The 71863-nt window shown below is 48.3% G+C and overlaps 1 protein-coding gene across 1 annotated transcript; it reads right to left on the bottom strand.

Annotated features, from left to right (window-relative positions):
* Window positions 1-1829: 1829 nt before the first annotated feature.
* On the bottom strand, window positions 1830-43556 carry Syt13 (synaptotagmin 13). The gene is made up of 6 exons (XM_048428341.3): window positions 43278-43556; window positions 15847-16072; window positions 13606-13740; window positions 10906-11207; window positions 6122-6251; window positions 1830-4152 (listed from the first exon to the last, which is right to left on the bottom strand). The coding sequence occupies exons 1-6, from the start codon at window positions 43458-43460 to the stop codon at window positions 3848-3850; spliced, it is 1281 nt and encodes a 426-aa protein (XP_048284298.1). The 5' UTR covers window positions 43461-43556; the 3' UTR covers window positions 1830-3847.
* Window positions 43557-71863: the final 28307 nt, after the last annotated feature.

Here is a 71863-nt window from a genome sequence, read left to right on the forward strand (position 1 = left end):
TTTCATCATGGTAATAACCCTAACTAAGACACCATCTAAACCGGAGAACTATAAAAGGTTAAAGTTGGAAGAGGTCTTGGGGTCATTTCATCCAAATTCATTTTCTAGATATGGGCCCTGAGGCCCAGAGGCAATGGTGGCCAGAGAGTGTCCTGCAGGGTGCAGGTCTCCGCTCTGACACAGAGCTCCAGGTAGAGGTGGACTGTTCCTGTCGGAGCATGTCTTCAAGGAAAACCCTCGACATGGTAACCAAGTGTCTCTGTCATTTCTCTCAGATGGAGCCATGCCAAATTCTAGTTTGGGCCTTAGCGGGCTGTCTTCACAGTTACCTGTGAATTATGGTATATAATATTTGGCTCTGTGGAATAAAGCCCACTTAGGCCATTTTATTACATAAATACAAATGCCTCCTAGTTGCCATTAGGATGTAATAGTGGGCGTAGAAAGGATACAGTAAGGAAGGAGTCACATATGAAAACATTACATGGCTGTTTAGAGGTTATTGATCCTGGTTAAGAACCTTCCATCCCAGCACGCAGGCTGCAGAGGCAGCAAATCTCTCTGCTTTCAAGGCCTGTCAAATCTACACAGTGAGTTCCAGGACAGCCAGGACGACACAGAGAAACCCTGTCTCAAAAATAAAGTAAACCCTCCAAACAATCAAATAAATAAAATTCACGATTGATCCTTTGCTTAATCTTAAGACACACACTCCAGAAACCAACACAGAGGTGGTCACCTGAAAGGCGCAGGGTGGCAGGGTTCCACGGATCCTTTGCCCTTCTGTCCTCCACTGATGGGGGTACTGGGTAAAGTCATGAAGAATCACAAAAGCTCACCTGATATTTCTTCCCAGGAATGTACTCAAAACTTCAAAATGCACAAATACACATACACGTGCGCACACACACACACTCTCACACAAGCACACACACGCACTCTCACACTTGTACACACACGCACTTGCACGCGCACACACACGAGCACATACACACACGTATTCTCTCTCATACACACACTCACTCTCACATGAGCACTCACATGCACACACGTACACACACTCACACGAGCGCACACACACTCTCGCACAAGCACACACACAATGCACTCTCACATGCACACACGCACTCATACGAGCACACACACACACACAAACACGAGCACATGCACACACACACGTTCTCTCTCTGTCTCTCTCTTTGTCTCTCTGTGTATCTGTCTCTGTCTCTCTCTCTCTCACACACACACACACGCACACACACATGCACACACACTTTGTCCTAGCAATTTCACTCACTTTTAGATAAATCTTCAAGGAACAACCCATGTACACGGAAAACACACATAGGAAGTTCACAGTGGCAGGTCCTATAAAATAACTGCAGAGAAGGAGAAAAGAGACAGGCCGACAGCGGGGGGAGAGATTTAAATGTGCATCAATAAAATGGGATGTGATAAATGCATGTAGCAGAATATGAATTATATAGCTGTGGAGGAGAAACTGGTTAGAGCCACATCTCTGCATGAAACTTCAAATTTTGATGTTGAACAAAAGTAGTATGGTGTGATTTAAGAATTTAGGTAAAGCTCAGAAACACACAGACAGACACTCTCGAGTGCCCAGGGTTCATATGATCATGCAGTGATAGAAAGGAATGCTGTGATAACAAATCAGAATGCCAGGTCCTGGTCTTCTCGGCATAGCACACTAGAGGGGAAGTCAGCTGTACTCCTCAAGGTTTATTGAAGTTGGCAGTGGTTCACGGGTACTTAATGCACATTTTTTTCTGACTCTTATTAAGGAAAAGAGACAAAGAAAGGCACTGGGCTGCCAACCCCATTGGAAATGATTTATTTACCACTGTAAGACTCTGTGTTCCAAAGTGTGACCAGACACGTGACCACGATGTCTCATGCGTCTTTTTGTGCTTTGATTTGGGACTGCATATGAACACGCAGCATGTGACAACAGGAAACACCAAAGGCAGAAACACACCACAGGACTAACGTTCTCCTCCAGAGATCCCCACCTTCCGCGGGGCCCCTTTCTATCTGAGAGCAGCTCACCCGAACTGCCCTCACGGCTGCCGTTGTCTGCTGCCTCCATTAAAGTGGTGTTCACTCCCCGCCCCAGGAGTCATCTCTGAGCAGAGTGGGCAGACACATGCAGGGTCTCAGTGGACAAACACTCAACAGACAAACAGACCTTGGGAGGAGACTCACAGAAGACTGAGGGTCACCCCTAGCTGACCATCAGCAGCCCAGCCTAAAATGGCCACCCACACTCTTTTCTCCTCAGCTTTGGTCTCTTGCTAGAAAGTGGTCCCTGGCAAAGACTTAGGTTCCTTCCCACAGATCCCAACTGTTCACGCAGATTCAGCTGGTTCAGAGGCGGCTTCCCAGGCGTGGCTAGAAACAAGTTAAGCTGATGTACATGTGACTGAAGGTTTTTGATTCACTGGTAATTTACACTGAGTAATCTACAGAGGAGGTTTTGGAGAGGAGCTACCAAGTGCCATCAGTTGAGCAGTGACAACCGACCTCTGCCTAGATGCCTAGGGGCTTGTCTTCTCAAGCTGGGCTAGAGAAGGTATCGGTGCTGTGCTACAGGTGGCCACACCGAGGCGCTGTAGAGCAAGGAAGTAACTGACAACCTGAATTCTGGCTCGCAGGTGTCTAAGCCTGCAGCCGCTTACATTTAATTCCCAATGAGGGCATGTGTTAGAAAGATCAATGAAGGAAGATATTTCCAATCCTGGCTTCTTGTTATTTCCTGGCTTCTTGTTATTTCCTAGCTAAAGGGACATGTTCCCCAAACTGGAGGGAGGTACATTTTAAGAGGCTGCATTTCCTCTTTAAATTGTTATCCGACTCCTCACTCACATAGCTGAATGAAATAGGCCAAGCTCAGGGCTGCTTCCTCCTGAAGTATGGGCATACTGAGAGGGACAGGTCTGCCCCACAGAGTCAGCTGCAGGGGGTGACCCTGGTAGACATGACAGCTAGCCCTCGGGATGAGGCAGCCCAGAAGATGCCACCAGAGCTTGCCAGGGAAAGAGTTCCCTGGGTATGATAGAAACAAACAAACAAAAGCCACCCTGCTTTCTTAAATAAAACAGTCAAAACACACACTTCAGTGCAAGAGTGGGATCCGAACAGCAAAAGTAGAAAAGGGGAGAATGAGAGTGAGCAGCCTTCTCTTCTTCATGCTGGGCTGGTAGGGAACTCCCGAAGGATAAGGCTGGGAAGGCGGTCATCAAGTAAGTCCCCCTGCTCGACTCCAGAGCCCCCGTGCTTGTTCAGGACAGATGCCCTGTGTATTCCACCCAGAGTCTCAATGCGGTGTGACCCCGGTGGCCCACGGCCCTTGGCCAGCCAGTGCGTCTCACCCTTCCAAATGCTGACACAGTCCTCACGGCATGGTGGCCTCCGACCAGAAAATCATTTTCATTGCTGCTTCATAACTACATTTGCTACTGTTGTGAATCATGATGTAAAGATTTTTGGAGAAAGAGGTTTGCCAAGGGGGTCATAAGCCACAGGTTGAGAGCTGCTGCTTTAGACTAAAGTGAGCAAGGACTGCCCACGGAGTGTACCTGACATGCACCTTTGTCCATAACACAAATGGGCAAGGCACGGTCTTCCGAGTGACCCTCACGTGCCCGTCACACGCACTGGCCTGGTGCCGCCGCTCACTTTTCAGTACTGGACATGTAGGAGAGGAATGAGGTCCTGGCTTCAGCCGACACGTCTGCATCATGTGGACGGGGGCAAGAGGGGAGGATTGACAGCTGAGCCTGGAGGATGACGGTGACCAAGAAGGACCAGGTTGGTGGCTGGCAGCCGACTACAGGTGCAGTTGGTGCCACATGGCGATCTGCCGGCGTGGGTTCTTTAACATCTCCTCCCAGTGACTGCGCTCAGAGCCCGAGGCGTGCAGGCCTAGGCTGCAGTGACCCAGCTCACAGCTCGGGCCCCCCTCTCCCTGGCCCAGCACCTCCAGCTCCACACTGGACGCCCGCAGCAGGTCATCTGGTAGCTCAAACATGATCATCTCATTCCACACAGGGTTAATCTTGTGCTTGGCCCTTTTTGTCTGTTTCTTCTTCAGCTTCTGAGCCTGGTGCTTCAAAGTCACCTTGACGGAGACATCTGGGGAAGAGGAGAGAGGACAGAAGATGGGGGGAGGTGAGCTGTGGGGTTCTGAGGGCGCCTGGAACACTGCTCTTTTCTGAGGTTCCCAACACCTCCCCTGGAGCATGTACTCACTCAGCAGGTATTAAGTATTCACTCGATGGTCTAGATTTAGGAAGAGAGACAACACTGCCACGTCTGTAATTTCCACTAGAATGTGAGAGACCTACCATACAATGTTGAGTATCTTTATTTGTCAAGCTTGGGACTATAAACCTTATTGATTTGGGGTGTTTTTCAGACTTGGGAAATACTTGAATATATGTTACACGGTATCTTGAGGATGGGACTCAAGTGTAAGCATAAAATTCATTCGATGATTCTTTTCTCCTTGATACTAAGGCCTTACACATACCTAAGGCCTTACACATACCTAAGGTCTTACACATACCTAAGGCCTTACACATACCAAGCAAGCATTCTACCTTTGAGCAAAATCCCCAGCTTGCTTTTTCTTTTTGATCTACAGAAGGGTTGCACTATGCCTCTCCAGCTGGTCTGGAACTTTCTCTGCAGCCCACAGAAGCCTGAAACTTGAGATCTTCCTGCCTTCACAGGAGCTGGAATTCCCGGCCTCCACATGCATCTTATGCACACAGCTTGAAGATTCTTTTATACAACATAAAATCAAATGATTTTTTGTTTGTTTGTTTGTTTTTTATTGGAATTCACCACTAGTGGTCAGGAGAGTTCAGATGTTGACATTTACTGGATTTTGATTTTCAGATTAGAGATCTGTAGCCTGTCACAAAACATATGAGCTCAGTGGGTGGCTCAGACCTAGGTATGTCAGAGAGACTCTGGGGAACCACTTTGGCCATAAGTCCTTTTAAAAGACTTGACAAACCAAGTCAGGGACAAAGACTTAGGTGTCCTCCAGTTTGATTTCAAATCAGACCAGAAAAATCAGGTTCTCTCCACCCTCACCTTCTTCAGTCTCCAGTCAAGCCTTTGTGTCCCTAAAATGGTGGCTGCCCGAGTTCTGGTCACTTGTCTTTTCTCCAAGTTTTACTGGAGGACCTGGATTCCCTGTGGAGAGGGTGAGGGGGTTCCCTGCCCCCAGGTCCCAGGAAATTTACACATCAGCAGGCAAGCTTCCACAGCCTAGGACAGTTTATTCTCATTAGTCAAGGTTGCCCAAGCTAATGTGAGAATAATTGTTACTTTGTATTTATTGCTATGGTTATCACCCCTGGGTGGTTGGTTTGTTATTTCTACAGAGATATTTCAGACGCAAAGTGCTCTTCTGTAATGGTCCTGATAGAAGCTATAAAAAAAAGAAAAAAGAAAAAAAAAAGCAAGCCAGAATTGACTGGAAGGGAGGCATCCACCTCTGAGCTGTGACTCAGGGCTACAACACCAACCCTCTGGATTTCATTTGCCCAGGACCTGTCAGGAATACACAAGCAAATCTGTATTGTAACTCTTTATACATAACGATGATTTGTGTGCTATTGATAGCTTGCTTTGTGTAGGTATGGCCTGGCCCATCCCTGCTGCTTTCTTGTTTGCTAGGAGAGCCTGCTCAGTCCCCATAACTAGAGACATGTGCCCAGATATCAGAAGGCAACCCCAAAACTTATGGGCTTTTATGAAGAGACTTATGTGGGCATCTGTGCTCTAAGCTTCTTAAGCCCCACACTTTACCCTCATAGCCACAAATCAATTGCTGTCACCATGCTCAGCATGGGGGTGGGATTTGGCCAAGGCTTGGAGCAGAGAGTGGGAGCATGTGGGGACTCCAGCAGATATGTGTGTACTTAAAGGCATGGGTGTGCACCCTGGGCAGCAGATGCTGAGGGTGACTCCACAGCTGGACTCTTACTAGCTCCTTCTTCACCCATCTCCATTTTATGCTGGATTCTACCTCCTTCGGCACCCATCCCAAGCTGGGACATCCCACCTGTCTCCTTGCAGCCAAACTTACCCTTGCCCAGAAGATCCTTGGATTGGTTGGAGTGGAGGTTCTTGGCTTTAATCAGCACCACCAGGAGACGATTGGCAGCTGGGAGGTAGCTGATGGACAGAAGGACCTCCCCGGCCCCTGCGGATGTCTCCTGAAAACAGGAGGGTAAGGGATTGACCCATCAACTGAAGCTGAGACTAGAGTCACACTGCCCTTGTACCCCACAGGTATTCTAGGATCCATTCACCTAAGGTTAGTTTGTCTACACAACACAAGATGGGTCCTGAAGATGGGTGCTATGTGTCACCAGGGGTCTTGTTCTACCACATGTTTTCCTTCTTTCTTTTTTCCTTTCTTTCTTTCTTTCTTTCTTTCTTTTTTTCTTTCTTTCTTTCCTTTCTTTTTCTCGTTCTTTCTTTTCTTTCTTTTTTCTCTTTCTTTCTTTCTTTCTTTCTTTCTTCCTTCCTTCCTTCCTTCCTTTCTTTCTTTCTTTTTTTTTTTGAGACAGGATTTCACTATGTAGCCCCAACTGGGCCAGAACTCACTATAAACACTAAGCTGGCCTCAGATCACAGCGATTTACCTGCGTCTCCCTCCAGAGTGCGAGATTAGGCATGAGTCACCATGCTCTGTCTTTAACTCCAACCTATAAACAGAAAACAGCCTCCCCTCAGGCCACATTGATGGCAGGAAGAAAGAGGCTCCTCTCCTTCTGCACCCTTTGACTAGACTCTGGGGTACTTTGGCAGAATGCTAGGGTCCTAGGAAACCCGAGTTCAGAGTAACAGCGTGGACCCATCAGGCTCCCGGAGGAGTAGAATTTTCCCCCGCCTTGATTTCACTCATTTTTAAGCATGTGTGTCTATGTGTGTCTCCGTGTGGGCATGTGCACATGTGAGTGCTGGTCATCAGATCCCTTGAAGCTGGGGTCACAAGCAGCTCTGAGTCACTCAACATGAGTGCTGGAACTTGGATCCTTGTTAGGCGTGGTAGGAGCTCTCAACTGCCGAGCCATTTCCCCAGTCCCAAGTTGTCCATTTCTTTGTTGGAAAAGGTAACTCTGGCTTTGCGGGCCAACATCACCAGTGAAGTAGCTGTCCTAATGATTACAGGAATGATTCACCAACATCAGCACAAGGCTGAGGGGCAGCAGGGACGGCTGGGCAGCAGTGGAGTTCGAGGAGGCACGAATCCTAGTCTCGGAAGATCCCGGGCACTCTATCTCTGTCCACTCCATATGCTGGTTTCCAGTGTCACCCATCAGCCTCCCGCAGGAGTGAGAAATGTTGTCAAGCCTTTTGAAGCAACGCTTCTTGCCCTGTGGCCCAACCTTAGTAGTCAGATTTTGTCCTTTCTTGCTTCACAGTGAGGGGATTCAGGAAGTCCCTTCCCTACCCATACACTGAGGTCACTGGGGGGTGGTCACAGGGCTCTTTACCTTCTTCAGTCACACTGGCATAAGATCCGTATGTAGTCAGAGGAAGCCTGCTGTGTGTTCTGGGCATGCCCTCTGCCTCAGAACAAGCCTGCCATCCAGGACAGGTGTCTCCACCATGACCTCAATGATTCATTCTTCTCGGGAACTCTTTTGAAATTGTCCTTCGCTCTTAAGGACAGAGCCAATTCACCATTCTAGTTGACTCTGGTTTGTTCTCTGACCCTCCCTTTTTGAGTTGTTCCTAAGTCTAAGAATTGGGGAACCTGCAGGCCATTACCTCATGTTTGGAGCCGAACCCCACAAAGCAGTAGTGATGGTCCTGCAGAGAAGCAAGAGAACGGCACCCACACCTTCGTCCCCATGACTGCTGGTCCTGTGTCACCTGGGAGCTACTGTCAGGACAGGAAGGCAGACAGCATCCTAGGAGGGTGCTAGAATTGCCACCGTCCTGATGCAGTTCAGGGAAACAAGCGTTCTGCTCTGCCCACTTCACGCTTTTGCTGATTGGACCCTTGAGGAAGCTCGGTGGTCAAGCCTGGTCTGCTGAGGTGCCCAGAGGCAGGCCGTGGGCTTGAGGTTCCAGTAGACATTTAATTAGATCCAGGGTGCTAGTCACATGACAAATGGACTGGGAGTTTGATCTGGGAGTCTGGGAAGCTCGGGCTGACACGAATGCGGGTCTATTAAACAAAGAGCACTGTGCCCATACACGCATGTGGCCTGTCCCTCTAGACTACGGGTTCATTGCACTCCCTGGCATCAGGCACACACTGGACACAAAATAAATATTTGCCAGAAAAATTTCAGACATCTCTCTTAATCTTGGCAATGACCTTGAGAAGGACACTGAAATTCTCGTTCTCGGCAGGAAAGCCAAGGGGTAACTACACTTGGTCAGCAGCTATGACACAGCAAATCTGGGACTCCTATGAAGTCTGCTCTAAGGGAGTCCAGGTCCCAGGTCACTTCCTAGGTGAACAGTCTCTCCTAGTGCTCTCATTTTTTACAGCAGAGGCACTGAGGTCTGGGGACAGGTGCCAAGCACATAGCCAGGGGCAGAGCACCACAGCTGACCTGGGCTGTGTTACAGACGACCACGCCTGGCCTTCTGCTCCTCACAGAGCCGGCCTGCATCTTTGCAGGGCCTCTCGCATGTGTATGAGTGAAAACCAGGACCAGTCATGTGGATGTCGGCATACAAGGGACCTGCAATGACACCTAGCCGGGTCCAGATGCTCCAAGCACCACAAACAAAAAGCAGCTGCTTTCTTCTCCATCTTTTTCCTCCTCTCTCCTGCCTCCTTTTTGGTCGATGCTCAGTGAATCACTCCAAGCTGCCCTCAGAGTGGGGTGCTCTGTTGTCCCTAATGACGCACATGCCTGTTTTGGCTGAATGTCTTCCGGCTGGAACTGGGGCACTGTTGCCACCTCTGTTAACCCATGCAAGCCCAGAAAAGAAAAAACATCCAAGGTGCAGTGTCTGTAGATTCCTTTGCCGGTTTCAAATCAGCCTTCATTCTATCTGGATGGGGCTTCCTGACCTGGCCTGCAGGTAGATGCCTCCCCCGACCCTGCCCAGCGGGAAGGAGATGTGCCTGGCTGTGTGGGGAGTGGTGACAGCTGCAGCAAGAGTGCTGACATTAAGATGGATGAGCCTGAGGACAGTTGTGGCATCCTGCCTGGGACACAGTAGGGGTTAAGTGAGGTGCTTTTGGAATGAGTGATTGCTGTCTTCCGGGGAATGGACAGAAGCAGGCAAGACACACAGGACTTCTGTCTTGGTGAGGTTCATTTCAGCCCTTCTGGCGTCATGCCAAAACACCCATGGCTAGTAGAGGAACCTCCTAAGCTCCAGAAAAGACAAGCTTACCAGTTTAATAGACCTACATGTCTTCTTTCCCATTAGAGGTGACCTATATGCGACCCCAATCACATATTAATTAGAAAGTAGGCTTTAAGACAACAGGTCTCAAAGGGAGGGTGTAGATTCCTATCAGTTTTCCAAGGTGAAGGAAAAAAAGTAACAGAAAAACATGGCCCAGAAGAAATGAAGACCCAAAGAGAAGCAGTAAGGCGTGGAATGCCCTCTGCTTCCTCCTCTGCTTCCTACAGTCCAGACTTACATAGGCGACCCCTGCCTGTCACCTCCTCTGGCAGGTGATGGCAGGAGAGAGAGTCAGAAGAGCATGCCGCTGAGGCTGAGCTATGTGCCCTGTCTTGTCTGCTGATGCTGTGTGGACTCCTAGCCATATCAGCCTGAGTTCCCCCTCACAGACAGGGTGGTCAATGTTGCCCTCACCTGCCCGGACTGCAAAGTGTCTGCTGGGATGATGCCAACCCCCGAGGTGAGCCACTGAGAAGGGTACACAGAACTGGTGTCTTTATGAGCAGGTTGGTTTTATCCAGAAAGGGTGATGGGCAAGACTTGCAACTTTGTGGACCTTGCAAGCTGGTCAAGGCTGGCCCAGCCTGTGTTCCACGGCTGCATGCAGACTCATGGCCCAAGGATTGTTGTGTATGCTGCCCAACACAAAACCATAAACTCACTTTAAACACTCTAAGATTATTTTGTGATTTTTTTTTATAAGACTTGATTTCATGGTTCTTGATAGAGACCGTTGTAAGTGACAACATCATGTCTCAATGTCAAAAGGTCGGGCACATCTTAGTGCTGTAGATCAGAAGTTCCCTGGAGGCTCCTCAGTGGCAGGATCTTGGATGGACCCTGAGTCCTTATACACCGTCCCTGCTGTGCCTTGACCCCATGCTGTCACAGCCTGTGGGGATCATGGCTTGTTCCCCAAGGAGCCCAGTGTTTCAGCAGCCTGCACAGCAGACACCATCCCAGAACAGTATCTGTGCAAACCACTGACTGCGCTCTGGTCTTCACAGAACCAAGGTAGCTCATTTAGCGTCAGTGCGCTTTGCAGAGCTCTCCGTCAGAGTACGCATAGGCTCGTCTTAGCCCTCTGTAACACCTGTCTCAGCGGGCTGCCAGCAGCCAACTGCTTCTGTTTATACCAGGTCTGCGTGTTGACAGCAGAGGGCTCTGGATTTCCTTCCACTGCTGCAGGGCAAAGCTTGAGAGGAGCCTAAGAACCATGACTGGGCAGCATGGTAACTGTTGCCACCCTCACCACGATGCTGCTCTTGGCGGCAGGGGTGTCTTTAGACAGTAGGAGGCACTCCTTGGAATGGATGCCAGGAACCCCAAGTTCTGGGCCACAAATCTATTCCAGCCTCTGATCAAGAACCCAAGCTGCCTTTTACCTGAGACAAGAATGTCTCTGGGCCTTGTTTCACCATCTCGGCATTCTGCTTCCACCCTCTCCCAGCCAGCTCTTACTCTCTGGTCTGAAAACCCTACCTTTGCTGTGGTCTGCAGGTCACCCCACTGCGCTGCTCCCAGGGGCACAGATGCTCCATCCAGGCCCAGGCGGAGCTCCCCAACCACACTATGGCGGGAGAAGCGGTCACAGGTCCGTAAGGTGAGCCTCAGCGTGGCTGTGGGGAGCTCGTCCTCACCCAGGGGCAGGGCTAGGCCCTCCTCCCAGGTGGTGTGCAGCTGCCGCTTCTTCAGGGCCGTCTGGGCCTCCACAGAGCCAGTCTTGACAGCCACGCTTCCTTGGATGTAACAGTCACAACCTCCTTCATGGTCACTGGTGACAGCTGCAGGCAAAGACAAAACAAGACAGACCTGGGACTTCCTGGGGGTTGGGGAGTAGATCCCCAGACAGGGCTGCAGAATGCAGATAACCTTGGGTGTCGGCAGGACCCTGGGGTGACCACTACATTCCATCTCTTTGCAAATGCCTTGTAGGGAAAGTTTTTAAAAATATGTGTGTGTGTGTGTGGGGGGGGGGGGTGAATTGTCTCCATTTCACTGGATAATGGAGACAAGAGTCACTTTCTAAATCCCCTCTGACCTCAAGATTCAGAGATGTCCCCATCGGTGCCAAGGCCCTGGAGAGCTTTTGTTAGGACAGCTACCAATGCTGTGACTCATTTGTTTCTGTGTTTGAAACATTTCCCACACAGCCACTTATGATCTGAATCACCGGCCACTGGCTCGATTCTCCACCTTGATGTTTTCAATACTTCCCACTGTGGATTGTGTCTGTCAGCTTTCTGACACCATGACAAACACCCGGGAGAATCACCTTATAAAGAATCCAATTATAAGGTGAGAAGGTTTACTTGGACTCGTGGTTTCAGAAACTCTAGCCCCTGATACCAGTGGCTACATTGCTTTGTGAGACAGCATGCCATGGAGGAATCATGTGACTGAGCAGAAGGGTTCGTGTCATGGCCAGGAAACAAATGAGGGGAGAGAAAGAGGTCAAAGGGCTGGGGAGTGAGTGTTAGCCACATGCCCCTTTGGGGACAGTTAGGAATTCAACTATAGCACTTGTGTGAATCCCTTAGCAGACATCTGGCTAGAATAATTGACTTTGGTGTTTAACCTTACCAGGAAAGGGGTCTGGGTCTCCCACATTGTGTGCCCACTCTAACACGCGGGCCCCTCATAGGAGAGACTAGAACTCAGTTTTCTAATCTGTAAAATGGTACTTTCCTGAGGCCCAAATGGACTAAAGTACATGGAAGTGTTTAAACATCTTAAACAACTATAAGGAGGGGAAATTCTCACTCAAGAAAGGAAACCAGGGGCTGAGGGAAGGCTCAGAGGTAGAACACCAATTCAGTATGTTTGAAGTCCTGATTTCTATCTCCAGGACCAAGTCCAACACAAGACTGATAGGTAATATTGATAGTTAGCTTTGTCAACTAGGTGACAAACCTCCTGGCATTTCCAGGAGGGAGCTTTTAGATCCAGAAGACCCACCCCAATTGTGGGAGGCACTCCACACTGAGGTCCTAGGATAAGGTCCTATGCTGAATAAAAAAGGGAGCTCCAGAGTTCATCTCTCTCTGCTTCATGTCTGCAGACGCGATGTGACTAGCTGCCTCAAGATCCAGCTGCCATAACATCTCCACCATGGGATGTGACAGACAGGGATCCTGGAGCTTGTGAGCCAAATGGACCCTTCAATTGCCTTTGTCAGGGTATTTCACCACAGCAAGCAGATGAGTAACTGATGCACGTTTGGATCCTAAAATGTGCTGCGGAGACCGTGACGGACGGTGCTTTGTGAAGGTGGGAACTGATGGAAGGAAATCGGCCACGGGCATGTTCTTTTTTTATTTTTTTAAATAATTATTTATTTATTACGTATACAATATTCTGTCTACATGTATGACTGCAGGCCAGCAGAGGGCACCAGACCTCATTACAGATGGTTGTGAGCCACCATGTGGTTGCTGGGAATTGAACTCAGGACCCTTGGAAGAACAGGCAATGCTCTTAGCCGCTGAGCTATCTCTCCAACCCCCATGGGCTTGTTCTTGAAGAGGATATTAGGACTCTGCCCAACCCCTGCTTCCTTGTCACTGTGAGGTGAGTGGCTTTGCTCAGTGTGCACTCTTGCCATGATGTTCTGTCTACTGTGATGTTCAGCTCACCACACACCATGGGCTGAATGTAACCTCTGGAACTGCTAGTCTAAAGAGACCTTGCCTCCTTCTAAGTGCCCGCCCCTCGGGATTTTCTCACAGTGATAGAAAGTTGGCTAATACAGAAACAAGAGAAATGAGGAACAGATCCACAGCACAGCTGACCCCCATCATGAGCCATTGTGTCTTTGCAAAGTTTTAGCTTTGTTGTATAGCGGCCCCCAGGGCAAACTACTCTATTCTTGGGAAAGTTCTCAGAAATGTTTCTGACTTTTGAAAGACTGTCTCTGCCTGGCACAAACCCCTGTTGAGTGTCAAAGGCGTCGCTGGCAGTGGCGGCTAGCTGCTCTTCAATCACCTACCTCCCCGTGCTCTTAGGCAGCCTGCCAGGCCACAGTTCCTAGGATCCCCTGCAACAAAGTGTGGCCAAGTGAGGAGCTGCAGATGCTCCCATCCCATGATGGGCACACACGAATCCCTGTTCTCTCCGGCTGCAGACCCTCCCATCCCACGGACAGGGCACACATGAATCCCAGCCAATCACACAAAGCGGCACCTTCCAGGCTAGTCACAAATAGCTCGGCCTTCTTCTGGTCATAGTCTAGGCGAAAGTGGAGTTTGGGGGCCTGGTTCCAGCTAGCAGCCTTCTCTGGGTTCCAGGTCTCCATGACACAGACATCTTCCACCACACCTGGGAAACAGACAGAGCAACCATGGCCATCATGTTGGGGTTCTGCTTTCCTGGTGGTATCATGTCATCTCTGCCATCTAAGCCATAGACCTGAGCCCAAAGCTGTCCCAAAAGAAGGCTATGAACAATGCACCCCAAGGGATTATTGGGGTCCAGGGATCAGTATGTTGGTGTCATATTCACGCTGCCACATAGTAGCTGAATGTCCTTTAGGGGTGCTCTGTGCTTGGTCCGTAGTGAGCTTTCCACAAGGAAAGCTGCCACAGCCTGTTTGGTGCTTCTGGTGGAGGATGGAATTGTGGGCAGATCTTACAGGAATGGACAGTTGGAGATAACAACAAGGAATAACGACGTCAGTGGCAAGGATGGTGGCTTTGACTTTAACTTATGTGCACTCAACATTTGTTGCATGCATGGAGGACCTTACTTTTAACCAAGAAAGTCCTAAAACCGCCAATAAAACTATCAGTATTGCTGGCTCCACCCCTTTTGTGAGCTGGAGTCTAAGGTGTGAAAGAATCTAAAAGGAGAATTAAGAAGCCACAGTGGCTGTCGCAGACAACACGGTAAGTAACCAGAACTGAACCACTGATCCTTAGAATGAATCAGAGGGCAGGACTCTAGAGGATCATTAATGTCCCCCCAAGGGCTCATTATTAGATTTATGCTGCAAACCATCCTCTAGGGACCAGACTGAACAAGACACACACATGTGCAGGATGCTCTTGGCTTCCAAAGCCATCCTGAGGCCACTGCCGCAGACTGGATGAGAAGACACTTAATGGTACCTAGAGTTCTTAGTGCTCAGGCAGCTTCAGCCTGAGAACCCAGACCCGAACCCCACTCAACTGCCATCTCTTATCCCTGAGCATCGTCTGTTCAGGGCAGCATCTGCAAGCTCTTTGCTGAGTGACCCAGGGACTGTGCTATGTGAGCGGCAAGAATGGACCCCTCTTCTAGACGTGGGATTCTGAGTACTGTGGTGAGGGGAGCAGTGGGTCTGAGGGAGTCAAGCACAGTGCATAATGGGGATTTTGGCTAAAGTGGTCAGTGCTGCTAACTGTCTGTGGATCAGGACCAGGCTGCTGCCCTATGGGATGGGAAGGAAAAGGAAGAAAGGAGTCCATGTGTGATGTGTGCTGAATTCTTTGCAGCTGGGCATGGCTTCCTTTTGGTGGAGGGTTCCATCCTGGTTTCACCCAAGCATCGAGCAATCAGGGGCTCCCGAGAGAGGCTCTGACTGTGGGAACCACCCCCAAGAATACTCATCCCCATCAGTCTTGCCTGACTTTCCACTCTCAAGTCTTCAAACTTAAATCTGTTTAAAATGTGGGCGGGAGAGCCTGGATACTGACAGCCAAGAGGATTGGCCCATTTGCAGCACAGATTGAAGTGGTTCCCGAAAAGTCAGGCTAGTGTGTACTGTTGGCCCCTGTGGTAAGCCATCTCCCACTGGCCAACAGGAACCCACCTAAACCCAGGTCACTGTCAAAGCTGCTGCTTCCTTCATTGCCACATGCAGCAAACCTGGACCACAGGGCTGGCCACCTTCTTAGTCTTCGGACTGTCTCTCTTAGAATGTTCTGTATTCCTGTGAGTTAAGGCCTGTGTCTCTCAGCTCCCCTGCTATTCCTCTGGCTGGCACCATGCTGGCCACCTATGGGTGCTGCCTTCTGAAGGCTGATGCTCATAGAAGAATAGGGGCAATAATGATAGCCATATGTTTTGATGCTTTGTACTAAGCCCTGCTTCAAGCATTTACGTTAGCCATTATTTATATACATTTGACAGTGGGATAATATGATCCCACTTTATTAATGAGGATGATATCCCAAAGAGACAGCAAGCATGTAAAACAGCAGAGGATTAAACATAACTCAGAAGCTTGTTTCTAACCTTGTTTTTTTTTATCCCTTATGTAATCACCCAGTCAGTTCTGAGGGAGACTCCTCAGTTCTCACAGGAAGCTGGATGTCAAACAGTGGGGTCCACCTGCTGCACCACACCAGGGCTTTGGACAACCGTGGCAGGTCACACACTGTATCAGAAGACACTGGCAAGCCCCTCCCTAGCCCCTGTGGTGCCTCCAGGGCCAGGCATCCCTACCATTCTGAGGAAGGATGAACAGCTCCTCTGTGACCTGCCTCTTGAGGCGACTGTCACTCTGGGCCTGGGGGCTGGCAGGTGCAGCAGACTCCTCTGTGGTCCCCAGAGTGTAGTCTGCGTAGTTGATGACCTCTGGGGCTGTCACAGCGGGCCGGGGACCATAGATATCCGGGAACTTCAGAAGCGGTCGGGGCTGGACAGGCTCTGTGGACTTTTGAACGTTGAACTGCAAAGGTGGACACAACTGATTAGTTGATGTGAGCAGAAGGGCATGGTGGGAGCCATCTCCACCCCAAGGAGAAATGGGGGCATGACTTCTTATAGGAGGCCCGGTGGGAGGTCTGTTCCCATTCTATCTCAGAGGGCACGGCCTGGGAAGGGGAAATGTCACTTCCAACCATGTTGGGAGGTGTCACACTCCGCCATCCATCCATGGGTGCCACCAAACTTCTCCATGCACCCTCCTTTGTGGTCTCCCCTCTCTCCTCCATCTCTTCATCCCCTTCCTCTGGCTGAGGTGTGCCAGTGGTTGGTTCTCGCCTACAAAATCCAGACACCCTGTGGTGACCTGCAAGAACTCGTCCCGCACTACCCACTGCACTCTCACGCTGCGCAAATCTGCCCATTCCCCTTCAAAGGCCCTAAAGGCCCCTCTGATGCACCCATCCCCCATCTAAACTCTACCCGCCTCTCCTCATCTGGACTGGCCTCTCGTGTTAGGTTTTAGCTGTTGGTGGCCCAGTGGTGGCCTCAGGGTGTCAGACCCATGAGTGCAACACTAGGTCTTGACTCGCTCCTGATTCTACCTTCAGAGCTGGGCCACTTCGGGCAGGTCACTTTGCCTCTCTGTGCTACTGCTTCAGGTTGTAAAGAGGTAGGTGACACTGTCCTTGGGACAGATAGCCCAAACAACAGAAGTAAAGCTGAGCCCGCCCTGACTGAGGAGATGTCTTGTCGTGTAGAGCCTGGAAGATTGACCCTGACCTTGACGTTGAAGGAGGGAGGTGTGTAGAAGCAGAAGAACCGAGTCCCTGACAGCCACCTCCTGTGCCTCACCTAAGTGTGGGTTCCATTTGTTTTACTATTTCACAGTGGGGAAACTGAGGCTCAGAAGTGCTCACAGCCACACAAAGCCACTAGAGCAGTGGTTCTCAACTGTCCAAGTGCTGCAACCTTTTAATACAGTTCCTCATGCTGTGGGGACCCTGACCATGATGTTATTTTTGTTTCTACTTCATAACTTTAATTTTGTTACTGTTATGAATTGTAATGTAAATATCTGTGTTTTCTGATGCCTCCTAGAGGGGCTGCGACCCACAGGTTGAGAACCATCCCAATAGAGACTTAGACCAGATTTGATACCATTTGTCTGTTGGTGTCCGTGGTCATTTGGCTGCCGCTAGTGATGAAATGGCAATTGCAGCACTCTGGTCCAGACTCAGGTGCTCTACCTGGTTCCTCAGCCCCACAGAACTCCCAGAGACTACCCTGCTGTCCTTGACATAGAGCCAGCCTGTCTGCCACATATGGACCAGAAGTGAGGCTCTTTGGGTGGCCTGGGGAGCAAGCTCCTGTTTGATTTCATTTTATTCCAGCTCAATTGTTTTATAGAAGGACTGGGGTTAGTTTCCTGGGTTTGATTCATAGCTGGCTGAGCTTGTGGTTTTGGTGTGTGTGGGGGGGTACTCATCACTGGCTCCAGGAATGAATGAGGTCCTTTGTGGGGCCCTTCTCAGAGTCAGGGTCTGCTTTCTAGCCTACCCTAGAGCAAAAAGACAAGCGTCCATCCTGACTCCCCTCCAACCATGTTTTCACACATACTGTCTGCTTGTCTAGGGCCATTCTTAGCCCTTGGGATGGGATTGTTTGCTCTGATACCCCTAGCCACTGCATTACCTTGGTGACTTTTCCTAGTCTGGCTTGGGGAGTTACCTGTCCTAGGGAAACCAGCCCAGATACTATGGAAGGCATGTTCTCCACCAGGCAGGATGCATCCCCACTAGGCAGAAAGCACATGGTCCTGTCTTGTGACTGCAAGATGAGTCAGAGTTAGGACAAAGCCAACAGCATGCACTGAGGGCAGAAGGACAAAGAGTCTCTGATGTTAATATAACTTGGTCACCAAGTCCACCCACACTCTGGCCACCTCAGCAAGCTCACAAGTGATTGGAGATGGTTTGAGTTGTAAATCTCTGCCTTGCAACCCAGAGCATGACAAACAAATGCCCCAGCACTGTAGACACGCCCCTCAGAGGTCATCAGCCCAGTGTCCACTCGACCTTGGGCAGGACTCAGTCCCTCGGGAATCTCTCTGTACCCAGTCTACAGTTCCCACACTTATCTTGAAGGCAAGATGACATCTTGCAAGAATGATTAGTGGCCCAAGCTTGGGAGAAGAGCTTCTGTCAGTAACTAAAGTTGTCAGAACATAAAGGTATCAGTCAATCACCTCACTCTGCATTTCAGGACCCTGTCTCAGGGCCATTGAGACGGCTCACTGGGTGAAGTCGTTTGCCGCCAAGCCTAAAACCTGAGTTCAATTCTCAGAACCTACATAATGGGAGGAGAGAGTTGACTCCCATGGGCTGTCCTCTGACCTCCACACATGCACTGTGGCATTTGTGCTCCCCCACCATACACAAATAAATAAATAAATGTAAAGAAAAATCATCTTCCTGTTGCTTGTCAAATAACTGAAACCTCAGTGCCCACGTTATAGAAAAACATTTGAGAGCAACTGAGGGGGCCTGGGAGAGAGGTTTGTGAAGGAAAGAAGAATGTCTGGGAGGAAGGAAATGTTGAGGAAAAGGCTCTGCAGGCACACCTGCTCCCAGGTGGAGGTGAAGAAGGCCCTGCAGGCACACCTGCTCCCAGGTGGAGGTGAAGAAGGCCCTGCAGGCACACCTGCTCCAGGTGGAGGTGAAAAAGGCCCTGCAGGCACACCTGCTCCCAGGTGGAGGTGGAAAGGTGACACTCAGAACCAGGACTTCTGGTCTCCCTGTCCCTGAAGTCAGGATAGGGACTTGAGACAGGGGGTGCCAGTAAGTCAGGAAAGGTGTTCAGAGGGGCTTCCGTTCAGCATATAGGCACGGATGTCTGTCTGTCCATGTGGAGCTAGGCAGGAGAGACACAGATTCAGGACAGATCCCACAGAGGAGCCTCTTGGAGTCGCCTCTGACTCACTGCACCATGGTCACTCTGCAGGTACCAGGTTCAGGCTGGGGGTGTGAGGCTGTACCCCCAGTACCTGGAAGCATGCCCAGTCTCATCCAGCTTGACTCCGGCCACTCCAAAGCAACCAGGGTGGGCAATGAGCTGAAACTCCATGGGGAAAATCAGTGTCAAAAGCCCAAACTACTCCATCTGAAAGCAGGGAAAGGATGTCTATGGTCATTCTCCAAAGAGGAAACACAATGACCTCCTAAACCAGGTAGTTTCTGTCAGCCTAACACAAACTGGATCATTTGGACTGAGGGAACCTCAATTGAGAAATTGCCTTCATAAGACTGGCCTGTAGGCAAGTCTGTCAGGAATTTTTCTTGATTAATGATGGATGTGGAATGGCCAAACCACTGTGGGTGGTACCATCCCGGGGCAGGTGATTCTGAGCTATATAAGAAAGCAAGTTGAGCAAGCCCTTGGGGAGCCATCCAGTAATCAGCATTCCTCCATAGCTTCTGCTTAAGTTCCTGCCTTCAGGTTCCTGCCTGAAGAACAAAGAGAAGGAAGAAAAGAGAGAGAGAGAAAGAGAGAGGGGAGGGAGAAGGAGAGAGGGAGAGGGAGGAAGGAAGGAAAGGAAAGAAAACAGCAGTATATGCATTGAAATACTACTCAGCCTTCAAAGAGAAGGAATTCTGATGTAGTACTGTCTGCCCAAGCCTAGGGAACACCACGATACCTGGAAGACACTAGCTACTAGACAAATCTGAGAGGCTTTGGGTAGTCAGAACACCATGCAGAGGATGTGGAAGGGTGGTACTGCCAAAAGGGGACAGAGGTCCAACTTTACAGAAACCAAATGGTACAGAGGTATGGGATGGTGTCCACCATCCTAAGACCATCTCACACCATAGGCTTACATATGCACACCACACATGGCAGATTTCTGTCACGTCTATTTAGCACAATCAAGCAAAGTGAGCCTGGTGTGGTAGTCGGGCACAATGGTACCCTATGCACTTGTAATCACAACAGTTAGGAGACAGAGGCAGGAAGAATGCCTTGAGTTTGAGGCCAGGTTAGTCTAAATAATGAGTTCCATGCCAGCCGGGGCTATGTAGTGAAACTCTATTTTTAAAAAATCAATACAGCCAGGCGGTGGTGGCACATGCTTTTAATCCTAGCACTTAGGAGGCAGAGGCAGGAGGATCTCTGTGAGTTTGGGGCCAGAACAGCCAAGGCCATACAAAGGAAGCCTGTCTCAAAAAACCAAGCCTACGGGCTGGAGAAATGACTCAGAGAACAAAATCACAGGCTGCTCTTCCAGAGGTCCTGAGTTCAATTCCTAGCGACTGCATGGTGGCTCATAACCATTTATAATGAGATCTGGTGTCCTCTTCTGGCCTGCAGGAATACATGCAGACAGACTACTGTGTACATAATAAATAAATAAATCTTTTTTAAAAAAAGATATTAAAAAAAACCTGAATCAAAATAAAACAAAAAACCAACCTCAAAAAACCCCCAACAACTCAATACATATACACATTCACATACATACAAACACACACACACATTCATATATACATGCACATACAAACACACACACACACACACATATATATATATACACATATTTAACATACACATACATACATTGAAGCTGGCATAGTTGGTCAAACCTGTAATTTTAGCACTCAGGAAGTGAAGGCATGAGGATTAATATATAATAAGGTTCTTCTACAAATAACATCCATAAAAAATTTTTTTTGAGAAAATTTGGAAAGCTGGTAGCTCTTGGGAGTATCCTGAGTCCTAGGCAGGAAGCCGAACATGAATTTCTGTTTCTCTTCCTCTGTTTTCCCTACAGTGTCTTTGGAGCTTTGGGGTTGAAGGTGACCCCTGCAGCCCCAGCTGTCACTCTGGATGCTGAGTGGAGGCTGCTGTGCTGTGTGCCTGCCCAGCCTCCCCCACTCTCCTCCTCAGCCCTGTCTTCCTGGCCCTGGTTTCCTAAGGAAGTGCAGTCTGGAAGCCTCAGGCTCTGTCTACATCAGCTGTTGCAGGCTGACAGATGGCTTGGGGGCAGGGCAGGAGGACCCGGACCTTCATCTAATGAGCAAATATTGATGGAGCCTCACCTCAGGCCAGGCCTCACCTCAGCCTGAGGGTTCCAGGATGGAAGAGACAGCCGCCCTCCCAGGTGAGGTTTCGTGGGGAAAGCAGAAGTTAATTAGGGAGCTAGTGGTCTGCGACAGATGAAGTTCTCAGCAGTCCTGCTGCTTATTAATTTGGGATTTTGTGCTGGGACATCTTTTTTAAAGTAACATTTCAAGGGATTTGAGAGATGGCTCAGTCAGTAAGGACTTAGTATGCAAGCATGGGAACCTGAGTTCAGATCCCCAGTGCCTACAGAAATAGCAGGGTGTCTGTGACCCTGGCATTCAGGGGTGGAGATACACAGATTCACTAGACTCACTGGCCAGACAATTTGGTCAAATCAGTGAACTCCAGATTCAGTGAGACCCTGACTCCAAAAGTATGAAGAAAGACACCCAGGGTTGACCTCTGGCCTCTACATTCACACATACACAAGTATACATATACACACATGCACACACATATGCACACCTGCACACAAGTGTACATGCACCTAATCACCATCTCCCCAGGGGAAGGCTGCCTCCCACAGACTAAGTCAACATGACCTCGCTCTTCTGGGAACCTAATATGGTCATGGAAGATGAGGGAGATGCTTTGTAACAAATAGACCCCGCTCCCCTGCCCTGCTATCCCAGTTTGGCAGCTAAGCATCCAGTTGGAGAAGGGTCTTAGTTTCTCTTCTTTAAACTCAGGCTTCCAGCCTTTTCTACCCCATGGTTATGCTTGCCTGTGCCCCGCATTGCCCCATGCAACCCCCTGAGCCCTCTAAACCTCTGCAAAGGATGTTCTGTGAGAGCAACGCCCTTCTACTTTCTTGTTCAAAATCATTGTGGAGGAGAGAGCAGTGGGGACTCCTTTCAACCCAGATCAACACTTTAGAGCGTTGCTTTGCCGCACTCAACTGCCCTCCTGCACAGCCTGTAGTCAGAGGGACAGGCATATTGGAGGAACTAACTGGCAGATATCACTCACACAGAAGGATGTGCAATTCATATCCCCAGGTTCCAGGCTCAGGTGGAGTCTGGGGAACCTGCATGTCTAAGAAGCCTTCCAGGCTGCCGCTGATGGGAATGGTACTTGCACCTTATGTGGGCCTACCGCATATTGAGGGAGACCCTAGAGGCACAGGTAGGGGTGAGTTCACAGGGTCCCAGTGAAAAGAGGTGTGTATTTCAAACTGCTGAGCAGAGCTTCACTTTGAAGAAACAGCTGGTCTTCTGGTCCTGGCGCCAAGCAGTGTTTCCATGGCGACCCTGCAGCAGGAACCACCTCCTCTTCTGTGTATTCCAAGCCTGTGTCCCAAATCCCCTTCTCTCAGTACTTACCTCTTCCTACTCTATTTTCCCTTGGAGGTTATTTTAAAACCCCAAAAGGCTAGTTTTGGGGGGCTGGGAATGTGGCTCAGTTGGTGGAGTGTTTGTCTAACATGCTTGAAGCCCTGGGTTCAGTCAACACTACACAAGCCAGTCATGACACATACCTGTGATACTAATACTTGGGAAGTGCAGGTCAGAGAATCAGGAGTTCATCTTTGCTATATAGTCTGTCTGAGGACAGGCTAGGCCAGTGTTTCTCAACCTGTGGGTCATGACCAATTTGGGACCACATATCAGATATCCTGTATATTAGATTACATTACATTATGATTCATAAGAGTAGTAAAAATTAGTTATGAAATAGCAATAAAATAATTTTATGGTTGGGGTCACATTAGGATGGTTGAGAACCACTGGTCTAGACTTCCTGAGACCTTGCCTAGATAGACAGACAGACACACAGACAGACAGGTAGTCTAGTTTGCACTGTGCCTAGGCCCCTAGCCAGTACCTAACACAACAGACGAGCAGGGTGGGGTGAGGAAGGCAGCCCTCTGTCTGTCGGTGGCAAGCGTGTGACACAGCTTGAAAGGGCAAACCCTGTCTTTGTGCTCAGCCACCCATCTGGTCACTGGCTCAGCACTGACTGCACCTCTGGGAACAAGGATCAGTAGGAACAATATCTTTCCGTCAGTGTCCTCACAGGGAGGTCACTCTCAGTAGACACCGATCTAGATATTACTAGTACCCGAAGGCAATTTTGGTTAAAAAAAGAAAAGCATTAAGATCATGGCCGGGGGTTACCCAGTGAGGACATGTCCCTTCTTAAGCTCAAGTCTGAATAGACAGACAGACAGACAGACTGCCAGAGGGATTTCTTTAAACCTCACTACCTTATAAGGAAAGTGCCACCATTCCGCCTGCTTCTCAGAAGGGGAAATTCTGAAGTTATGTGGTTGATGAGATACCAAGCTAGGCTTCTGACCCAGGTCTGTGATTGGAGAGTCTAGACTAACCTGGCCACGTGCTTCTCGGCTGGCAGTGAACTGGCATCTTCCCAGGGCCGTGGGAAGGTGAAAGAAGTCAGCTGGGGGAAGAGGGGGGATGTCCCACCTCTGTGTTCCTAGTCTGGCCATTCACTCATTCCTCTGCTCAGTCATCATTCACTATCAAGGACATTTTCTGTGCCAGCCACTGTGGCAGCCACCTGTCTCTGTCCTCACACGGGGTCTGTACCTGTGTGATGACAGGGACGGAGACGGGGGTGTATCAGGTCAAGGGGATCTCTGTCTCCCCAAGGGAAGGCTACCTCCCACAGGCTAAGTTTGTATTCAGCATGGCCTCACTCTCCTGGGAACTTATTTTGGTCAGGGAAGACTATTTGATCTGTAACACCCCTTCCTCGACCCTGAATTAAGTAGTTAAGATTGTGAAAGCAGACTATTCCAGTCAGAGAAGATCTTAGTTTCTCTTCTTTAAACTCAGGCTTCCGGTCTTTTCCACACCATGGTTCTGCCTGCCTGTGCCCTGCATTGCCCCATACAACTCCTTGAGCCCTCTAAACCTCCACAAAGGACGTCTGTAAAATCAGTGCCCTTCTATAGATATTATAAGGGAAACCACAGTGGCGGAGCCCAATATATATATATATAAAAAAAAGCCAGACCAGTGGCTGGAATCACACAGCACCCAGAGAAGAGAAGGTGTGGGATGAAGGAGCCATGCAAGAAGATGCTAAGAGAATCTGACTTTGGACTAGGCACCCCGCAGCTTGAGTGGCGGCTTGACAGACAGAACTGCTGCATTCTGGGGCAAGGCAATGGCGGAAAGTTTGCATTCAGGGAGCTGTTGTGTCTGCAGGTGAGTGGAAAGCGAGATCCAAGAGGACAAGGAGGTGGAGGAGAGCTAGACATTCTGAGAAGAGACACAAACTAAAACAGAGACAAGCAGGACCTTGAACATCAGGAATCCCAGCACCAGGGAGAGACGGAGGCTGGGCGACAAGTTCAAAACCAACCTGGTCTACATAGAAAGACCCTGTCTCAAAAACCAAACAAACGAACGGGACCAGAAGCCACAGCAGGACAAGATCCTGCCCAGAGATATTTCTCTCCAGAGGTTAGTTCCTGCATTAATTGGAACTCATGCACAGAGCAGGAAAAGGCAATATGGCTGCCCCTCCTTGACCACCCCTGTGAACGGGATACTCTGTGAAATGGAACACAAGCTTCATTACATTCAATTTCCATCTACCCCACAGTAATATTTTCCCTAGTCTCTATTTTTGACATTTTAAAGTCACATTTATGTGTTTATTTGTGTGGGGCGGAGGGAGTGCGTGGTGTGTGTGTGGAGCGGAAAGGACCACTCTGAGACCCAGTTCTCTCCTCCCACCATGTCGGTCCCTGGGCTGAAGCTCAAGTCTCACCAGCACAGCAGCAAGCGCACGTACCTGCTGAGCGTTGGTCACCAGACCAATGCTGTATTTTAGTATCAATAAGCAAAAGTGGGGGCTACAGAAATGGCTCAGCAGTTAAAAGCACTGGCTACTTTTCCAGAGGACTGGGGTCCAATTTCCAGCACCCACATGGCAGCTCACAACCATCTGTAACTTCAGTTCCAGGGGCTCCAACATCCTCTTCAGACCTCCTCAAAAGGCATGAAAGTGGTGGGCAAATATCTATGCAGGAGAAACACTCACACATAAAACAAAATAAAAAATTAAAGCTTAATTAATTAATTATAATAATAATTAATTAATATATAATAAATTAATTAATTTTACTTAAATTTAATTAAGTAAAAGTCAAAACAACGTAACTACTTTTTCTACTAAGGAGGAAAGGAGTAAAGACTGAAGCTTTCCAAAGCTGCACAGCTTATATGCAGCTTGGACAGAATTAGAATCTAAAATTCCCCCAAAGCCGTGCGGCTCAGCACTTGCGTGGCTCCTCAGTGCCATGTCTGGATACCCACGGTCACTGTTGAGAACGGAAGCACCAAGGCTGGCTCTTGACTTTCCCTTAGGTGTCGGATACTTTGGCACTGTGTCCCATGGTCCTCCTTCTCCTAATCAGTTAGTTGTCCATTGGTGTTTAATGAATTACCTGGATGTTTGTGTATCCCCTTCTTTACTATTTGGTTTCTGACTTTACTATTTGGAATCTGAGTTTGACATTCCTTGTGCGCCTTAGTGACTGTTGACTCCTGAGCCTTCTCTCCACCAGCTTTTGACCTCCGAAGTTCCCATGTGAACCCTTCTCTCAGCACTGTATTGAATCTGTAGGAACTAAAAGTCTCTCCACTAATCTGAGTCTCTTTGTGGTCCAGGAAGCAACTAGGCCTTTGAGTGGCTTCTGTAAGCCAGGAGTACACAGGCTTCATACAACCTGTGATCCACGTTAACCCTTTAGACACTTTTGCTTCTATATCTTATCTGTGGTGGTCATGTTTGGTGTGTGTGTGTGTGTGTGTGTGTGTGTGCGCGCGCGCGCATGTGCATGTGCATGTGTGTGCATGCATGTGTGTGCATGTGCACGCTCAGGCACACATATGTCTTTAGGCATGTGGAGGCTAGAGGACATGCCTTAGCTATTGTTTTTCAGGTGACACATCTAAATTTTGTTCTTTTGAGGAAGAGTCTCACTGGCCTAGAACTCACCAAGTAGCCTGGGCTGGCTTGCAAGCCTGTGTTTGGATCCTCATCACTGGGTTATAAATGTAACCATGCCTGACTTTTATTACATGGGCCTTGCTCTGCTGGCGCCCACAAGACTATACAGGGAACGCACAGTTGACAGACCAGTAGGCAGATCCACGGGAGTGTGTATGTACACATCCACTTGGAATAACCCGTTCTGCAGAGCTGCTGGAACACTTGTGTTTTGGAAAATTGCTGTCATATCTGTGGAAACCTTGTAAAGCCATGATTCTTCCCTTCAAAATGGGATTTATTCCCAAAACACCTCAGCAGTGTGACTTCTGCACGGGCAGGGGAATGACCTTGCTCCTTCCCCACACCACGATGCCTTGGAGCGGTGGCATCCACTCTTGGTTCTAGCAGTCAAATTTTCAGAGTCAATCCCATAGAATTACCTGCTAATAGACAATGTAGAAATGTCTATAGAAGACAGAAACTGAGCAGGAAGGCAGCATGCCCCACCTCTGCTAACAAACAAATCTGGGCGTCCCCAAAGCTGGTTATCACAAAAGAGATCAGATGAGGAGAATGGGTGAGTCCAGGACTCATGGACGTTGAGTAACTTTATCTAAGGGTTTGGGATGTCAGGTACTTCCCCTTGGATGCTGGCTCTTTCCTGTTCCAGAGCACTGCTTTGTCAGGTTCTACCTGTCCCTCTTTGTGATTTTGATATGCATATTATCATTGTCTTTGCCTGTGGAATTTTCCAACTGTCTGTAAAAACTAGAAACCTTGTGGAGATCAGCCCTTACTCTTCTTCTCCTTGCTACTTCTACTTCTTCCCCTTACTCTCCCCCTTTTTCTTCTCTTTTCTTCTTCTTCTTCTTCTTCTTCTTCTTCTTCTTCTTCTTCTTCTTCTTCTTCTTCTTCTTCCTCTTCCTCTTCCTCTTCTTCTTCTTCTTCACGCCCTTTTGTTTCACGTTTCCGCCTCTCACAAAAAAATAAAGAACATGCAGAGGCAACATGCTTGAGTTAATTCTTTCTACCCTCAGATCCTTGCCTGCCCTGAGTGGGTACTGAGGCTGGTACTCTAGGCCCCCATACTGCTCACTTTCCTTGACATCGGATCTTCCTCCGAAGCAGCCAGAGGAATTGCTGAGTCTATAATCCTTGCGTAATTGATGAAGCCACGAGCCAGAACAACAGTTTTCAACCCTGCTATTATGCCAATTTATTGAAAATCACATGTTACCGGAACAGGAATGTTTTTACCCATGAAATGATGAGTACATGCAAGATTATCCTTCTAACAATGCCTGCTGCTCACATTTGCATGCTCAAAGCTTTGCAACATGTTAGAGAAGGAAGTACATTTGCTGAGGCTGCCAAGCATATAAATCATCCATCAAGGGTGACGGGGGGTGGAAAAAGTGCAGAGAGTTGCAATTCTCGGGGAACAACCGTCCTCTTTGCCAGTCATGTGGAAGGCACAACAGTCTCTGCCCTGGAGGTGCGAGAACAGCCAGGTGGTAAAGGGTGGAGCAAACAGGGTCCAGTAAGTCAGCCTCACCCAGCATCTGCAGCAAGCACGAGCAAGGCCCTGCCCTCAGAGAAGGGACTGAGGGGTTGGATGGAGAGCCTCCATAATTAGGAACAAGGAAGTACTTATCCACCAGTCCCCAGCCAAAGCTCAAGGCAGACACGGCTAATCGATCAAAGGGTTCTTGCTGAGCTCCGGCATCCCTGCACTGTATTAATGGATAAGAACTGATATGCAGGACGGAAGGTATTTGCTACCCTGGATACATCTGTATGAAAAGACACTTTTGGTAGTTCTAGGGATGGGATCCATGGCCTCATGTGTGTGGGCAAGCCTGCTGAATGTGGACTTTTGTAAGGAATGGTTATTTTTATTTGTGTGTAAGTGTCTGTGTGAGTGTGTGCCATGTGCATAAGGTGCTTGAGATTGCCGGAAGAGCATGTTGGACCACCTGGAACTGAAGCCACATGGGTGCTGGGAAGTGAACTCAAGTCATCTGCAAGACCAGCAAGCACTATTAACTGCTGAGCCATCTCTCCAGTTCCCTGAAGGTGGTCTTAAAAGGTCCAGTGTCTGGACTGTGTGCTGCCGAAGGCCAAAAGGACAGTTGCACACCATCAATGTGATCAGACGGAGGAGGACTTCAGCCTAGACTCTGAGAATAATGAATGGTGGAAGAGACCATCTCAATAGTAATGGCGGTAACCTGGATCCAAAAGGGAGCAGGCTCATGACATGGTGAGGGTGCCAAGGAGGAAGGTGAAGCTGGAAAAGAGTATGGCAATCAGGCCATAAAGGGCCTGAACACTGAACAAAAGGGTCAGAATTCTGTTTTTTAAACAGTGAAACATCGGACAATCTGAGATCAAAGAACCACATGAACAAAACTGATTCCGGTAACTCACACCAGCGGGTTCATGAGAGAACGACAGAAGGAGAAGTGAGAGGTGGAAAAAGGAAATGGTGGGGTGAGATGGAAGAGGTCTAGGACGGAGGAATCTGGGACACCAAGGCCAAGATGAAGAAGACCTCCAGGATGATGGGCAGCTAACGGTGGAACCAGGTTCCAGGGGAAGGGGTGTGTGTAAGAGAGCAGCGTTCAGGAGGGGCACTTCCGTTTTTTTTTCTTTGTCAACTTTCCAGAGAAAACTTTTCAGGAAGGTGCTGCATGGTTATCCACAGTAGGGCTTGAAGGACAGACTGTTTTCTTCCTTGACCCTCCTGTCTAGTCAACAAGGGATGTCCTGTAAGGGCAGACACTGAATAAGAAAGGGGTTGGAGATGAGGAAGCGAAGGACACTGGTGTTTTGGCAGCTGTGTTTCCTCATGGTCAGAATGACTCTTTGTGGTCACAGTGCAGTTGTTGCCATGATATCAGAAATTAGAGTGTTCATCCAGCCAGTCCCCACATTTGGGCTAATGAAGGGAGTGTGTGTGTGTGTGTGTGTGTGTGTGTGTGTGTGTGTACTCTTAAAGACTCTGGCTTTATGATAAACATCATTCACATTGTGCTTTTGACTTCTTACCCTAGTGACTTTTCTAGAGGGTCATGGGAAGAAATACCCTAAAAAGGGAGATCTGGTCCACCATGATTTGGGAGTGAAATGGCTTACCTTAGCCCATGAATATGCCATCTACCTCATGAACAGTCATAGCATTTCTTTGAAACCTACAATGCAGAACCCAGTGAGATGCTTGTCCCCTTCATGGAAGCCCATTCCAATCTCTCTTTGGAGTATCTGCTTTGCTTAGCTTTGCCAAAACATCAATAACAAATGCAATGCAGAAAGTAGACAAACCCTACAGTCTTTCTCTCTTACTAAGTTCTCTCATTTGAGAAAATATGAACCAAGAGTTATCCCCACCTCCAACCCTTATCACAGAGCCATTTAGCATCTCCTGTTCAGCTGCCATTTGGATATAGTTGTCCTTCCTTTTAAACCAAATGCAAACCTACTGCATCTCACCCACCAGTGGGCCCGCAGAACATTGCAAAAGTACGACTAGATCATGGACGGTCAGAAACATCAGAACAGCTGGTTTCCGGTTACTGTGAGCTTGGGGTGTTTCTCCTCAGGTCCTTTCAAGCTTCTTATAATGAGAACCACCCTGAAATGCCTTGTTTCCAGATGTTGGTTGACAACAGGTATTAAAAAACTGTGGGGTGAACAAGGTACCAGCTGGATCAACAGGGAAAATGAAAGCATGCTAAAGGTTGGAATCTTGTGTGAATAAAAGCATCTTTACTGTTGGTCCCCACCTTGCCAGTTTCATTGGTACCTTCTCTTGACCATCTGCTCAGTCTTCATCTGGCCAATTCCCAGGATTGTGGTGATGGTTAACTCCAACTGAGCACCCATCGTTAGATTTGGGCAGAAGCACGTGGTACATTTACACTGGGCGCCAGGGTGGCAGACTCGATAGGGGACTAGTAGAGGGTCAAGGCATCAACATGAGAGATGAATTATGGTTGTCTCAGGGGCAACAGGACCAGTCATCCCTAGGTATAAAGAGGCTATGGGTAAGGGAGGTCACAAGACGCAGGGCAGATAGCTGAGTGAAGGCACTCCTCTGAAAGGACCTAAGCCCTTCTGTTATGGGTATAATAACCCATCTTCAGCAACCTGACAGAAAGAGTCAAGAGCAGATCTCCTTCAGGGTCCCCTTGGGCCAACACCACCTGTTCCACCAGTGTAGCTGACAGGAAGGAGTCACCAGGGCCAGAGCATGAAGGAACAGAAGATAGGGGTTGCTTGAGCAGGGGTAGGGATCGGGTAAGGTTGGAGCTGGGTTAGGAGGGCACAGAGAGAGGCCTCAGAGGCAACACGGTGCAGTTTCCACCCCAGCACTTACTGCGTTCTGGACACCATGTGTGCATTTGTTACATGTTGTGATAAGATGCGAGCAAAAGCAACTCAGGGAAGGGTTTGCTTTGACTCACAGCTTGAAGGGACAGTCCTCCTGCAGGGAAAGGTGTGGTGCAGGAGCTTGAGGCAGCGGGCTGTATTGTATCCCCAACCAGAAAGCAGAGAGAGAGAGAGAGAGAAAGAGAGAGAGAGAGAGAGAGAGAGAAGGAAGAAGAAGAAGAAGAGGAGGAGGGGGGGAGAGGAGGGAGAGGAGAGGAGTGAGGGAGAGGAGAGAGAGAGGAGAGAGAGAGAGAGAGAGAGAGAGAGAGAGAGAGGAGAAAGAGAGAGAGAAAGAGAGAGAGAGAGAGAGAGAGAGAGAGAGAGAGAGAGAAGAGAGGCGTGGGGAGGGGGGGGGAGAGACTGGTGCTTAGTTTTCTCCTTTTTAACCAGTCTGGGACCCATCCCTTGGAATGGTCCCACCCACAATTAAGGTAGGTCTTCTCACCTCTATTAACCTAGAATAGATAATTCTCACAGGCAGGCCCAGGAGCTAACTTCTTTTATAATCCTACACCCTGTCAAGTAGTCAATCTATACTAACCATCCTGGTATGCTATCTAATCTAATCTCCATGATGATTCACTAATGGGAATGCAGCTAACAGGTGACCAAGGCAGGCGGGCAGGGAAGGCTTAGGCCACTGGCTGGTGTCAAAGCAGAGAGAAGGATAGGTCTACTCAGATGCCTCCTCCCTTTACTCATTCAAAGACTAGAGCAAAACCACTCGGAGAAGGGCCTTTGAAGGCAGCTTAATTATTCATACTATTTATTAGCCCAATTACCATTTCGTTTACTGTTGCAATTAGCACAGCCTCCCAAGGCAGCCTGTCACAATTCCCAAGCAGAGTTTCTTCCAGCTTAGTCAGCCTCAGTTCATCACCCTTCTGTGCTCCTGAGGAGGTCATGGCCCCAAAATGCCTCCCCAGGGACAATCTGCAATGCTGCCTGGATCCCTGGAAGTAGACTCAACCCACTTTCCCAGACTTACAGGCTCAGGTATAAGCAGACACGGAGAGCCACTGTGAGTGCCCCTGTGGGACTCTCCCATGGACTTCGGTGGCTACACAGCCAAGAAGCTCCCTCATAGAGGGATTCTGGAGCTTTCCTAAAATGAAGGAAGATTCTAGAAACACCACAGTGGGAGTTTAGCAAGCATTTGCCTCCTCTGCTGCTGGCAGTTCATATTCCTTTAAATGGACTGCAAGTATTCCAGATGGCCCCTAGCACTTCCCCCACTGAGACCCCACTGGCCTCGTAGGGGTCTAAAGAATGCTTTGTGCATTTAGACTCGGGGAGCATGGTGCTCTCAGAGCACCCTGAGACTCGGTGTCCTCCATTCCAGCTACAGGCTGAACTCTCCTGTCTCTTCCAGGGAGTCTCTGACTAGCTTCACCTCCCAGCTTCACTATTTGACTCTGTGGCCAATTGTTTCAAGACTGTTGTGGAATCTAAAGACTCCCTTGTCCCTCATCCATGTCCTGATGTCATCTGGCAAGCTCTGGCCTTGAGTCAGCCACTCCTGATGCTTGCACTTCTTCCTGTGTGTTTGAGGATGCCCATCCCATGGCCGATTCAAGGATCCACTTGTGCGGAAGAAGACAAACTCCTCCCGGGACATACTTGCGCAGCTAGAGAACGGCCCCGCAGTTTGGGGTGGATTTTCTCTCTCTCTGATAGCCTTGCCCTTTCCTTCCAGGTGAAGGAAGGTGTGTTGGAGATGGAAACATGTCTGATCTGCTGCAAGACGCCTGGAAACGTGAAGATATGAAACACCAAACATCAAGGAAGACCCATGCCTGTGAGTGTCTCCATCAGTTCCTCTGCCGTTCCCTAAAGTGCTCTTCCCTACTCTGGATCTTTTACAGAATATTCTTCTTTAAACTTTTAGTCCTCGCTGTTTTGGGTTTTCTTGAGACAAGGTCTCCTGCAGCCCAGGTCAGACTGGGCTTGCTATGTCCCTTGGACTCGTGATCTCCCGCCTCTGTCTCCCCAGTGCTAAGATCACAAGCTTGCACTATGTCTTACTTTTTAAAAGTGAGTCATTTAGTTTCATTTTATTATATCATTTACAGGCATGTGCGTCACTTTGGTACCTTGCTTATTTTTGCCCTTCCTACTAGCCTCTCATCTCTCTCACCCCATCTTCTGATCCCCTCTTCCCTCCCAACACTTCCCCTCTTCCCTCACATGTAGATGGAAATCTTCTCAGCATAGGAGAGAAGACAGTTTGCCATAGTCAGCCATGTTATCTTCCAGTCATGTCTTCTTCCTCCTCCCTTTGTGACGGTGACACATGCTAGGCAAGCTTTCTACCACTGTGCTACATTCCCTGCCTGAGAGTTGGTCTTTCTTCCCATCCTCACCCCTTCTTGGGTTTTCCCTTCCCTTAGAGAGCTCTCTCCCCTGTCACACTCTTCCTTCTACTTTCCTCTCATGCAATACACGTGCACACACACACACATGAATGCACACATGCACACACATGCACACATGCACGCATGCACGCAGCACATATGCACACACGCACACATGCACACACACGCATGCACACATGCACACCACATGCGCACATGCACATACGCACATATGCACACACACGCATGCACACATGCACACCACACACACATGCACACGTGTGCACACAGATACTCATGCACAAACATACTTTTCTCTCTGCCTCAGTGCTCCCTGCCCCCATGATGCTCAGCAGCACAGCCACCCTAGGCAGTTTGGACCCTTTGCCAGGCACATTATAAACTTCCTGGGTGAGCCTGGTCCTTACAGGTGAAGATCTAGGTGTGTGTGCGCATATGCTTATGTGTGTGCAAATACACTTTCACTTGTGTGTATGTGCACGTGGAGATCACCATGCCAGGCTTTTGCATTGCTGCCAGGGATTTGAACACAGATCATTATGCTGGCACAGCCGGCACTTTACAGATGCAGACAGCTCCCCATGCCCACAGGTGACGATTTTTATTTTATCTTATGCTAACCAAGTGAACGAAGGTGTAAAGGGAAGGAAATCAACCTGGAGTGAGACTGCCCACACTCCGCACCTCTCGCTGCTGCTCCCTGTTGCACTAAAAGTCGAATGCAGAGATTACCGGGTAAACCTGGAGCCCCCTGCCTCTCGGGCCTACACTGTGAAATGCTGTGGCTGCAGGCAGCTGCTCATCCATCCCCATCCATCCCCGTCCATTCACTCACTTAGCCTCCCTCACTCTTGCTAAGCAAAGCTCTGCGCTCGCTTCTAAGAAAGTAAAGTACGCGTTGGCTTTAATGAGCAGAAGGGAGGGTGAAGAAATCAATGGACTATATCAAAATGCCCTGGGTCTTTGCCGGGTGGACTTAGTCACACAGAACCCCCACAGGCTGTTTCTGCTTCTGTCCGTCCACACACACATACATAAGGTCTCCTCATGGTTTGATCTTGATTTGTTCCCATAGAGCAAGTTTTAAAAGGCAAGTGACACGCCATCCTTTTAATAGAAAAAAATATAATGCATTCCTAGCCCACCTTAAGACCCCAACCAACCTCTCCAAATACTTGTAATTGTCCTTCAATGCTGTGTGAAAATCGTTCAAGGCTTTTCTGTACAATAACGGCATGGGAGCCCTTTAGCCAAGGTTAGCACCTGTGGGAGTTGTGGTGGGAAGGCTTGTGTGCATGCCACACCAGCCCCAGTGGGCATGGCAAGGCTCCTCCTAGCACTGCTCTGGCCAGGCAGCATATACAACATAGAGGACAGCAGCTCGGTGAGGCGGGTGCCCGAGGAAGAGGACAGTGACAACATGCAAATATTCGAGCAATAGAATGGTTGTGTGTCACACCCTACCTCGATGAGACTCACACATCTTGGGTGCACCTGTGTAGGTCCATTCAGTAAACATTCAGTGCAAACAGCAAAAGGCAGTGAAAAAGCAGATGAGGAGTTTAGGGATGCAAATCAGAATAAACGCAAAGAATAATTTTAAAGTGAGTGTTTCCATGAAAAGCTTAGAAAACTCTGAAGTGACATACACTAACGCTGACAGGAAACAACCTAAGGGAAGAGGGGCTTGTTTGGGCTCACAGTTTTAGGGAACACAAGCCATCATGTGGGAAAGGCAATGTGAGATGAGGCAGTTGCTCAGATTGTTTCTGCAATCAGGAAACAGAGAGCAGACAGGAAGTGGGGCCAGGCTGTAAAACTCCAAAGCCTACCCCTAATGACCCACTTCTGATGGCAAGGCTCCACTTCCTTAACCTTCCAAAACAGCTGGGGATCAGGTGTTAGAGCACAGTGAGCCTGGGCAGGTGTTAGAGCACCAGCTGGGGACCAGGTATTAGAGCATAGTGAGCCTGGGCAGTTGTTAGAGCACCAGCTGGGGACCAGGTGTTAGAGCACAGTGAGCCTGGGCAGGTGTTAGAGCACCAGCTGGGGATCAGGTGCTAGAGCACAGTGAGCCTGGGCAGGTGTTAGAGCACCAGCTGGGGATCAGGTGTTAGAGCACAGTGAGCCTGGGCAGGTGTTAGAGCACCAGCTGGGGACCAGGTGTTAGAGCACAGTGAGCCTGGGCAGGTGAGTACAGTTTACATCCAAAGCACAACACCACAAAGTTGCTAGTCACACAGTGACTATCTCAAAAGAAGAAGGGGGAGGAGCAGGAAAGGAAATGGGGAAGGGAGAGAGGGAGGCAGGGAAAGACTGAGGGGAAGGGAGGAAGAAGGGAAGAAGGGAGGGGGAGGGAGGAAGGAAGGAGGAAGGAAGGAAGAGAGGAAGGGAGGGAAGGAAATTATAATTAATGCCCAATGAATTGCAGAATATTGCTGGGGGAATAGAAAATGGCAGAGTGTCCAGGGAAGGCAGTCTGGCTGATCCTTCAAAAGTTAAAAACAGAATTGCCGTATGACCTGGGAATTCAACTCCCACACATACTGTGTACCTGAAAAAGCCTAGGTAGAAACTCAAGCACACAGCACTGGAATGTCCAGGGCAGCAGGCTAAGGAAAGGACAACACCTTAGAAATGTTCTGAGTGATGGAGCTGAAGAGCTGGCTTGGCAGCTACCAGCATTTGCTGTCCTGTAGAGGCCAGAGCAGGGTTCACAGTCCCCACACCAGAGTGCTCACCACCACCTGTAACTTCCCATCCAGGGAGACGGGTCAGCCTCCTGCCTCCAGTGCACCTGCACACACATGCTCAGACACACACCCATACACACAACGAAGAATAATCAAACCTCTTTTTCAAAAGAGACATTATGCTAACTGAAAGATGCCAGACACAGAGGGTCACTTGTTAAAAGATTCTGTTTATAAGAAATGTCCAGAACAGGCAAATCCATGGAGACAGACAGCAGATGGGTGGTTACCAGAGCCTGGGGGGAGGAAGGACAAGAGGCTGCCTGCTCAATGGGGACAGGGTTTTTTGCTGAGGTGATGAAATGTTCTGGAACTTAGTGGAGGTGGCAGCTGCTTAACAATGTGAATGTACTACACGGCACTGACTCATGATTCTTGCACTTTAAAATGGTTAGTTTGGGGCGTGGATTTTACTCTAATACAAAGCCACATTGAAACCAAATAGAATCTGTACACACTCCTCACAGGCATTGGAACACTTGAGCATGTACGAGATGATGAACCCGACCGTGGGATGCTATGGGCTGCCTGCCTGAGCGGCGTTGACCCTACAGTCTGAACACAGCCCCCTTCACCTAACACACCTGACCTTTCTGTTGACTCTGATCCTGCCCACAGCACCATACGCTTCATGAAGACAGAATAGGTCACATGTACACCTGCTGTGTACCCTTCCCTAGCACTGAGCCAGGCATACAGTATGTGCTCAATAAATGCAATTAAAGAAGTAAGAAAGGGAATGGAGGGCCGGTGTGGTAGTACATACCTTTATCCCAGCACTTGGGAGGCCAAGCAGGAGGATCTCTAAGTTCCAGGCCAATTGGTCTATATAACAAGTTCCAGGCTTGCCTGGACTACATAGTTAGAACAGTGACCCTGTCTGAACCTCCAACTCTCAGAAGAAGGAGGGGAGGGATAGAGAGATAGCAGAAGGGAGGGAGGAAGAGAGAGAACATGCCCCTTCCTTCTGTTTTTCTTTCCCCTATAACTTGGTTATGAGATATTGTGGGTGCTCAGGTATGTTGGTCCTGATACCCGGACTGAGAACTCCTTAGTTGTTAAAACTCAACTCTACTTGGGCTGGAGAGATGGCTTAGTGGTTAAGAATATTTGTCCTTGAGGAGGACTTGGATTTGGTTTTCATCACTCACGGTAGCTCATAAATGCTTGTAACTTCTGCAGACACTTGCACACGTGTACATGGTGCAATGGACTCACACAGACACGCAGTACACATATAAAAACAAAACAAAACAAAACAAAACAAAAACCCTTGCTTCTATGAAACTCTTCTTCTCATCCTCAAATCGAGTTTCCCCAAGGCTAACAGGAAAAAAGTTCTGTGGGTTCTGAGCACAGAGGCAGGATGGCAGAGGCGTGTGCAGAACCTCTGTACCCACAGAGACCAAGAGGTGGCCTCAGCCTCAATGTCCCTGTGTATGGAGCAGGTGCTCAGGAAAGAGCACATGTCTGTGGATTCTGATGGTTCCTGGGCCCCAACTCAGGGTGCAGCCTCTGACTTCCCTTGTCTTTCTGGGTCCTCACCTGTTGTCTCTTCTTTCCCTTCTGCGTCAAGCCCTGCTGCCTTCTTCACTGTTCCCGACACTGAGTCCTCCTGCACCCCCAGTTGCTGATAACCCCGTCTAAAAGTCTGAGCAGGGTGCAGCAGAGTCTTCTGTGGGCTCCACGAGGGGATGAGTCATGAACCTGACTCTTAGCTACCCTTCCTGTTGCTGTGATAAGATGCCTGGTAGGAGCAACTTAAGAAGGAGAGGCTGTACTGTGGCTCACAGTTCACTGGATGGCAGGGAGGTCACGGCAGAGGAGCTCGGAGCAGCTGATCACCTTGCATTCATAGCAGGAAAGCGAAGGGTGGTGAATGCACACTGCCCTTCAACTCTCTTTCTCCGTGTGTGTAGTCTGGGACCTCAGCCAGGGAACGGTGCCACCTCCAGTGGGCAGGCCTTTCCACCTTGGTGAACATAATCAGAATGTCCCCCCAGGCCTTCCAGAGTCCCATCTCCCAGGTGATTCTAAAGTCTGTCAAGTTGATGATCAGCACTAACCACCACACCGGCTACCTATATGCTACACCAAAAGGAGAAACTGGGGGAGGGGTCAGGACCTGTCATTGGGAAGTGACTGATGGGTCTCGAGACAGGCATCCACTCTGTGAGCACTTTGAAAGTTTAGCACTTCCTGGGGCTGTGTGCTCATCTCCCTGACATAATTTATGCTAATCTTGTGATGAAAAATTCATACTGTCTTTGTTGTTGCTAAGCAACCAGCCCAAACATGTTTACTGTTTAAAAATCTCTCCGGGGGGCCTTGGGCTGTACCCAGCGCCTGATCTGATGGGTGTACAAAGCAGAGGATGACCCTTGGGGTCAGGGGACTTTTTCTGAAAGCTGATTTTCAAAGGCACAGACTCACAGACACCTGTTCACCTGTCTGGGGGAAACAGTGACATGAACAGAATTTTGACTAGCGTTTTCTTACTAAGCTCTAGCCAACAATCAAACATGCGGCTCTAGAGCCAGTTCCTAAGTTTGGGTCCTAGCTGCTATGACTGTGTTGTGAAAGCTCTCCAGATTCACATTCCTCACCTGTAAAAGGCAGTGTCTGGTGTAGGTGAAGAACTCATGTAGATGGCCGTGCCAGCCCTGGTTTATTGCTCTGTGGAAATGGATCTTTCACTGCTGTTGTACAGATGGAAGATTTACTAACAGAAATCTGGGAGTTGGATCCTTTAAAAAGCCAAGAACTGGGCTGAGGCAGTAACTCAGTAGTACATGTACTTAGCATGTAGAAGCTTTGGGTTCAAGCTTACTCCTGCCACCACCACCAACTAGCAACAATAATAAGTAAAAGGCTGAAAAACCATGGAGGTCAGCCCTTAAAGCAGCCAGAGTCCAATCAGTTCCAGGAGTGGGGCTAGCAGTTTTCAGGGTCTCCAGTCTTTAAGAGGTTACAAAAGGCCAAAGAGTGGCCACCCAGAAATGGAGAAGGATGTACTCTGGGCTGTAGGTGGCATTGCTCCTTAGGATTTCTCATGGCTCCTGAATGTTGCCTGTCATGCAGCGCCATACCATGCTCTGTGGCGATTGCGCCATGGCTGTACCTTCTGTCTCCTCGGAAGGAGCATGTCTGCCTTTCACCGTATGCTACCTAGGATGCCCTCATTAACCTTTAATGAGTGAATTAATGAATATGTGGTGCAACAGCCGTGTCTGGCCCATCTCAATCATCAGTACAATGAAAACATGCAGCCTGGGGGTGCTGCTCTGAGGCCATGGATGGAGAACAATCAAAGGGTCCTAGGGCCCCATTGCTGGCATTGAGACCCCAGTTCCTGAGTCTTTTATGCTGCAGGTGAAGATAGCAGCAATGGCTAAAGCCAGCTTGTGATGGACCAGGTATAGGAGGACTCAGGCCTGAAAGCCCCATCATAACAGCACTGGCCTGATCCTCATAATGTTCACAAACACTGTGTCACAATGAGATGCCTTAATAGGAACCATGTTGATACACAGTTGATTATAGGAAAGCACACAAACCATCACATACGGCTAGATGAATCTTGAAGGAAATAAACCATGTAGCCAGCACTTACATTGAGAGGCAGAGCAGGGATCAAAGTCTAGAGGCTCCCCACTTCCTAACCAGCCAGACTTATGCTGTCTCTTATTTGTCTTGTAGGGTAGTAGCCTCGAGCCTGGCTTCAGGTCTCCTGCAAGTGTGGACTTGACTGTGGTTTGTCCCTCCTAGTCCATGTTGGCTACAGAATGTTTATTCAATATACACACCCAGGAAGGTCACATGTCCTTCTTTTCCAGTAGACATTGTCAGGGACATGAGAAAAATGAAAGACACAATCTTGATCTTAGGGGAAAGGACTTGACTATGCATATATTATTTGATATAAATTCATCCCATAGAAACTTGGAACTAAGTTCCCAGCAAAAGCCATCATGTTTGAGTTCTGTTGGGAGGGAAGCAGTGAGTGAGCTGGGTGCTTGTGGCAGTGGCTAGCAGGAGTGTGGTCAGGGGAGTCCACAGGGTGTGGACAGGGTGACTACCACCGAAGCCAAGAAAGTTTGTTAAAGTCTCTGGCTCCATGTTGCCTTTGAGAAGACAGCACCAGGTCCCTTGGGAACCTAAAAGGTATTTGAGAAGATTCACTTAAGGTCACTGCCAGGTAAGTGCCACATAAGGGGAAAGAGGACCCTACAGAGAAAGCTTCTTGACTCCTTAGGGTCATGCTAGGGGATGACTTCAGGATGCCCAGTGGGGAGGGTAGCTTCTCTGCTCATCCTGGAATGACAAAGGGGATGGCTGTGACCTTAACCCCAGGAAGAGGAAATCCCAGGGAAGGAGATCAAGGGATCTGAAGACAGTTTACAAATTCATTCAGAGACAGTTGTGAAGGAGAGGGAATGGCCATCAGGGTATCCCGCTGAGGGCCACTTCCCTGACTATGCTTCAAGTCATAGGCCATTTGTAACCAAACTTCTTGGGGTGGACTGAGGTCTCACCAGACCATGAACAGAATGGCCTGTGTAGGAAGATTGAATTCTCAGCATCCCCCAAAGGCTGGACACAAATGAGGGGGGGCATTGTCCAAATAGGGACAAAGGTCCTGAGTCTAGCTCCAGAGCAAAGTGCTGCGACCTGTGACCTGAAGCCAGCAGGACACTAGAGGAGATGCTGCAGAGAGTTTCCACACTCTGCCACCTGGCCCTCAGCACGAGCGCATGGTCGTTGGTGACCTGACCCCTTCCCTGCCTGAGAAGCCCTCAGCTACGTCTCCAGGATGATGACGAAGCAGAAGGTGAAGTGTGGGCTGCAGAGGAATAGTCGATAGCGTATATCCAGGAACGTGGAGTCTTTATTAACGTAGTAAATCACAGGATGGGTCAGGGACTTCAATAAACACCATAACTTAGAATGGTGGTGGTGGAGGGGGGGGAGGTGAACGGGCGTCTGCAACCCCAGCAGCAGATTTCAGACAAGCTATGATTTTCCTTGAAGACAGAGTCTCGGGATCAGGAACATTCCCGCGCTCTGTCTATAGTTTCACTTAAAGAAAATGCCAAGTTTCAGTTTGAGTCAATGATGATAAAAACATGATCTTTTCCTCCCTACTCAAGACCTTGACCTCCTCCAACTCCATCTGCAGACTCTTGGCAGATGTTTAATGCCTCGGGATGACCTCCAAAATCTTTTTCAATACAAACCTCAATTTTGTTTATCCATTTGGGGCATACATCAGATTCCCAGGCCCGCCCTCTGACACCAAAGGCACTTCCCAGCAACACAGCCAATGAGATTTGGAAGCACAAGGCAGGGATGCTGCACCCCAGACCTCAGTGGGACACAACTAACCATAAGCCCTCAGTTGGAGACAGAGATGTACAGCCCCCTCCCTCCTCCAGCACCTTGTCCTCTCTTGGAAGAATATCTTCAGTGAGCCTTGCTGACTGCCCCCCAGTCTTTTCCCACCCTGTGCCTGTCTCCTTGACTTCCTTGAAATCAACTAAGTCGTTTTTGTCAGCTACTTTATCTGGGTCAGTGACTGAATCAGAACACAGTGGCCACCAAGACACCCTGAGTTCTCACACCTATCAATTTAGCTGCTGTTGCCAAATGCCCTGGCACCAGGGAACCAGGAGAAGAAATGCAGGTGGGTGGGCTTCACATATCAACAGATATTCATGGGCAGACATCACTGAGCCTTCAGAGAACTGGCTACGGTGGCAAAGACACAGCCCCTTGGAACAGAAGGCTGGGTGCCTTTGTTTGCCAGTGGTTTCTTATTGCACAAATGCCGGTTTCCAGGTACCGGGGATAAATGTTATGCAGGTGGCTAATATGAATGGCAGCCAGGGTAGGGAGTGCCGTAAGCAGTTTTAGAAGGAATGATATAGAACAGAGCCATAGGCATGTTTGTTTTATGGGCCAGTAAGTAAAATCCTCCCTCTGAAGAGAACAGGAAGAGATATAAAGGCTGTGGCAAACAAGTGGGGGGGGGGCAAGAGGAAGAAGAATCACCAAACCAGAACCTGGCTGGAGAGACAGGCACCTTCCAGACAGAGCGGGTAAGGGATGGCTGGAGGGGCTACTAGCAAGGACTCTAAAATCAGACCAGATCAGGAACAGCTGGGCCCCCAAACTGTGTGGCCCTGGACAAGTTACTTGCCCTCCCTGAACTTGTGCTTCCTAATTTGAGAGTTGGACGATTCCCTTGTACCTTTGTTGGGCTGTAAAAAGCACAGATATAAGTAAAGGTCTTGACAGTAAGGCAGAGTGGTGCTGATGAAGCCATGCTACTTGCTGCAACTTATTCTAATGAGGCATTTGGAGGGTTTTAAGTTGCTGAGAAATAGCCTGGCAGGTTTTTGGCAGATGATCAGCATTGTGTGGGCTACTGGGGGTCAGTAGGACAGTCAGAAGACAGCCTGGAGGCTGTTTACATGAACTGTTCCCCAGTTAGGGGCAAGGATGGAGGGCCGCCACTGAAAGGCAGCAGAAAGGCCATCTGTCCCTCAGGTGTCTCTCAGCCATGCCAGATGGGAGGGAAAGGCAGCCAGCCACACCCTCACCACTGGGGAACCCACTGTTCCCAATTCCCAATCATTCCGGGCTGATACCCCACAGCTCACCAGCTCCTATTTAGCAGTGACAATGTCGATTGTATGGGATTCCAAGTGCCTCAAGGACAGCAGCCATTTCCCTTCACTCTCACTACAGTGAACAAGGACACAGGCTCCACTCTGAGACCTGGGGGGTTTGTGAATAATTAATTTACTAGGAAAAGGAGGCCTGGCACAAAGCAAGATTCTCCCAGAAGGCTAAAATCAGGGAATCTGTATGGACCTGGGAAATCCTTGCTGCATCCCTGACTTAGGGCAGCCTTCCTCGGGCTCTCTAAAGAGCACTGTTCTCCACCTGAGAAGCATTCTGGAGGTCACAGATCATGGAGAAGGCTTTTGCCTCCATCGCTCAGATGCTGTTGCCATTCCTGTCGGGAATACACAGCCCATAGCCCATTTTCAGCTCAAGGAGGCTCTGAGGACCACAAATGAAGGGGATAAAAGCCTTCCAGTCTCCAGAGACCTAAGGGCATGCTGAGGCTCAGCTGCTAGGAGTAGGGGTCTTGCAGGCTCCTCCTCATTGGCCACCATTAGACCCAGGCGTCCCTACTGCTCCTGTTGTCCAGCTTGGGGACTCAGAGGGAGGAGGTGCCACCTCCCCTCTGGTTATTTCTCAGCTGTTTGCCCTAAGGTCTCCCTCTTTCCTCTGGCAGACCCCACTACCCTTGCCCCCTGTGTCCCCTGAAGGATGTCCTAAGCCTTGCAGCTTCCTCATCCCTTCCCAAGGCTCACAGCCTCTCCTCCTCAAACACTGTACCCCCATTCTCATTCCTTTCCCAGCCCTCTCAAGCCTTCATTCCCCCCATTCTCCTCCAGGTCCCTCCCCCACCCCTCGGAGCCACCGCGATCCCTGCTTGTAGGTCTGCTGTCCCCTTCCTGGTCTAGCAAAGCATAAGGTGGCCCGGCCACCCCACCTGGCCCGCACTCACCTGTTGGCCCGACTGGAGCACACCTGGCCTCGCCTTCTCAGGGTCGGGCTCGCGGTCCCTCGGAAGCAATCCCTTCTTGGGGTGCATGTGCCGGCACAGGCAGGTTACCCCGCACAGCGCAAGGATGCTGGTGGCGGTGCCCAGCGTGGCGCCAAGCGCGATCACAGGCACCGACAACACCATGGTGCCTGCTTCCCGCGGCTCGCCCGCCTCCGACCGTCCTCCTGCACCTCGCGCTCCCGCCGGGCTTCAGCCGCTCTCCAGACTCAGAGAGTGGGGACGCAGCCAGCAGGGAGGGAGGATGGCTGTAAGGACGTCAGAGGCGGAGGCTGACCCGGAGGCGCGTCAACTGCAACCCCCTCCCCGCCACCATGTGACCCTCTTCCTATCGCCGGGAGGGCCCTGACAGGTGATTGCCTCAGGGTTGTGTGGGCCATGCCTAGAGCTCTATACACACACACACACACACACACACACACATACATACACGCATACACATGCACACACACATTAGCAGGTGATCGCACCAGGGTTGTATGGGATCAATCCTAGTTCTCTCCGCCCCTCCCCCATACACACTGGGAGGTATAACCTCCGGGTTGTGTGGTGCAAATCCTATAACACACAGACACACACATACATACACAAATAGATACCTTGTGTGCACACACACATATACAAGCATGGGCACACATACATTGGCAACAACAGGGTTGTTGGAGCCATTCCTAGTGCTCTATGTATACATACACACACATATGCACACACACACACACACACACACACGCACGCGCGCGTGCGCACGCGCACCCTGGCAAGTGGGTAATCTCAGTTTTATCTAGATGCTCTGTGATCATGTGTACACACACAACAGGCAGTTGGACCTAGGAAGGACTGGAGCTTACTGAAGTCACACAGTGTTAATCAACCCAATGAACGAGGGCTTCAATTCACACCTGGAACTCACTGGGTAGCTGGTCACTTCATCAGACTACTAACCCACCACCCCTCCCCTTACCCCAGGACTGATAAGGAGGATAAACGAGATGCTCCAGGCTTGTCAAGCATGCACACACAGGAGTCAAGGTGTCTCATTTCCTGGACACACCGTAGCTTCCCACTAAGGACAGGCAGAGACTTGGAAAGGGAATGTGGGGGGAGCAGTGAGGAAGAAGGGCAGCTGGGTGTGGGAAGACTGACTGATGCAGGATGGTGTCTGACTTAAGGGTCCTGTTTTCCAGTGATTGTCTTTGGGCTGCATTCAGGCTCACGTTTATTACCTGATCTGATTGGCAGGAACCTTACCTTCTAGATGGCTGAAGAAGCTGAGACTCAGAAGGGCTACAGGCCACTAGAAACATTGTTACCATCCTGAACCCACACTCAGTGTTCCAAGTTCTATCTTTAGAGCGTTAACAGATTGCCACGGGACAGAGGTCTCACAATGTGGAGGAAATGTGTGCTTAAGAGTGAGGGGAAATGAGAATCTGTGCAGGAAGGCAACCTTCTTAACTCTAGAAAACGGAGCTTTTGGGAGTTTTCATTACGTAGAAGGTTTGATTCATTGAGAACTAGATGTGGTTTGTGGCCTATAGGTGTGCTGGGCACTGATGGGAAGGGGCTTGGTGGAGTTTAATCCACAGCAGCTAGCGATTACGGATCTGCAGATGCCCAGCAACTCTTGTCTGTCTGGCTTCAGGTGTGATCGTTGCATGGGTCCCCCTTCGCCTCCTCCTGATTTATCACTTACCCACTGCACAGAGCTCCACCTGGACTTTGTGGCTTAGAGCAGTTGTTTTTCTACATGGCGTGAATCTGTAGGTCGGCTGGGCTAAGCTGGTTGGTTTCTGCTCAACAGTCTTCTGGGACAACAGTTATCTAGAGTTCCAACTGTGCTGTGCTGTGCTGTGCTGTGTGTGCTGTGCTGTGCTGTGCTGTGTGTGCTGTGTGTGCTGTGCTGTGTGTGCTGTGCTGTGCTGTGCTGTGTGTGCTGTGCTGTGCTGTGTGTGCTATGCTGTGCTGTGCTGTGTGTGCTGTGCTGTGCTGTGCTGTGTGTGCTGTGCTGTGCTGTGCTGCGCTGTGCTGCGCTGTGCTGTGCTGCGCTGTGCTGTGCTGTGCTGTGACTGCTGTGCTGTGCTGTGCTGTGCTGTGCTGTGCTGCGCTGCGCTGCGCTGTGCTGTGCTGTGCTGTGCTGCGCTGTGCTGCGCTGTGTTGCACTGCGCTGTGCTGCGCTGTGCTGTGCTGTGCGTGCTGTGCTGTGTGTGCTGTGCTGTGCTGTGCGTGCTGTGCTGTGTGTGCTGTGCTGTGCTGTGTGTGCTGTGCTGTGCTGTGTGTGCTGTGCTGTGCTGTGCTGTGTGTGCTGTGCTGTGCTGTGTGTGCTGTGCTGTGCTGTGCTGTGCGTGCTGTGCTGTGCGTGCTGTGCTGTGTGTGCTGTGCTGTGCTGTGTGTGCTGTGCTGTGTGTGCTGTGCTGTGCTGTGCTGCGCTGCGCTGCGCTGTGCTGTGCTGTGCTGTGCACTTACACGGGCAGCAGCTGGTGCTGGGTCACCACGGGAGACAATCTGAAGCCTCAGCAGGTACCCTCGGTTCTCCTCCACATGGCCTCTCCCTGTAGTCAGAGCTCCCAGCACGGCAGCCAGGTTCAAAGAGCAAGGAAGACCCAAGTGTCAGAAGATACAGAAGAAAATAATTTCTTTGCCCAATGTAGTTATTAGCTTTCTTCTCTGTTCCTTTCAATATCTACCAGAGTGGATGTTTCTAACACCTACAGTTGATTCTGTCACAGTATACATAACCTTTCAAAGGGTTTCCATGGAGAGACCCCAGGGGAAACTTAGATCCAAACACTTTGCTACATGGTGGGTGCTGTTAATCCATCCATCCTTCTCTTCAGTCATCCCCAGTGTATTGGAGATTCATTCAACAAACTAACATCTTTAGAGACTCCACAGCACCCATAACTGCACTCACCAGGCACTCAATAGTTAGTAACCCCCATGATTACCTCTCTAGGGACTTCTGGAGATTAGAGGGAGTTCCATTTTCTATATCAAGTCCATTTTATTGCATTGATTTTTTTCCACAGTTACTAGCTATGTACCTGCTGTATACCAGGAATATTTTTAAACTAAGTCCTATTTGTTCACAACTGTGAACTGCAAACCCCCACCCCATCTCCTATGCTCTATTTAGCTGCCTTTGGAGGTTCTTTTGGCTCCTGAGCCAGGCAATGCAAAACATTCTAGGGTATGAGATAAGAGGCTTAATTAATGCAGTCCACTGCAGGTCTCCCGGGCCTGAGCTGTCCCTCTGGGAGACTCTTAATGCCACCAGTCAGAATAGAATCCAAGGGGGGCATGGGTAGAAGGATGAAGAGCACTTAATACCAGAAAATGTCCAATGGACATCAGACACCTGCCATGTGGTCCATTGTTGCTATGGTTACTGGAATGCAGTGGCCCCTAGCCTAGGAAGAAGAATTCACCTCTCATCTCTTTCATATGTAATAAACCTACTACAGAGCCAGGAGTGGAACCCAAGACAGCTGAACCCGAGGGGTTGTCAGGATGCAGGGATGCCTTTGCTAGCCAGCCAGACAGCCTCCCACATCCCATCAAAGGGCTAACTTGCGCTTCCTGTGACTGATATCTAGGAAGTGGCCTTTAATGAAAAGGCCTGGCTGGGTTTCTTTGACAAATGAAATCATACGGTCTGATAAAAGTGGTTGACAGTCAGCCTGGAAGAATGGATGAGACTGTCTGAAGAAGAGGCCAGTGGATAATTGGGAATGCTCAGGCTGCCAAGGTCAGACAAGGGCAAGATTTGGGGGAGTATCTCAAGCAGAAAGAGGCTCTCCAAGGGCTGTCCCCTAGCCTCTGGATGAAATGCCATCTTGTTACTTTGATGATTGTTTGGGTGTTTAAATAGTGAGAGGAATCACTTCAAGCCTCTAAGATCCTGAAATTCTTTCATCCTGGAGGGAAAACATTTCAAATGCGGTCACATGACTGCTCACCATGGGGTAGCCTCTGAGAATTCTTCAGGTCACAATTCCCTCACAAGAAGCACTTGCACAAAACCAGAGCACACAGGTCAGTTGAACCCTGTGGTCCCTGCATGCAATTAAGGGACACCAACCCCATGGGCTACACAGAGGCTGCATCCAGCATAATACTAACACTTTTTGCAGTAATAATTTTTAATTAGTATGAGGATCACATTAGAAAATACCAGTAAAAGTAAGTGCAGTAGACGCACAAATAGAAACAGTGGTTTGCTGGCATAACCACGTACTCTGTTCTGTATAATGGAGGCACTGTGCCATATGCACATATGCATATATGACTGGCGCCATAGTATGTCTGTTCTCAGGTGCATGGCCATAGACAAGTGAGAAACCCACCACAGCAATACTAGGTCAGTCCCATTGTCATCGTATGGGCCCAACACAGAATGTCACTGGCCACAGCATGCCTGTAATAAAACACACAGCAGTGTAGAGTCAAATATTAGTGACCATGACCCAGGAGCATGGATTCATGCTGCCCTCAAAATGCAGTAGCTAGTTTGTGATTTCTTTTAATACTAACAGAAGAAAATAAAGTCAAAAGTCAAGACACTTTGGAACCTTGGTGAAAGCAGCAGCGTTGTGGGTTTGAGTGAGAAATGTTCTCCACAGACTCACATATCAGTCCCCAGTTGGCGGTGCCTTATCGGAGGAAGTATGTCACTGCGCTGGCCTTGGCCCACTTCCTGTTCTGATCCCTTTGCTTCTTCTGTGCAGATCCAATGTGACCACGCAGCTTCCTGTCTTTGCTGCCATGGAATGCCACACAATGCCTTCCTGAGTACTATGTGGACTCCAACCTCTGAATCAAATGCCAAAATAGAGTCTTCCTCAGTTGCTTTAGATCACAGCAACCACTCTTCGGTATGAGCCTTTTTGCCAGATGTCAGGTCAGACCCAGAAGTGGGCAGCAAATACAACTGCTAAGAAAGATTAAAGATAGCTCAAGGCAACTGTCTCTGGGCCCGCAGCGCTCCGGGTCTCAGCAGTCACAGAAGTCCTAGGCAGTCAAGCAACCTCACAGATGTACCACTGGTGCAACAGTTTCCTTTGATTCGGTTTGGATTTTGTTTCTGCTTTCTGAGAACTTCTGTTCACAGCTGTCCCCGCTGACAGAGTGTCTCGTTTGTGTGTAGAGGCCAAATACGTTTTTGTTGTTGTTGTGCTGTTTTGTATTGTGGTACTAGAAAGGCTCATTCCTAGAAGCTGATAAAGATAAAGCTGGCATGGGCTGGAGAGATGGCTCAGAGGTTAAGAGCACTGGCTGCTCTTCCAGAGGACCTGAGTTCAATTCCCAGCAACCACATGGTGGCTCACAGCCATCTGTAATGGGTTCTGGTGCCCTCTTCTGGCCTGCATGGATAAATGCAGACATAACATTGTATACATAATAAATAAATCATTAAAAAATAGATAAAGCTGGCATGACAGAAAGACACACAAAAGACACACACACACACACAGACAGAGAGACAGAGAGACAGAGAGACAGAGAGACAGAGAGAGAGAGAGAGAGAGAGAGAGAGAGAGAGAGAGAGAGAGAAAGAGATAGTCAGTAAAGGCCCTAAGGAAGAAATCCCTAGACCACATCTCTTTCTCTCCCTCCCTCCCTTCCCATCCTCTTCCTCCCTTCCCCTCCCCTCCCTCCCTTCCCATACATCCTCCCATCCCCTTCTCTCCCCTCCCCTCCCTTCCCACCCACCCTCCAGTCCTCTTCTCTCTCCTCCCCTCCTCTCTATAACTGACATAACATTTGAATGTGACTTTACATAATAGGAGTATTATATTCACAGAGAAAGCAGTCAAGAGCACAGCATGGACTGAGGCTATAAAGGCAGAAGATGAGGGAAACGGGCTTTTTAACCAACTGAAAGCCATATTTTAAAATAAATTGATCACGTGTTTCCCTCTGTGTCTACAGCTCCTTGTAGTTTATAAAACATTATTTGACTATTCAAAATAATTTATTATTTTATTTTATTTAATAATTAATAAAGAAAATAATTTATTATTTAATTTTAGTTTTTCTAAAATTTAAATTTGATGGTAGAGATAAGTACATGAGAAGTGTTTTTAGTTATAATTCTAGGAATGGTTATTCTTCAGTGTCTAAATTGTTGTGATTCCATTTATGACTAAATTTCATTTTGTCCTATTTATTATTTTGATATTACATCCGATTTCAGTTTGGGAAAGCAGATAGAACTCACATTATAGAAGAACCCAGATGGCAATATCACATCACTTTTGATTTCCTTTTAACAAAATGCATTTTTAACTTTTATATTTCCTTTTTTCACTTGAAGGCTCATTCCTTCAAATCTTTTTTCCATATAATTTTTAGGAAATGATTTGCTCCTAAAAATGACTATAGTTCAATGAAACCAAGGCTATATTTAAAACACAGAAAACATGGGCATTATGCATTCACTACCTGAGAGTTATGAGACATGGCACATATCTGTGTTGTCTAAGATAGTTAGCCCTTTTATGATAGAAGTCTTGGCATAATGGGCGTTTAGGACCCTCCTCTGTTAAAAGCATTGACTTCTTGCTTGGGGCAGAAGGCAACCAAAGAGTGGATCAGAGTCAGACATTTCTGTCTCCATCCTGTTTTTCATTTCCGTTGCATTTGGATCATCACTTTAATCATTTATTGGGTATCTATAAACCATTTTATTCTTCAAGGATGAAGGCTCAAGGATGAGTTATTGTCTCAAATGCACAGTGGAAGAATGAGTCTAAATTATATTTATGATGCAATGTAAGACGTTAGTATCATTTGTACATATGACTCTCAGTCTTTCTTTCTTTCTTTCTCCTTCCTTCCTTCCTTCCTTCCTTTCTTTCTTTCTTTCTTTCTTTCTTTCTTTCTTTCTTTCTTTCTTTCATCTGTGAGTCCCAAGAAGGGAAAGTAGGGAGTAACACTTTTGTTTTATAGTGACCTTTAGGACAAAGCATTCCCCAAACTTTTGGAGTTGTATCTTACCTAGGCTTGAGCAAAATAAGAACCTTGACAACACTGTTTTCTAAAAAAAAGTTATAAACAAGAAATATCCTCAACATGCTTATATTCACCTGCATGCCCGTATACACAGATATACATATGTGTGAACTCACACACATGTACACACACATATTAAATTAGACACACATATTTATAGTACACAATAAATTATTGCACAATAAATTAAAAATGAAAAATGAAGTGTTCACAGATTTTGCTGCTCAATTATAAGTTAATTTTTGGGGCAGAATGAGTTTGTATCTAATGTCTTTGACACAAAAGAGACCCATAAAAATGACCATGCAAAAACAGCGATAATGAACACACAAGATGCAACATCAGTAAATCAGAGCTGTCTTGGGAAGCTCAAGGAGGTAACTTTCCCTATTCCATAGCCACACAGCAGAGAGGGAGATGCTTCCTGGAGGCAGAGTCTATCCTAGAGCTTTTCTTATCCAGCATCCTTTCCTTTGATTCAGAGTTTCATTTTGTTGAAAATAAAGAGGGAAGCGGTACGAGACGACAGGAAGGGGTTGGGAAGAATTAAATTATTCAGAATTTATTCTGGAACAGACTCTATAGCGTTTTTATTCATCTCTTTTTCATCTTTAATATCTCTTATTAACTTAAATGCGGTTCTCAAGGCACCCTGGACTTCCACAACCCATCACTGCATTCCTCCCAGGTACCTTGTCAAGAAGCCCAGTGGATCTCGAAGGACAATGAAAGCTCAGCTGAGCTGATTATTCCAATGACCCCAATCTACTGCAGGACCGTTCCTGATGCAAAGCTGCCCAGCTGACTGGTTCCTCACTTCAGACACATGGCTGAGCCAAGTAGAAGCTAGAAGACCCTCCCTGCCAGCCCAGCTGATTGCCACCCACAGAACTGTGAGCTCCCTTAAGTAACCGGTCATTTTCAGCCATTGAGTTTTGGAGTCTTTGTTACACATCTAGACTTAAGTGATACAAAGAGATTATAGTGTATCTTTCTTGTGTTCATGGTGAATCAAGTAGTGCTCTCTTTTTTTAAACTTTGTATCTCTTCTTTTACTTTTATTTTATGAATGCTTTGCTTTCTAAGTCTGTTTGCCAAGTTTGTGCCTGGTCCCTGGAGGTCAGAAGAGGGCATCAGATCCCCTGGAACAGGAGGTGCAGGTGGCTAAGAGCCACTGCGTGGGTGCTGGGAATCAAACCTGGCTCCTCTACAGAAGCAACCAGTGCTTGCCACCTCTCCAGCCCCCAATCCTCTATATTGTAAACCACCCAGAACGGCCTTTACGGCACATGAGTAATGCCTCTGATTGTTTTTCAGACTGACCAGAGGAAACCTGACAAAAGAATGCTTAAGAACCAGTTATTCAGCTCTCAACATCCAGGAAGTGGACAGTATCACTTCTCTGAACGGAACCGCCACTCGACCAGCTTTTTAGACTAGTCCCAGTTCACTTTGGCTTCTGGAGCCTCTGGTGCCTGACATCCTCATTCTGAACAGATGATACCTCATGGCCCACAGCCTGTACTCAAACTGCCCTCACTCCCTGTTCCCTCGGCACAGTCTTCCCCTACTTAGGAATAACTGTTACACATCCAACCCCTTTTATATCTGTAGATCTCATTATCAGACTATATGTCTTGATTAATTAAGAAGTCAGTCAGTGAACTAGAAGTCTAGAGAGAGTTTGCTTTATGGAAACCAAGATGGGTGCTTTGCCCAGATCCACTTGATAGCTGGTGCCTTCAGAATTGATAATGAAATAGGATCCATAAAAGGGGTAGGAGACATGAACCAACAGCTAAGAGCACTTACTTCTCTTTCAGAGGATTCAAGTTCAGTTCCCAGCACCCATGTCAGGTGGTTCACGATTGCCTGTAATGCAGGTCTGGAGGCATTCAATACCTTTGGCCTCTTTGGGCACCTGCATTCATGTGCACATACCATAATGCACATAAAATAATAATTATGATGATGATGATAACAATAATAATAAACTTGTGGGAGCCAGCCATGATAAGCTAAGCATGGGCAGGTCACCCAAAGAAAGTTCTTTATTTCCAACCATTATCACCTGCCAGAGTAGGACTCAGCCATCGATAAATTTAATAAGAGGCCTGAGTCTCAGTAGTTTACCTTGAAACAATACCTGGTTGCAGAAAAAACCACAAACTGAGATTACCGAGCATCGTCCAGGAACAGACCATCCAAAGGAAATACCTAACATTCCAGCCGCTGCAGATTCCAGAAAAACCTCCCTGTTCTTGCTTTACTGTAAAGAACAGCATAGGGACCCAGAATCTCAAAGGAGGCGTTGTGGGTGTGCTCTGGAGGCGGCACTGTGTCATTAAGTGCTTCCTACCTGTCAGGTACACACTGAGCTTTCTGTCTCTACTAATCTGTTACATAAAATCCGAGGGGAATGACAGCTCTTAACAATGGGGATGGGGGGGGCAAAGCAATGCAACTATGATTTAGATTAAAATAAAAGTTTAGAGCATGGGTGTCATTGTGACCTATTTTTGACATGTGATGCATAGTCCTAAGTATGCCCCAACGGGTTCCTGTAGTGAGTGCACCCCTGTTTACCAGATCAGAGAATAGTGTTCATTCCCTGGAGTGGCTCTTCAGGTACCGATTTAGGAACTATTTTAGATGGAAGTTGTTCCTTGATGAGGCGATGCTTCCCCCTAGAGGCCATATTCAGAACTGTGCCCTCTCTGGGTCTGCAGCAAGCCTTACCTTCTCTAGGCAGCCTTCTTTGGGGCCTGACACACCTGAAATCCCCAACTCTCTGTCCCTTGCTCCATCACTTCCTGTTCCTCCTCCCGCTTTCCTTTTCTAAACCTTAGTTCTTTCGCTATTTAACTTTCCACAGTGTGCTACTTGTCTGTCTTGTCTATCTTGCTGAATATCCTCAGGAAATAAGGCTTTTGGAAGACAGGAAGAAACAGAGGTCTATGTTGTTCATGGAGTATTCTTGGCCTCCAAATAGAGCCAAGCACACTACAGCTCTCTATGATGACACAAGCTGGTGTGGAGAGCACCTGTCCCTGCCCCACAGCCCTACCATTCAATTCCCCGAGCTCTGCCTGCCTCCACGCACGGCCCTTTGCAGGGCATTTCTGTCTTGAAAGCTCAGTCCAATGTATGAAAATGGTGAAAAGGAGACCATGTGATGGATGCTGAGGTTGCGCTTAGTACCTGGCATGTGACGGCCACTAGACTTGAAATGATAACTGTCATTCAAATGTTTCTGAATGAGAAGCGGGTCATCTCAGGATGCAGGAAGAATGTCAATCATTGGGACATGTGGAGCAGGAAACAAAGGACAAACCACTTTGGTGGAGGAGAGTGAGAACAGAATCACCTGGGCTCACTGTGTCGCTAAGCATCACTTCCCATGCACCTCTGGAGAGCACCCAAACCACACTGAAGTAGTATGAAGCTCCGGGTGGCGATTTGTGCACTCATTTTACAGATGGCGACACAGGGATGCTTGCTGGAGTATACAGATCCCCTCTCCCAAGGGGGTTGTCCTCAGAGCCGTGTCAGCATCCCTGGCCCTACCTACACCCTCCGCTGGACTCCAGGTTGTGCTGATGAGATGTCCTGCCGAGAGGTCCCTGTTGTGGAATCTCACTCCAGCAGACGCTGGGGGAAGTCTCCACCCTGGTAGTTGTTGTCTGAGTGCTTTCTGATGGTTTCCTCAGAACCATTTGCCTGCTGCAGACAACCCTCAGAAACCACCCTGCACCACCCAGTCTTGGTACCCTTCCTAAGATTTGGTATCAAAATTCATAATGACCCAGCTTCTGAGACAAGTATCCCTTTTCCAATCTAGATTGTCAGTCATGTGAGTCACACACTCATTCAGCAAAGACTTGCTGTAGTTTGAGGTTCTATCAGTAAACAAGAGACAGTGGAGGCTATGGATAAAGTGTTTGCTTCACAAGCATGAGACCTGAGTTCACATCCCTGGGACTTATGGAAAAGTCAGGCACAGAAGTGCAGGGTCGTAACTCCACCATTGCAGGGCAGAGACAGGTGAATCCCAGAGCTCACTGACCAGCTGACCTAGCCAATCAATGAACCCTAGGTTAAGAGATCCTGTCCCTAACACAGGTGTTGTGCAATAGAGAAGGGCACCTGGCATGCATGCACACGCACACACACACACAGAAAGAGAGAGAGAGACACCTGGCATGAGCACACACACACACACACACACACACACACACACACAGAGAGAGAAAGATACCTGGCATGTGCACACATATGCGTGCACACAGAAGGAGAGAGAGGGAGAGACACCTGGCATGCATGCATACACACACACACACACAGAGACCTGGCATGTATACACACACACACACACACACACACACACACACACACACACACACAGAAAGACACCTGGCATGCATGCACACAGAGAGAGAGAGAGAGAGAGAGAGAGAGAGAGAGAGAGAGAGAGACCTGGCATGTGCACACACACACACACAGAGAGAGAGAGAGTGACCTGGCATGCGTGCATACACACACACACACACACACACAGAAAGACACCTGGCATGTGTGCACACACATACACAAAGACACCTGGCATGTGTGCACACACATACACAAAGACAGCTGGCATGTGCACACACGTGCACACATGTACATACACACATGCACGCACACACACAAAGACACCTGGGATGTACACACACACACACACATACAATTTAAGAAGATTAAGAAGAGAGAGTGGATCCTCATGGGGCTTGTGTTCTTGCTTGCACTTGTTATTTTGTGCTGGACAGCTCTTGGTAATGGGAGGTTTTCCTGTCCTCTGTGGAAGAGGTAGCAGACCCTCTACTTTTTACCATCTAGATGTCAATAGCAACCCCTTTCCTTTGCTATAACTCCCAAAATTGACATGCTATCAAATGTCTCTGAGAGCAAAATCATGACCTGCTATGAACCACTGACCCAGGGACACAGGCCCTTAGAGTCTTCTATTTCCTTTGCAGCTGAGCTGAGTGCCTCCCAGCCTTTGGGCCTCCTCAGTCACTCTTATAGATCATATGTCACATTTCTCCCCCCTTTTGGTGTATTTACCTTATTATTGGAGTACATCCTTAAGTAACTTCCTCAGAAGAGGTGTGTGAAAGAAATGGCCCGATTCCTGGTAAAGCTGGCAACGTACCTTTCCCCCTCCCTCATCTTAAGATTTTATCAACTCTGTTTACTTGGCCACAGAATGGTGTCTGAAGGTGATGCCCCCTTCATAATTTCACAGACTTTGTTCTTATCCCCCACCCACCCAATGATCAGTGTTTCAGATGCCAGTTGGAGTTGTTCATTGGTGGCAACATTTTTGTTTGCTTTTCTCTGAAAGTTTCCAGAATCCGACCTTCATCACTGAGACCCAGATGTGTCACCTGCTGTGTGCTGTCTGCTATTTGTTGGGCTGGACACTTGTGTCCCCTTGCCCAGGGGACTACGGTCTCTTCACTTAACCCTGTGCTCTTCCTGGAGTCTGTACTGATCAAATGTGCCTCTTGAACTAACTCTTTTCTTTTAATTTCCTACTTTCTGAGGGATTTCCTATTTCAGACTTTTAGCTTAATTTTTATCTTCACAACCATATTTTTACTTCTCAAGTTCTCAGTGTACTTGTCTCCAAACAACTGGATTTCTTGGTAACGACATCTCAGAACTGTCAGAGTTATTGAAAACTGTTGCTATCACCTGAACTAACTCCCTTCTTACACTCGGCTTTGCCATTTGTTTATCTTTTACTTTTTGTTTTATATTTCCCTCCTCACTTTTCTTGGAGGATCACTCACTTTGATTGATTGAATTTTTTTGGATGAAGTTAACTAACTAAATAGTAGAGCTAGTGTGGCACTTAATTTTAGTTGGTATAGCATTACTTAGTGGACCTTGTGTGGTGGAATCCGAATATATCCTTAGAAGGTGTGTACTCAAAGCATGAATCCCATGTGCCAGTGCAGGGTCAGGGTCCTTTTGAGAGGCAGGAAAAAGGCCTCACAAATAGGTGAATGTCATTGCACCAGGGCAGAAGGAGCAGGTTTACTCCACACTCCATGTCAAGTTGGAGCACCCCTGCCCTGGAAAGATCTGGTACCCCCATCTGCCATCCTGGAAATAGACTGCCTGACCAGGGGCTAGCTAGGTTTCCCAGCATCTGGAATTGGGAGAAGGAAATTCCTGTTCTTCCAGGGTTACACAGGCTGAGGTGTTTTGTGACAATAGCACAGACTAAGGCAAGACATTTCCAGGTGAGGCTTGGGTATAAGTCAGAGGACTCACTGGAAAAAGCTGCCTTCCCTCATTCAAGTGTAGGACCAGATGGAACAAGGCCTAAGGAAGGAAATCCCTTTTCCTCTTCTCTCCTTCCCCTTCTCCTCCTGTCTTGTCTTTCTCCTTAGATTCTCCCTTCCCTACTTTGGGACTCCAGGCTCTCCAACCTTTGGGTTCAGGTTTTATTCCAGGTGCCCTCCCAGTCTGTCTGTCTATCTATCTATCTATCTATCTATCTATCTATCTATCTATCTATCTACCTACCTACCTTCTATCTATCTATCTATCTATCTATCTATCTATCTATCTATCTATCATCTATCTACCTATCATCTATTAACTATAATCTATCTATCATCTATCTATCTATCTTTCTATCTATCTAGCTATTAATTATCATCTATCTATCTATCTATCTATCTATCTATCTATCTATCTATCTATCTATCTATCTGTCTATCCTGTTGTCTGTGTCTTTCTAAGAGCCCTGAGTAATACTGTGGTACGTAATAACTTACTAATTGGTGAGCTAATCTCACGACCAAGGACGAAGACAGGTTTTTTCTTAGAAGGCTCTGAAATGTCAGGCAGGACAATCCACTGCAGCAGCTACTGCAGCCCCAACAAATGGAGCCCACCAGATGTGCACTGACCTTCAGCAAGTGTCCTCTCCCGTGAAGGTCCCTTTTCTCTCCCGGGATGAAGGAGGTGACGATTTCTGCCTGCTTCAGGGACTGTTCAAGTGAGTCAGTGAAGGCCCTTGCCCAGGAAACCACAACCGGCTGTGACCCTTACACTCACACAATTAACATGGTGGTGGTTCACCTTTTGTTTAACCTGTTTGGAAGGTGAAAATTTCAGCACCTGAATAAGCCTCTCTGTTGATGCAATAATCCAAATCAGACCAAATCAAACAGAATTAGAAAAAGCCCAGGTTTAATGGGTACCACACTCCCCGATCCCAGAGAGGAAATGGGAAAGGAAGACCAGAAAATCACATGTTTATTCTCTGGGGGTCCATTTAAATACCCTGTGGGAGTGGTCTTGAGCATCTCTGGGGAGGGGTCTTGGAGGTGGAGTCTGGACTGAGGCAACTCTGAGGGAGGGGGCTTGGGGTGGAGCTTCCACTCAAACAGCCCAGACTCTGGATATATGGATGCCAGGGCCTGGGGTGGAGCGTCCATCCAAACAGAAGGTAGCCTCTCTTCTTTCTCACTCTTTCTCTCTTTCTGAGAAAAAACTGCCACTAAGCCTTTGTTTCTTTGGAAAACAAAACTAAGGGCAGTAAACTGAGCTGAGGGGCCTCTCGTCCCTGCCACAGGAAGGCTGGCAGAGTCTGGGCTTCCCCGGGAGGGCTTCGGAAGAGGCGGTTTTCTACTTCATGTTTGTTTAGTGCTTTGCATCCATGACCACCATGCGATCTCCAACTGAGCTTCATTGTTATTGATGTTTAGTGGACCATGAAACCCCAATTTCCTGCCTGAACCCCCAGCTATAAATGACCCATTTGCAGCAGCCTATAAACACTGTTGGTCCCAGTCTTTGGTGTGGGAGAATTGTCTGTATTCTGTCAATCATGTATTTTAATAAAACGCTGATTGGCCAGGCAGGCAGTATAGGTGGGAAAGCCAGACAGGAAGTAGGGGTGGAGCAAAGAGACTGGGAGTATTCTGGAAGCAGAAGTTCCCTCCGCCACTCCTGCGCAGATCACCGAAGCAGCAACATGTGAGCTGACAACTGACAAAGGTACCAAGCCACATGGCTAACATAGACAAGAATTATGGGTTACTGTAAGATGTAAGAATTAGTTAATAAGAAGACTGAGCTAATGGGTCAATTAGTTTATAACCTAATGTAGACTCTGTTATTTTCTTTGGGAATTGCCGGTTGTGGGGTACCGGGCGGGACAGAAACCCCAACAAGCCGGCCGTCATACAACAAGTCTTCACTCCCAAAGCCTGGGAGCTGTTCAAACATCAAAATCTCTCTCTATTTTTTGCCTTTTTCATTTCTCTGGCCTACCCCATCCCACGGTCTCCTGGCCTAGCTTCTTCCTTGAGCAGTGACCACAGCAGCGCTGTGTCCCAGAGAAGGCTGAGGGTCCATGCTGAGGGGCCTAATGGATGTAGACCTAGAAACACAGGACTCTCTTTCTTCACACTCACAGAGCTCCAGGGGCCTGTCTGAGAGCAAGGGGACGTCAGGAGTCACTGGCAGATCAGGAATGGTGGAGGCTCGGCCTTCGCCCATACTTTGTCTGCACATGTGCCCCTTATATCTGTGGCCCCCAAGGCCTCTACGGCAGTCAGCCTGTCTCATCCTTTCCCGACAGGGAGAACACTAGCGGCAACTTCAAAGAACGCTGGTCTAGAGACTCTTTGTGCTTCAGCCCGCCAGGTGGCAGGCACTCCAAGGGGTGGAAGCATGTCTCATCATCCTTGTCTTTGTCCCTCTATGAACCCAGCTAGGCTGAGCCAGGCACTCCATACCTGATCTCTTCCTCACTCTCCTGGGCCTCTCTATGAAGCCCAGGTTGGTCCTCCTGCCTCAACCTTCTGAGTGCACCACCACACCCAGCTATTCCATGTCTTCCTGAGGAAATAAGATAAAGAAGACAACATGGCAATCACCAATTAAGACAGAGAGAGATGGGTAGATTGGAGCACAGCCGGATGGCTTGAATTCCCTTCACTTTCTGTACTCTATGTCCCTGGGGACACAATAGAGAAAGTCCAGGCAGAGAGTCAGAAATGTTCTGGGCAAGCCTCATTTTTCTTTCTTTCCCCCTTTAAGGGTTATTTATTTATTTGGTGGTGTGTGCACATATGTGTTGAAGCATACATGTTGAAATCAGAGGACAGCTTTCGGTAGTTGGGTCCTGTGGATTGAACCCAGGTTGTCAGGCTTGCAGACGAGCCCCTTCACACATGGAACTAACTCAGTGGCCCTTAGAAAAGCCTGTTAAAGAGGGACAGAGTTTCCTGTGTCTACGATAATGACAAAGAACCAACCCACGGGGGCACAGGCTGGCTTCATCTGCTTGTGGTTTGAGCTGCTAATGGCTATAAGAGGTCTGAGGCTGTAGCTCTCACCTCTAGTTCTTGAGAACCCTGACATCTGGCCACGGCAGATACCACTGAGGCATCTACAATGGGCAGAGTGGAGGTCCCCATCCCACGACTGTCCACAGCACGAGGAACTCCCTGATCCTTTGGGAATCTCCAGCCAGGTAAAGTCAGATTCTGACTTCCTCAGAAATGAACGTCAGGATGTTCTGAAGTTCTTGATTGACTCTCAACAGGAGAGACCACCCAGACACAGGAGAGACCACCTTCCTTTTCCTTCCATGTCCCCATAACTTCCTGTCCTTCTATTCTGCCTCAATGGGGTAAGTGGACACCATAGTAGTGGGGAAGGGACCCTGGGTGTAAGTGCCATGCAGAACCTCTTACCTGGGCAGCAGGAGTGAGCACTGCTGTGTCTAATTTCTTGGAGGCCCTCAGCCCCTGTCACTAGCACCCTTTGGCACCTTAGATACCAGCAGCCAGAGAAAGTCATGAGGAAGTGGGCAATGGTAGCCATTTCCCCACCTGTCTGGGGATGGTGCTGCCTTTGTGGGCTACATTTTTCCACATCAATCCTCAATCAAGACAGTGTCTAACAGACGTGAGCACAGGGGGCCTCGGGCAAACCAGGAACTTGGCATTTGAATGAGGAGGAGGCAGTCAGAGCAGCAGGACCTCTGATGTCACTGAGTCTACAGGAGAACTGCCCGCAGGTCTTTCTGAGACTGGAGAGGAGCCCAGCTCTCTCCACCTCCATAGGACCAGGAGGAAGCTGCCCCTCCAAGCCCAGTAGCTGTCCAGGACTCATGCTGCTTTGTGGAAAATGAGTTCCATTTTGCTTTAAGAGACAAGGAACAGAAAACCATTCTAATAGAGTTTGATCAAACCAGGAAATGTTAGCTTAGCCACCCAGCCAAGAGAGAGCCAGGTCTGTTAGGTCCAAGGATTCACTGGGTCTGAGGGCTTTTCTTTCCTTTCCCTACTTTTCCTCCCATCTTCTGAGGCCCACACTGAACTCCTTGGCAACAGACTTGTATACAGCCTCAGAAAGCACCTGATTGGTTCATCTTAGATGAAAACAGCCACTCGTAGGGCTGGAGGAAGTGGAGGTGAGGTTGGTCTGCTCACACCCACAGCAGGTACTCCCGAGAAGGTGGCTGAAGAGGGTGAGAGCTGACAGCAGGGCGAGCACTCCAGGGAGCTCCACCAGAGCAAGGGCTGACCTGGCCTCCAGTGAACCCCTCCCAGATTTCAGAGCAGAGTCTCCAGGAGAGGGCAGCAGAGCAATGGTCCAGTCACTCACCCAATGGTTCTGGCTCTTCAAGTGGTCCTCTCGTCCCGGGCCTGTTTCTGTCTGACTGCAAGGACCAAGGGCAAAATCAGGAGGTCACTGGAGTCTGCGGTGAGATGGTGACCAGGGAATGGGAGGAAAGACCCTGGGGTTGAAGCAGGCGGTTCTACTTGAACCCTTGGTGTTTCTGAGCAGTGAACTGTGCCAAGTCCCTAGGGCTGAGATTGTAAAAGCCCAGGTCCTACATGGAGACAAAGGATCCAGAATATTCTGCAGAAGAGAAGGAGGTTCATGCCAACACTGGGCTCCACTGAGGTGACACAGAAAGAGTCATTGAGCAGAAGAGGTCCCAGCATCTCACCTGCTGTCCCATGGCCTCGTCCCAGCACGGCATTGAGTTCCTATGCTCTGGCAGCTTGCTTTCTGTAAACACCCTCTCTTCATCCACATTGTGTGGCTTGGAAGTCACAAGGTAACCTAGGCTGTCCTGGAGTTGGTGATAAGTCTCCTGCTTTAGCCTCTGGAATGCTGAGATTGAGTCACCGTGAGTCACCATGCCAGCTCATTAAAAAAGTTTAAAAAGTTGCATTTCCTACTTAGGCCAATATCTCACTCAGGACACTGATTCTATATGGTGAGATTTTGTTTGTGCAGTAACAAATAAAGCTGACCTGGAGATCAGAGTGTGGAGCTAGCCACTAGTTAGCCATAGAGGTCAGGCAGTGGTGGCACACACCTTTAAACCTAGCACTAGGAGGCAGAAGAATCTCTGTCGTCAGTTCAAGGCCTCCCTTAGATACACGAGATTGATCCAATCTAAAAGAAAAACGGAGCCAGGCAGTGGTGGCTCACATCTTTAATCCCAGCACTAGGGAAGGGGAGATAGGAAGGGAATGGTTGCGCAGAGAGAGGAATATAAGCTGGGAGGAGACAAGAGCTCAGTCCATTCACTCAGAGGATTTGCGGAGACAGGATCTTGCCCCCTTTGGTCTGAGGATGCTGTAGAGGTTAAAATTCTCTCTAGTGGCTGACTCTTTTACTTCTCTGATCTTTCAGTATTTACCCTGATATCTGACTTGGGGTTTTTATTATTAAGAGCAATTAGAATTCATGTTACAAGTCTGGGCTTGGCTGGGGGAGGGGAATACATCACATTTTCCTACAGGGAACACCAGTTGTCAACACATCACGGAGTGGCCACAGAACCCTCCCACACTGGCTTGCAATGTTTCCTCTGGCAGAAATGAAGACTCTTACTCCTCTGAAGATGCAAGGTTTTCCTCTGGCTTTGTACTCTATTTTGTTCTGTTAACCCATGTGTCTGCCTTGCTCAGCTGCACAAAAATCTTGATTACATTGACTTTAAATTAAGTCTTTCTACCAGCCGAGACAAGAACCATCATCTTCCATATACATGGACCATATTGAGTGATAAGCTTTGAATCCCCGGTTAATGGGAATCTGTAGCCACCTATGTAATAAGCCAAGCAAACCAAATTAATAAAGCCAGGATTAATCTGAGCAAAGCACTCCTGAGTGACACTCAGGAGGGTAGGAGAGGTATCATATGGCAACTATAGCTTCCAGGTCTTACGTAGCCTATAGGCATGATCTTGAGCAGCCCCAAGGAGGGGCTGATTTTTGGAGGACTTTCTCATGGGTGGAGTTTGAAGAGGGCAGCTCCAGAGGAGGGGAAATTGCTTGGCATACTGAAAGTGGGGTTTGGAGAGGGCGACTCTAGGGGAAATGTTGCTCAGGGGGCCAAGAGCAGGGTCTGGAATGGGGCTCCATAGAGATTTAGAATCCAATTGTCAAATTCAATTAAAAACTTTTTGGAGACTTTGGTTGGAATTAAATTAAATTTACAAATGGTTTTGAGAGGAATAGACAGAGGTAAGAGTTCGGAGTTTCCCATCTAAGAGCACAGCTTATCTCTCCATTACTGGAGACTTTAATGTCTTGCAGTAAAACTTTACTCTTTGCTACATGAAAATCTCCCATCATCTTTTGTTAGATTTATTATTATTTATTTTTATTGCTATATTTAAATGGAATGTCACAATCTACTTTTCTTGCTCTGGGATGCTTTGGTATAGACTTGTATTTTATCTTTGTTTGCTGACCTTGCCTGTATGTAACATGGGGGCCAGCTTTCTTGTTGGGGTTTCTGTCCCGCCCGGTACCCCTCAGCCAGCAAGTAACAAAGAAAATCACACACAAGACTCTATAAGATTATAAACTGATTGGCCCATTAGGTCAAGCTACTTATTAGTCCTTGTAACTTATATTAATCCATTATCATTATCTATATTAGCCGCATGGCTCAGTACCTTTTTCAGCGTGGCAGCTCACATGTTTCCTCTTCGGTGATCTGGGCAGGAATGGCAGAGGAAGCTTCCTGCTTCCCAGAATACTTCCAGTCTCTTTGCTCCACCCCTACTTCCTGTCTGGCTTTCCCGCCTATACTGCCTGCCTGGCCAATCAGCGCTTTATTAAAATATGATTGACAGAATACAGACAATTCTCCCACACCAGTAGCAGCCCGCCCACTTCTCTTAGGCCTAACAATCTGTTTGCAACAGAGGTAATTTTGTTTCTTTCCACTCAGCTCCTCTCCCCATCCCAGTACTCAACTTACAACACAGCGGAAATGATCTACAGATGTCAATTCAATCACATATGTTTGCTGCATTTGGCTAGTATGTCTCTTCGTCTAGAAAAGCCACCCTCATCCCCCTTGGCTCCTGACTAAACGAGCTTTGGACTGTGAACTTCAACACTGTCGAACACGGCAGGAGCTCCTTCAGTCTCGCTGCACCGCACTGCACCGTCATGTCCAAAGTACGTGACTCCAGCACAATTATCTCCCACCCCGCGGCTGAGCAATGGCCTCTCTCCAGGTTTTGTCTACATTAGCTGAGCCAGTAACAACAGCATTGTATGTGTCCCTTGGGAAACAGAAGCTCATGCCTTGGAGATGTGTCACTAGGTGACAGAGGTGACTAGGTTAAATTCGTGCTCAGCTTTAGTAGACAGAAGTTTTCCAAAGTAGTTGATTCTCCCCCTAGCAGTGGGGTAGTGTTCCGCTTGCTCTGGTGTGGAAGGTTTACCTCGAGAGAGCCTGAACTTACTGTGTTGGAGGCTGGGGAGTCAAATAGGGACCACTTTTGGTTCAACGGTGGAAGGGCAGAGAACTGGCAAGCTGCTCAGTTTGAGAAACTGGATGCCTCAGAACCAGGCTGTCGTAGGGTTTCTGTCGCTGGGATGAAACACATCCTAGCCTTGAGCAATTCTGAGAGGAAAGGATTTATTTCACGTCCAGGTCACAGTCTGTCCATGAAGGAAGTCAGGACAGGAACAGAAACAAGGCAAGGACGCGGAGGCAGGGCTGGTGCAGAGGCTATGGAGAAGGCTGCTGACCGGCTTGCTCCTCATGGATTGCTCAGTTTGCCTTCTCATATACCTACCCAAGAACAGCACTGCCCACAGTAGACTGGGCCCTCCTGCATCAATCATTGTATTTGTCAGGACTCTCGAGAGGAACAGAACTGATAGATCACACATGTGTGCGTGCACACATGCATACACATGCACACACACACGGGATTTTATTAGACTGACTTGCAGGCTGTGGTCCAGCTAATCCAACAATGACTGTCTACCAACAGAAGGTCCAAGAATCCAGTAGCTCATCAGTCCATGAGACTGGATGTCTCAACTGGTCTTCAGTATATGTCAGAATCCCAAAATAATAGGCTCTAATGCCAGGAACGCTGCGAACCTTCCAGCAAGAGTAAAGGCAAGCAGACAAAGACAAAGTGCTTTCTTCTTCCATGTCCTTTATATAGGCTGCTACCAGAAGTGTGGCCCGTATTTAAGGGGGATCTTCCCATCTCGAAAGATCTTGGTTTAGGGTGAGTCTTTCCACTTAAAATGATTCAGTCAAGAGCAATCGCTCACAGGTGTACCCAGGTGCTTGCAGTTTTAGTTAATTCCAGATGTAATCAACTTGACAACCAAGAAAAGCCATCACAAGTACCAACTGTGAAAATGCACCACAGCCTTGCCCATGGGCCAATCTGGTGGGGGCATTTCCTGAAATCAAGTTCCCCTTCTCAAACGACTCTGGCTCTGGCTTGGGTCAACATGGACATAAAATGAACCGGCATGCTGGGAACCCAGTGACGGAACCTCAGTCTGAGGATGGAAGCCTGGAATTGTCTGAGTTCGTGGTGTAAGATTGGGTCTCAAGGCCGAGGGATCTGGAGTGGGATGCGCATGGACATGGACGATGGTAGTGGCCATAGCTGCATGCACTCCAGAAGAGCGGAGCCTGGTGAGCTGGCTGGCTGCCCCCTTCTCCTTCCCTTCTTCCCGGTAGATGGAACTGCCCGGGCACTCATCAACATCCTCAGGACACGCCCCTAGACACACCTAGAGGAGGTAATGAAATTACCTGGCGCAAGTGGGAAGGAAACACGGAACATGCAACAAACCGCTTAGGAGTTTATTAGATGGGGCGTGTACAGGCCTGTGAGGTCCATGTGCAGAGAGAGGGAGGAAGATGGCGTGTCCAGCTTGTAAAGCTGCCTCGCACATGCGCACAGGGGGTTGATGCGGCTATGTCATATGCAGATGACGGTGCTCACACATGCGAACAAGGGCTGAGCTGAGTCGTATGTGGGTCACGAGGGGGGGTCAGTAGGCACTTCTGCCTTAGGGTTTGTCTGCACCTGCATGACCCCTGGAACCGGGAAATATCAGCTTTATGTGGCTGACATCATCACAGGTAATCCAGTCAAACCAACAATAACACGTCACTCCTATTACAAGTTCAGCACCTTCTCATACTCCTCAGGGTCAGGTTGGGGAAAACTTACATCTGGTTAGCTTTTTATTGTCAGCTTGACACAACCTAAAGCCGTCTAGGCAGAGTGAACCTCAGTGGAGAATTGGCCTCTTCAGGTTGGCTTGTGGCTGTGGCTGTGAAAGGCTGGGCGACCGATGACTCCATAGTGGGCAGAAGCGTCCCCGGGCAGGTAGGTCTGGGCTGTGTAAGAAGCCGGCTGAGTAAGAGTAGAGTGGGTCAATCAGAAGTTCAGCCATGGCTTCTGCTTCAGCTCCTACCTGAGTTCCTCCCCCAATCTCCCCTAGTGGTAGACTGACCCGGAAGTGTAAGCTGAAACCTTCCCTTCCCCCAAGTTCTTTTTGGTTGTGGTATTTATCACAGCAACAGAAAGCAAAGTAAGACAACCTTGTTAAGCCATATTACTAGGCTCTCATTACAGCCTAACTGCTAAACAGTTTTATCGCTGATGACCAGCTCGACTCCACAGCTGGGAGGAGACAGGTTCTGAATACTCCTAATAGTTTACATTTTTTGAAGTTTCTTTAAATAGCCCAACATATGGTATTTGAGTAAATAATCTATGTGCACTTGGAAAATGTGTGGATTTTGTCACTGTGTTACTGTGATTCACATGAGTAATAAATATATATGTGTGTGTGTCTTCACCCCAGTTTCTGGCAGAAAGTTTCCAAAATTCTCCTAAGTTCTCAAGCAGTAGAAGAAGGAGAATCTTTGGTTCTGATATTAGGTCTCTGACCCAGTTCCAGGCACAGAGCTCAGATCCTCTTGGAATTTCCTGGGTGCTAAAAGCATCTTTGCTCTGATAAGGCCGTTCTCATTCATACTAGCCCCACAAAGACCATGATTAAAGGCCTGAGACTCTCCACCCTATTCTCCATCCTACTCCTTCTAACCTATCTGGTGGAGCTGCCACAAACCCTCCAGGACTAAAGTCCAGAGAGCCTTAGGTGGAAAATGTGCTCTCGTTACAGAAGGGCGACTCTCCCTGACCACATGGGAACAGAGGTCTCGTGCTCAGGATCCCGTGGAACGTTGCCCTATGTGATGATTTGAATTGTTTGTGAAGGACTAGGAAGTGAGGCTTGTTGGAGGAGGTGTGCCACTGGGGGTGGGCTTCGAGGTTTCAAAAGACTCAGCCTCCGCCCTCTGCTTCCTTCTTGCAGAACAAGTCGTGAGCTCTGAGGATTTCCTGCCGCCAGCCTTTGCTCTGATATCACGGACTGTAGCCTTCTGAAACCCAAGTTAAACAGAAAAGACACTAAGACACCCTATGTGGCTCTTCACCTAGGTGCTCACTGTATGCAATACCAGCCCTCTCTTAATTACCTAGTGCATGTGTCTCCCTGCTTTGGTGAGTCAGTCTAGCTAGCTAACTAAACTCAAAAAGGAGATCATGGGAGACTCAAGTATGTCAAATTGGGGATGACTTCTTTGTAACTCTGGCTGGAGGTGGGGTGGGGGCAGTTACTTTCTGGAGTCAGATTTCTATGGTAACTTGTAAGATACGACTAGGTAGAAAGTATTGGAATTAAACTATAGAATACCTTGTTAGTTGGTATTCAGGGAGGTGTGTGTATATTTTGGTGTCTAGAAGGTTTTTAAAAAATGTTGTGTATAAAAGCAGAAGAAAGATATCTTGTATTTTCTATATCATATGCAGTTATTTTCTGTTTTGTATACGTACATACATGTATACAATCATTGTATATGTAAAATTCGCATACAGTTGTGTCTGGGGGAGTCAAACCTCCTTCTTAGGAGACTGAGACAGGAGAGTCACAAGTTTAAGGCCTGCCTGAGCTATGAGTGTGTTCCTGGCCAACCTGGGCAACCCCAAGAGACCCAGTGTCTAAATAAGAAGTAAAAAGAGGGATGAATTCTGTGGTAGACTGCTCCCCTGGCACACGGAGGGCTGGGATCTGTCTTAGTGCTGCAGCCTTTAAGAGTGAGGGGACTTCTGGTGACCCCGCTGGACTGGACCCAGGAGCTAAGGCGCTAGCCTCTCGATGACCACTAAAACTCAGATGAGAGGGTGGTCCTTGCATTCTTTATCTCAACGTCAGTAAGGGTTAAAGATGTGGACAAAGGAGGAGAAAGTGAAACAAAAGCAGGTTTTATTAAGGAAAAATTAGAAATTATGGAAACGTGAGAGAAACTCCCAGGAGTGGGAGGAACGTGAGAGAGGGAGAAGCTGTAGCTGGAATTTTTGGGGCTTTTTATGAGACATAAGGCAGAAACTGGACATAACCCGAGGCAGCATTTTAAAGACTGATTGACTCTCTGGGCCTACTGTGAGGTGAACAGCAGGCCGCACATGTTCTCTACATGCCCTTCTGACCAGCCTGAGGAGGGAGGCCCAGGTGCTGCGTGCTGCCCACCTGGATAAGGTTGTTGTTGAAGTTTCTGTCCTGCCTGGTTCCTGCAATCGTTATGTCCTAAAGAAATCACACAGAGGTCTGTATTAATCATGAACTGATTGGCACATTAGCTCAGGCTTCTTATTAACTCTTATAACTTACATTAGCCCATTATTCTTCTCTGTGTTAGCCACATAGCTCAGTACCTTTTTCAGCAGCATAGTCACATCTTGCTTCTTCTGTGTCTGGACAGAACTGCCGAGGGAGCTTCCCTCTTCCCAGAATTCTCCTGTTCTCATTGACTTGCCTCTACTTCCTGTCTGGTTGTCCCGCCTATAATTCCTGTCTTGCTACTGGCCAACCAGTGTTTATTTAAAACATAATGGACAGAATATAGACAATTGTCCCACATCAGGTGATGGTGTGTTTAAGTCCCACTCTGCTCATCTCTGATTCACTCCATTAGCCACTGGCCCTGGCTGATCTTTTGACCACTGGCCCTGGCTGATCTATTGACCACTGGCCCTGGCTGATCTATTGGCCACTGGCCCTGGATGATCTCTTGGCCACTGGCCCTGGCTGGAGTCATCCATCATTCATTTGGACTCTTTGTTCTTGTGGCTGTGTGGTCAACTTGTGGTTTTCCTGTAGTTCTTTCCCCCTTTAACGCCTATGGAAAATTAATTCCTACCTTGTTAACGATACAAGAAACTATTAATAGTAACATGTATACTATATACACTTGAATAATGGTTATAAACTCCATGCATATGCATTTGAATATGTGCTTATATTTACACTTTTCTTTCTTTTCTTATTATTGAAATAAAGTCTCAAGGAGCTCAAGCTAGTCTCATAGCTAGGTGTCTGGGGGTGACCTTGAATTTCTGTTCTTTGGGTTTCTCCCCAGCTTTATGGAAGGAGCAAACAGATGCAAGTGGTGGGGTTGCGGGGAGACTCTCCAGCCAAGAGGTGGTGAGCACATTCTTGGATCTGCAAACTGTGCAGAGAGCTTGCTCCAGAGTTGCAGCGTTTGTGTAGCGTTGTTGGTGTTGGGGTGAGCTCTCCGGTGATGCAGCTGCCAGTGTCGTTGGTGTTGGGGTGAGCTCTCCGGTGATGCAGCTGCCAGTGTCATTGGTGTTGGGGTGAGCTCTCCGGTGATGCAGCTGCCAGTGTCATTGGTGTTGGGGTGAGCTCTCCGGTGATGCAGCTGCCTCGGTGAGCCTGCAGTAATCCCTGCCACACCTCTGTGGTGACCCCAAGACAACTCATCACTTCACCACATTAGCCTTTGACTCCACCATTATACAGTTCTGTCATAGATTCCCTTTGTGGGGTATGAGCTGTGTCTCCCCAGGAAAAGCCTGCCACACCAGTGCACAGTGCTTGAGCACATACGTACACGGGGCAGGAGCAGAGCACCAGGGGTCCTGCTCTGCTCTCCTTCACATGGGGGTAGGCTGGCAGCTAGCACACTCTAGCAATCCTCCTGTCTGTGATCCCAAAGTGCTGGTGCTCCAGTGTGCAAGCCACGCCCAGTCTTTCATGTGGTTGCTCTGGTCCGTCTTGCTTGTGCAGCACGTTAGTTACCGCCTGAGCCGTTCCTCCGTCTCAAGACCTTACCCAGGTGCAGCCTTACCTAACAGAAGCTGCAGGGTGGCTGTTCCCTCTGTTTATGGAATCATTTTTTCTTACAGGCAGGATCTCAAAAAAGATGGCCTCAATTATGTGGCAATCCTCCTGCCTCAGACTCCAGAATGCTGGGATTACAGGCATGAGCCACTACAGCCAAGTTCTCTAGAGTCATTTTTTTTAGGAGATATAATTTTAGTATTGATGGAATAGCCTCTCCTGTGTTTTTCTGTGTGGTTATACCTTAGGAAGCCTGTACTGGTTAGAATGTGAGCTGTCTCCCACAGACTCATGTGCTTATGTGTCCTGTGGGCAATGCTATTTCTGGAGGTGTGGAACCTTCTAGTGTAGGATCTGGCTGGTGGATGTAGGTCACATTTGTTAGCTCGAGATTGATAAAGGGAGGGAGACAGACCTCTTCAGAAGCAGAATCATCCTTCAATCAGAACCTCTGAAGGACACTAGTCTCTCCGCAGGAGTGGATACTGTGAACACGGCACAGGAAACTAGGAGTTTTACAGAGCAGAAAAGATGACTTTCAGAATGGAAGATTCCACTTGCAGGTCTGTTCCCTGCAGTCTCCTCTGTGTGGTGGATACCAGTGCAGGTTGGTGTGTTGACCTTCCTATGAGAAGCTTCCTGGAGTCAGCAGCCTACAGGGGTTGCCGGTCAGCTCTTCAGTTTCTCCACCCACCTGAGGCTTTTAGGTCATTAGTCTTTCAACTAGGATGGATCTGAGGGTGACATGTCAACCCTGATCTGCCCAGATGTGAACACGCTGGACCACAAGCTCTTCCTGTCATGGACAGAACTGCCAGGAAACAGTGTCCTCCCACCATTATGGACTCTGTTCCTGGAAACCATGAGCCAAGTCAAACCTTCTTCCCTCAAGTTGTAACAGTGTTGAGAAAAGAAATTAACAGAGGGCCTTTCATTCTTCAGCATTTTATTTGATTTTTTTCAAAGCATTGGGGATTCCATTACTTTAATCCACCTGGAAATTATCAGTGTATTATGCATGCTATATAGGAAGGCTCAGACTTTGTTCAGTCCAGGAGAAGAGCAATATTCAACGAGTTCCCTGTCACCCTTCCCCCGAGCTCCAGTGGCAGGCCTCTCAGATATGTGCCAGCCTATTTGGAGATTGTCTTCTAGGCCTGTGAAGTCCTTTTGTTTTGGTTCCTAAGGCAGGTTTATTTTGAGTGCAGTACTTGGAAATCTTAGATTAAGCATTTGCTCAGGCGAAGACCTCCTCACTATGGCTTCTCCACAGTTTTGTTTTTTGTTTTTGGTGACAGGTTTCTCTTTATAGCCCTGGTAGCCTGGAATTAGTTCTGTAGACAAGTTAGGCCTTCAACTCATAAAAATCTGCCTGCCTCTGCCTCCCCGGTGCTGGGATTAGAGGTGTGCACCACTACTGCCTTCTCCACATTTTTTCTTGGAACTTCTTGAATATTTACTCTTCTCTCTGAAATTTAACATTGTTTCTCCTCTAACAAAGGAAGTTACATCCTGATTATTGTGCCTGCATCACAGGACCCCCAAACAAGACCACCACAGAACTGGTATCTGATGCAAATGCAAACACACCGGGTTTTGGTGACTGCAGTCCATCACTCCGACATAGCTGGTGGGGAGAACAGCTCTGGGGTTCCAGGGTAAGGGATTTTAAAGGGAAATCTACAAGCGGGGTGGCACAAGCCTTGGTGTTTTGGGATTAAGTAAAAGTACACAACTTTTGAATTCATTGGTTGGGGTATAGGGGAATTTCAAAACAGTGTCAGCAGACAATAATTTCTTTTTTTCTAATAATTTTTTATTACTTTATAAATAATACCATTCAAAATTTCCACTTCCTCCCCTCCTCCCACTTCTACTCCCCCACTCACCCTTTCCCCTCTCCCCTCCATCCAGGCTTAGGAAGATATACATCCAAATAGACTAGGATCCCAAAAAGCCAGTACATGCAGCAGTAGAGACTGATCCCAATG

This window comes from Myodes glareolus, chromosome 10, assembly GCF_982192425.1.
Source record: "Myodes glareolus chromosome 10, mMyoGla1.1, whole genome shotgun sequence".
Lineage (NCBI taxonomy): Eukaryota > Metazoa > Chordata > Mammalia > Rodentia > Cricetidae > Myodes > Myodes glareolus.

Bases quoted from the DNA above. Each gene is read 5' to 3' on its own strand.
- Syt13 (XM_048428341.3), bottom strand. From the start codon at position 43,460: ATGGTGTTGTCGGTGCCTGTGATCGCGCTTGGCGCCACGCTGGGCACC. The intron at 11,208-13,605 runs GTGCCGCTTTGT...CTTTGCCTGCAG, and splicing joins ATTTGTGACTAGCCTGGAAG to CTGTCACCAGTGACCATGAA. The intron at 6,252-10,905 runs GTAGGGTTTTCA...TCCTGTTTTCAG, and splicing joins ACCTGCAGACCACAGCAAAG to GAGACATCCGCAGGGGCCGG.